We start from the raw sequence: 72,089 nt of genomic DNA, 5'->3' as shown, positions 1-72,089 counted from the left end.
CTACTCCTTGAATAGCAAACGCTGACACGAATATGCAAATGGAAGTACAAAGTCCATAATTAGGTATCAAATAGATGTTTCTTTCAACGTCTTTGTTTCTACTGTAAGGGCACACAAGACGGTGCTGAAATTTTCACACGGCAGAAACAATTCAGAGAAGTTCAAGTTCATAGAGAAATGGGAGCGGGATGAGACATCATAAGGATTTCTAGAAGCTGGGTTATCTTTTTGTTTGCATTAACTTTGGTTAAATTCACACGTATCTTGAGAATCATTCTCTTAAGAGAACCAAAATATCAAGTGATTGCAAACGCGCTTCTGCTATGTCTTGATTTGAATCTCTCTCTCAGTGCTTGCAAACGTGAAGAAAATGTTAACTGATTCATTAATATAGCTTCACCACATTACCTGGAAGTGGAGGTAATGTGGAGGCTCAGTCAAGATCATGCCCACACAATGGTCTAAGAAAGTCTAATTCAAGTTCAAATCTATACCCAACAAGTTAAACCAGACTCCTGAACTACCAAGCAGTCCGTTTTGCCAAACCCACTGAATAGCATAAGAATGAACCCAGTCAGTTCATGTGGGACCCAAGTATTTAAATTTGATTACAATTAGGCATAATGGGAGCAGCTATAAGGGTCCTGAACTCTGATAATTCAACTAAAGAATAAGGAGTTCATGAACTTCATAAACCTCCATGTGTTGGAAAAAAAAAATCTTAATTACTGTTTCAGCATACAGAGATTAAATACCAGTTATTACGCTGAATATGACTAGCAGTCTAGAATATATACAGAATCAGTTCAGGATCCAAAGCAATGTATCCCATTCATGCAACCCAAAATGTATTGCCAGCAGTACCAATAAACTCGCTATATAGACTGCCACCCATTCTAGTTGATATAATAAGCCTGCTAGATCTAAGGAAAACGACGAAAGAAAAAGGTCTTTACTGCAAAGTTTCCGTAGATTGGCAACACTGGAAATAGTTTGCTTACATTTAATCTAATGTACTTTAATGCAACTAAACTTCAAAGAAGCCGGTGAAATGCACGAACACGGAGGCCTTGATCGATGTGAAGTGTGAACATGGGCTTGTAAGTCGCCTCTTTATGTGGATCGTTCAATTTGAATTTGAAGAAAGAAATAAGAAGCGCAGCGACTATCTTCATTTGCCGATAAGCGAAATCTTTACCCAAGCATATTCGAGGACCAGCCTGTGAAAATGTACACAATTTTTCACAAACTTTTTCTAAAGCTAACCCTCTAACATAATATCTCTAGTGTTTGTGAGTGCAAGAGAGAGAGAGAGAGAGAGAGAGAGAGAGAGAGAGAGAGAGAGAGAGAGAGAGAGAGAGCAATGTAGCAAGTAGTGCACCAAGAGGAAGAGCATCTTAAAAACTAGTGTAGCATATATGATGACCTTGAATCTATGAAAAAATATGGCACTTTAAAAGAATTTTACCTTTATTCAAAGATACAAGCAAACAGATTACATCTATATGTATAAATTGAAACTCTTGATTGGAATAAGAAACTTATTAGTCAAAGAACTTAAATTGCCTATTATGAACAAAAGTCTATTAAAATTCCTACTTGATGCCAAACAGTAAATTCAATGAGTAGCAAAACTACTGAAGCCAAATGTTACCAAAACAAGATATCTACACTTTAAAACAAAATTTGAGCCAGAAACAATGATTTTTTTTTTAACTCCTTAAAGTATCCTTCAAATGCCCTACCACCATATATTCCTAGATATCAGAAACAGGTTATGCTTGTTTGAAGTTAACCTTCTATTTGGATCATATTTAACCTTGTTCCTAGAAGCATGAGGTTATCTACTTTGCATCATCATTGGATGACAATTGGGAGGAAGTGACATTCACATCTTCACAGGATTGTCTCACGTTGTTTATACTTCATTGTTCTGAAGGCAATTGTAGGATGCATATGGAATGCGATGTATACAATTTTTATGCCTTTTCTCATCCTATTAAAAGAAGAGAAGCAGTGCAGAAATAAGTCTTATGAATAAGATATGGAACTATTATTGGTTATAACGTGCTAAAAGAAAAATTTAAGGACAATAGAAGGATTGAATACAATGGGTAGAACCAATGTCAAACACCAGTGAATGTTGAAAAGTGGAAACAACAACAAAACTAGGTAATTGTAACAGAAAACTATGTTAATAATAATAGAAGTATGTGAAAGAATAATTATTGTGGAATTAAACCAAGCTTGAACCAACAGCAAAAGGGAACAAACAAATGGAGAACTGTTCCTCATTCTATGTCACACAGACTCCATTTTGACTGCCATTCTGTATCCCTTTATATACAAGTCATAATGTTAATTATGGCCGTATCCCTGTATCTGCAGCCATATCCATGTGACATAGTCCTCATTTAATTTTTAGCTATAGCATTTTCCATTTTTTTTCCATTTTTATTTATAAGCTACTTGTACACTTCAAGAAGCAGATTAGAAAAACAGGACCACCATTATACCCACCTATATGCATTGACAATTATCCCCTGCCTATGTAACTCTTGAAATGGTCAAATCATTGCCACAGATATCACAAATATTTAAAAAATATAGCATATAACCTATTATGATATTTTAAAAATATCAAATACTTGAAAATATTGTGATAATGATATCATGATATTTTTATTTTTCTAATTATTTTTCTGTGTTAGACATGTTTTTCCTCTCTATCTTTGTTATATTTTATCAACTTTTATATCTTTTCTTTAAACTTTATAAAAAAATAGTACAAACTACATTTTCCATATTTTTTGCTCATGTTTCAATTTATTAAATGACATTATTTTTCTAATATTTAGGACCTAAAATATCCCAAGATTTTGCCTTGCCGAGATATAACGAGGCCAATATTCATGCTTAGGGGCCAATATCACAATGCTGAACCCTACCTAACAACCTATGTCACCTGGGTATGGGTGCGGGTACAGGTACGGGTACAAAGGGTACGCCACGGCAATTCCAAAAACTGTGACTACGGGCACACGGCAATATATATATATATATATCACATAAATACAAAATAAATTCAAACTAATTATAATCTAAATATATAATATATACTGAAAATATGAAGCTATAAACTTAAAATATAATTATAAATTATAAATTGAATACAAACTTGTATGTACGGAAGGTAAAATGGCATGTCCGGGAGTCAACGCATGTCAACACAGGGATACACATGTCAGACACGGGTATGGAGGGCAAAATGGAGTGTTCGGGTACCATAGCTAACAACAGTAGTTTAGCTTAATTCTTAAATAACATGAATATGTAATAAGTACATTGAGAAACTTACATGAAATGCTGGAAATTTGAAAGGGGATTCTGGTCTGAAAACTCCATCATGGAGCCATCTCTCTGGACGGAAATCCTCTGCATCATCACCCCAGATGTACCTCATCCTACCCATCGCATAAGCTACGTGGTTGATTCCATCTCCTTTCTTCAGTTTGAATCCATCAGGTAGGATGTCGTCATGACATGCACTCTGTCTATCCTGTGATAAACGAAAACAGGTGCATACTTTTCTAGGTTATGGGGCCAAAGGAAGTGAGTATCATGACGTCTTGGATCAAAACAATGTGCATCCCAGTAAGAGGCAGAAGCCATTGCATGTCACTCAAAAACAAGAAGGCCCATCTTGGAAAGTTTGTAACCGTACAAGATACATTTAGGAATATTTTCTTTTGAAGGTAATCTAATGCCCAATAGCCCAATATTATCTCAGAAAACTGATCATCCAAACCACCATGCAAAATTTCACCTATAAAATTCCTGTTCTCTCTGTGTTTGTGTGTGTGGTGTGTGTCCATGTGCATGTGTGTGAAAGCTCAAGTCATTGAGTTTTCCTTCTTCTCTTCATTTAGAATACTCTTGACGTTACATGATGATTAAGATGTGCTGAAAAAGAAAACATCTCCTACCAGATTGTGCGTAAAAGCATGAGGATTGTAATGCTCACCACAGGGACTGCAGGGTATAATCTCAAGGTTTCATTCAAAGCAGCATGAAGATAATACATCTTTTCTAGTGCCCCTTCTGTAATTTTCTCCACAAATTTAGTAAATTGTCCCCCTTCACACGAACCAAGCATCTCCTTGACCTCCTGTTTGAGCTTTTCTTGTATGAAAGGATGCTTGCAAAGCATGTAAGTGAACCATGAAAGCGTTCCTGAGGTGGTATCTTTGCCAGCAATTAGGAAGTTGAGAATTGTATCCCTCAAATACCGATCAGTCATAGTCTCTGGATTCTTCTCGCTCTCTAAAAGAAACCTTGATAGAATATCTTCCTTCAGCTATTATTATTTCAAAACCAAGAAATAATGTGTAAAAATTTCAAGAATTAACATCATTCATTTTCACAGAAAAATGTGTACAAAATTGTATACTTACAGGCGAACTTTGATGGCAAGAAAGCTGCTTCCTTTTAGAACTGATGACTTTCTAGATGAACTCATCAATCACTTTAATATTTCCTGTGAGCGTTGCTTCTGTACCAACATTAAGAATTCTCTTAACTTTCCATAACAAATCAACGTAACGACGATACGTCAGAGCATTTGATTCATCAAAAGCCTTGGTGAATCTAGTTGCTTCATCATTAGATCCATTCAAGATTTTCAAATTGAGCCCAAATCCGACTTCGAACATCGAATCCATGGCAGATTTTGTGAATAGTTCCTGCATGAAATAGTATGCGCGCATGCATGAAAACACATACATTAAATGTTCGTATTGCCTCAATCTTAATAAAAACAGTAACTAAAAGAAAATCATGCTTATAACCATAGCTGACACAGACATATCCCGTTTTAGTATTCTAATGAGCTCTCCAAATTTGTGTTAAATCAGATTGCCTTTTATTGAGCATCAGAAGTGAGCAGCATGTTGAATTATGTTTCCTGCCAGTGCATACGTTTCCTCTTGGCATAATCGAAAAAAGAAACACCAGTTCACGTGGATACCATCCAAACACAGGCACAAATGCTGTGAACAACCATTTCTCTACTCACATGAACAACCATGGGCTGATTGGACTCTACACCAACTCATGCGGATACCATCCAAACACAAAGACACATGCTGTGAACAACCGTTTCTCTACTCACATGAATATCCACGGGCCGATTGGACTCTGCCATCTCCGAAATCCTCTGTGCCAGAGCAGCAGCGTTTCTCCGAAACACCACGCTGCTGAAATCTCTCAACACTTTGGTGGAGAACTCATAGCTTGCTATTTTCCTTTGCTGATGCCATTTCTCACCATCCACCGCAAAAATCCCTTCCCCGAACAGATCCTTCATTATCTCTTGATGATACGCCCCCTGCAATAATATTTCAATCCCACTTTTTACTCATCCAATTGGGCAACAAGGGTCACAATCCAATCTCAATTCCGTAGCTTGGCCTCAAGAAACTAGTAAGTATAAACATCAAAGGCAGAATAGATGCTAGAAATTAGTCTTGTGGGTCACCTTCACATAACTAGGAAAGTTGGTTTTCAGAACGTACTCGACGTTCACTGGGTCCGCTGTGTAGATCTCGCTGTGTGATAAGGCAAGAAACCTGACGGTTTTGTGATTGGCAACAACTTCGACATAGTAATCATAGAGCCTGTCCAAGCATCTAAGAAGTTGGAAGATGGTGCCCTTTACCGGGTGATATTCTTTGTTGCCTAAAGATTTCCCTGTGAAGATTCTCAACATGCACAGACAGAAAAGGGACAGGAGGAGTGATACTGCAAAAATTACGCCATAGACAATGTGGGAGACGATTGCCATCTCTCTCTCTCTCACAGGTGAAGCTATACAGACCCGGAATATCAGAAAGAAAAAAAAAAGAAGAATATCCAAAGAGAAGCTCATGTCTTTTTTGTTTTGAAAAGAATAAAAAAATATTATTAACAGATCCAGAAATGACGATGAGCCCATATACACGAAGTCAACATGGCTTTTGCCTCTTCACTGTTTGTAGAGGCTTATCACGATCTTGCGGTCACCATTTGCCCAAGAATTGTTTTTGATCATGCGCCACTAATCTTGGAATTTGGCAGGGACGGTTCAAAGACCGGTGGCTCACAGTCTCTGTTCGGTTTCAGCTTGGGTCTTGATATAATTTGGTATTTCGACCTAATTACCTGCCAATAAAAAATATGTAAATTACTGAAATCAAATTATTTACTAACAAATAAGAAGTTTAGTAATTATTGTAAATAATATAAAAAACTAAATCTAAAAAAATATATCTTGATACGAACCAATTATTTGAAGTTGAAAAAAACAGACATCAATGATATAATATGTTCAAAATATATCAGGTATATATTGGGTCGGTTCACATATAAAATGGATTTGGGAAGATAATCGCGCGGTTCAGGTTCGGGTCATATGAAGCGAGTTCAGGTTGGGGTAAGTTCAAGAATAAAATGGGTTCCGGTACATAATGATGTCAGTTTCGAGTCCGTTTGGTTTTACGTTATTGGGAACCATTTGGACAGGATATAAAAAACGGAATGGGTCCAAAGCAGTTCAGGTCTTCATTCACAATACCCATGTCTCGACCCATCTTCTTTGTAAGTCTAAATTTTGGACCCAACCTGAACCCATGGGCCTGTTAAAATCAGGTCGGGTCAGGTTAATCGGTTTGACGACCCAGTTACACCCCTAATGTTTTGGAGAGAGAGAAAGAGAGCCATTATAAATAGTAATTCATTATTTTTTTTTTAAAAAAGTACAATGTAGACTTTTCTTTTCTTTTTTTTTAAAGAAAAACTATAAAAATGCTTATACAATTTTTTTTCTCACGGGGGTTAGTCAGACCCTTTCAGTTATACAACCATACCATTTGAGGTTCTAACCTGCAAAGTTACAACACAAGGTGGCGTGCACTAACTGCTCCTGCCGGATAAGCAAGCCCCCGGTACAAATTTTTACTTGAATAGCAAGAATGTTAATAAAGCATCCAGTTTTTTGCACATGATACCTTTGATTATGCTTTTAGGATATTTAAGATAGGATTAGGATTAGGTTAGGCAAAAACACTTGTCCTTGAATAGCAATTGGAATATCTACCGAACTAACAGAAATAGAAGATAAGAACAAACCATTTATCTTTCCCACCCTCCCTTTCACTTGTCCTTGGATATCAAGTATCAAACCACTAATATATCTAGTCAACTATCAGAAACAGAATATAAGAATAAACAATTTGATATCTCTCACACGCGCGCGTGCGCAGAGGCCTACCAATGTACAATTGATGACAGGGGCTTTTCCCTTGGCCTAGCAAAAAACATTAAAAAATACTTTGTTATTGATGCAATAACCTATTATAGGTTATTTCCAATACATTAAACGAAATATTTTAGCCAATCTCATAGTTATTAGTTTTACCCTTGGTTAGGTTCGAGAATAAATTTTTAGACCAAACTAAAAAGAGACTTATTTAAGGCTCAGACCATGTCTACCCGAGATAGTTTGCGCCTGAACCTGGTAATCAATATATATGAGCATATGGTTTTTATCTGGATCGAACCTGAACCAACTTTGCTCGAGTCTAGAATTACTTTTAGACCTCATTCAATGATGGGTTTGAAGAGACCATACCCAAATCCAAACTACATTCGGCTTGGTTACACCCTTATACGCAACATTGACACCTGCCACTTTGTGAGACTCACTGAAATCAACTTACTTTAATAGTACGAAGTACGAAAGTTACCAAGTCAACATTAGAGGATCAAGTAAAAAGTGTAACAAACAAATGACAAATGTCCATATCTGGTATCTATCGGGGATCGGCTAAGGATTTATCTTCTCCCATCCTTTCAGTTTTTCATCACGTCCCCTCTCTCTCTCTCTCTCTCTCTCTCGGGGGTAGCCATTAGCGATGATGCTACTGTCATCGACCCAGCCCCGGTGATGCTCCAGCAAACATCGCGACGTGAAGCCGTTGAAGAAACCCTGCACAGGGATGCAGGTTGCGACAACCCTCCCCATCGGGTACACCCCCTCCAACTTGAGTCTGCAGCGATGATGGGTCGCCCGTGTCTGGGTACCCTCCAACTGAACCACCAAGGTGCGCAGCGGGTCCCTGCGACTGCATCGCAGGCTAGGCCTAAATTGCAGGACCACAGTGTTGCGCTGGGTCCTGCCCCAGGCCTGGGCTCATGGTCACACACTGTAACGCCCCAACTTTTTATAGTAAAAATTTTGGAGTAATTTTTTTTAATAACGGAAGTGCGAAAAAGACAAGTCGGGTGCATTACAGGGTAAAACAGAGAAGCACTAAAAGCATAACATTCATTAACTAAAGCATTAATGTCATTAATTACATCCCATAACAAAAATATAAATATACTAATCAGAGTTCAAAAAGAAAACACTGAAAAACTGAGATCTCTTGACTACTTCCATATGCGACGCCCACGATGCTCCGATTTAGTTGCTTCCTGAAAAAATTTAAAACAGAAGGGTCAGAGTCCCTTGTCTGCGTAAGAAACATTGTATTTATATGTGGTGCTCAGTGTCCTGTGTACAAATATGTGCAACAACTACAAATCTAACTAGCATGGAAATTTGTATCATTCTAAGAAAATAATCATGCTTTCTAATTCATGAAACAATGCAAAAGATAACTGAACTAAAGATACATTTATTCACATTAGCATAAGCTGTAGATTCTACAAGTTTTACGAAAGTCATATCAACAGTACATAAGTCTTCAAAAATAAATTTTTCGTCAACTTAAGTCATTTAATGATTATCTTACTCTTACCCTGTGGGTACGCACAGACATAGACCTCGTAGCGGATCGAGACTATATGGGGGTCTATTATTTAATGACCCGTATGACTAGCCGTACGGATATCCAAAGGGGACGGTCAGTGACCGAGAGAGAACTCCCCAATGGCTAGAACAAGAATTAGGATGCATCCAGTGACACTTCTGCAGAAGACTTGGATCTACCACCTAGGATACATACGTAGTCCTGGTCCCCTAACTTCGTGGACTGTGGACTCGGTGAGATGCCTAACTCTCACAAAACAAGAACGTCTACGAAGTTTGTACCACCTACCCTCTCTGAGGTAGACCATGGGTCCAGTAACATATACCGTCTTTCAGGTATACCCAGAGCCCGAAGAATCCGATAATATACACCATCTTGCAGGTGTACCCAAAATCTCGAAGGTTTTATTGTTATATTTTTATTTAACATTTTCTTTATAACCATGTGCAAGCTATCGCACTACGAGGGGTCCGGTAACGTATATCCACTTTCAGGTATACCCAGAGCCTCATGAATCTCATGTTTATACATGCATTTTGATTTCTCAATTATTTTCCTGTGCAAGACATCGCTCCACAGGGGATTACCAAAATCCCAAACCCGCCATTGAGTTCACAAACAATGTATGCATCTTACCATTTGAGGTGTCTCCTAAGCACCGGTCATATATATATATATATATATATATATATATATATTGTTTTACTCATGAACCTGTCCAAGTCCGGTATTTCCCATAGGTAGTTCAAGAGCCGGAGGTAGCCATCCAAATCGCGCGCCAATAGGGCAGCGTCTAGAGTGAGTTGGTGTACATCGCCAACCAGTTACGGACAGTAGTATGGGTTATTTAGGTGAGGCAGTCCGGCTGGGCTCGTGGTGTAGCACACTGACTCGTACTCTAGTTATTGGCTGCCCGCAAGGATGAACAGTGACCAGCTTTACGTAGGCTGATGATTTGTTGTATTTTGAATCATGACAGCGGAACCACAATGCTGCCCGAGAGTTGGGTGTTCTGTCAGAATTCCTTCCTGGTTCAGGTTAAATGACGCTGAACAAGCCCATAACACCCGAACCACCATAATCGCTTGGCATAACTGCCATAGCAACAAAGTTCTTGGCTTGGGTCTAGTCGACCCCAGCTTACTTGAATTTCCAAGGTAATAGCCCCCATGTTTATATATTTACTTATAGTTAAATCTATAGTCTATTATTCTTCTATGAAAATCTGTAATAAATCAGGATATTACACAAAACATCTCACACCTAATAGTGCAACAATTAACATAGATTAGGCATGTAAAATCTATAATTGCTAGTGCCCAAAATAAAAGACGTGTGTATAAAAAAAAAACAATAATTTCTAATTGTATCCACCACACGCCTAAATAGTAGTTTTCGTAATCATGTCTCTTACATGAACCTGTGGGTTTGTGATCAAGGCAACTATAGGTATAGATTTACTAAACAATGTCACGGTATAAAAAGTTTCAATGTGTTTTTTTTTTGAATAACCATTATAGGTTCCAATAATGTGTATTAAGGTCCACTCCAAGTTTATAAAAGGAACAAACTTCTGTTTAGAAATGGATCCACCCATTCTTAAGCACATGGGCAGACTATAATCATTCATTTCCTGCATGTCCTGACGTGTTCTCTCTTTTGCAGGCACAACTCTCCTCGACTTACATTATTGTAAACATATCTGCTTAAAAAATTTGTTTCTCTCTCACCAATAAAGACTCTAACACAAATAGCGTGCCCCCTTGAAGAAATCTCAAGGAAGCCATTAGAGAGAGAAAAAAAAATAATAGGTAAGTTTGTGTTATGGTGGTTCCCAAAACCAATTTGACATGGCCCATGCATCCAGCGTAGACGCATCATTTTAATGCTTTCTTCCTATGGGCCAACATGGTCTACATACAAAAATGATAATGGTACAACAAATTTTTTTTCTAAATAGATTCAGATCTACATTCAAATAGAAGATTTAACATGATGCATAATGATAAGATAAGCATTCTAACCTTCTGAATATGTAGGTTCGTGTATGACCAAAGATCTTAGCAAATGGCTAGAAATGACACAAACGTGCAGGACCTCCAAAAATGAAATTTTAGAATATTGTTTCACTATGTCATCGTCATGTAGGTAATATATACACACACACACACACACACACATATATATATATATATATATATATATATATATATATATATATATATAATTTTTTTTGACACACCAGAACATGTGCTTGCATCACATGACCCCTGCAAACATCAAGCTGAGGTTGTTGGCTAAACTCTTGTAGTTTGCCAACAAGGTGAGCCAAAAGATTCGGTTCACACCAATCGTGCTTCCTAACGACGACTTCTACCTGGGTCCATAGTGACGTCCATTCTTAGATCGATCGACGACACTGCAACATGTTTGTGCCACAAGACATCAAACACGCACATATAAAGTCAAATACTCCTTACCTATTTGAAGTCTTTCGGCGGCACATTTGCACTCTCGTTCTTTCGTTGGAGCAACCCACACAACTTCAATAATGGAATCCCCACAATCAGCAAGGAAGAAAAGGGTGGTTGGGCAAAACGTCAAGAGAGAGAGAGAGAGAGAGAGAGATCTGAAACATTTTCTCCTTCTCAACTTTTAATTCTTTCTCTCCCCACGTAGGGGAGTTTTGGTTTTTCAAAAACTCAACTTCCAACCCACCGTTTAGTGGGTGTTTGGAAGTCCCAACATTTCCCCTCCCTCACATTAGCAAATGTATCTTCAACTTCCATTCTTTTTTTTTTTAGTGGTACCCTTCCCCATTTGGTGGGATTTTCCTTGTTTCTTGGAAAAGGGGAAACAAAAAGGCCAACTCCCACACGTTTATTGTGGGAGAGGGTTTAGGAGGTAGGGGTTTAACCAACCCATGATTTTTCCTCTTTTTATTTATTTATTTATTTTTTTCTAAAGTAAAAGACCCACTTTTCTATGCAAAAAGATGAAATCAGTGCACAAGGGGTTTGAACCGAGGTCTTCAACCTAAGGGGTAACGAGCCCCACCACTTGTGCTATGTTGCTTTTCATTGTAAATGATGTAAATTAAATTGTATATAACCCTTTCAGTTTCGTTCCGGATTTCATAAATAATAATGCTTTTTTACTTCTATGTGGGTGCCCCGAGGTTTTGAACTTGGGTTGTGGCTCCACACAACCGTGCGTCCTACCACTACACCACACCATCACTTGGTGTTTACTTTTGCAAGAAATTTCTTTTTATGTCATATTTGGACGTTTTTCCTTGTTGATGGATTTCTTCCATTTTCAAGTGGATTTTTCACCCGTTGGTTCTAAACTTGCACTCTCTCACCATAAATGTGCTTCGAATCTCACGCTATTATCTCAGAACCATCGGATTTCTCCACTTGGCCTCGTGAACCGGGTCGGATAATCGGATCTCGCTAAAGTCCGAATCCAAGTACCCTTTCTAGTATTCGTTACCGAGTTCGCTCTACTGGCCCGCAAGCCTCAAAATCACATTGAATATTTCATAAACCATATTATTTCACATAAACACACATTTTTATTTCATTGAAAAATCCTTAAAATTCATGTGTTTTACACACACACTGGGTATCACATCCCACGTTGGGCAAACAGTGGGACCTGTGTGGGCAGGTGGGTCCAGACCCGAATTCGTGAGAATGGGGCTCGGACTCGGATCTTGAGAACCATCCTTTGGGTCCCCGAAAGTGGTTCCAAGTCATGAACCTACCCACCCGATCTACCCAATGGGGTTTGGTTCGCAATTCCTCCCGAACCAAATCCAACCCTTTAGTTTTGACCCACAAAATGGATCCAATGCCGACCCAAACCCATATCGGACCCGGACGGAGCTCCAGTTTGAATTTGATCCGAGTCACAACCAAGCCCATAATCATATAGATCATGGATCAAGTTCAAACCAAGCCTTCTATCCCCACAACTCGATCCCCGATCCAACCTACCCAAATATGGGTCCGACGAGTAGTTTAAGAATAGATCCGATCCACATCCAATCGGGCGAATCAACCCAATATTATACCAACCAGACCCTATACCCTATACCTGAACCCGAACCAACCCATTAATCCAATACCGTATCCGACCCAACACCACTATTCTGGCCTGAGCCATAACCCAAACCCATACTATCCCATTCCTACCCACCTAGAGCCCGAGACCCGACCAGTCTTTCCACCTATAGCAGGACCTTCTGTCATACAAGTGCCACAACGCCGCCCACAGATGTCTTTCGCCCACAGGCAAGCCAGACTGAAGCAGATTCAGCAGGGACCGACGCGACCAGAGCATCGACCACAAGTCATCAGAGTTTGTCAGCATCAGTTACCAAGAGATCAGTACCATGGTGAAGGAGATGAGATTGTGATGGATGATGATGCCTTCTGGAATGAGTACCCCGCAGGCATGGTGGAGGCCTGTTAGTAGGGAGCACCAGAGCGCCCCTCTACGTTTTAATTTTTATATTTGAAAATTATTTAAAATGACTAGAAAAAATAATCATATTTTTAAGTAATAAAATAAGTTTGTTAGATTTATAATTCTAACCTTATTTAAATATTTTACTATGCCGTTTTATATGTATTGCATCACACTATTGGTAGGTAATTTTGTAAGTTCAAATAATTTTTTAATATTTTTTTGTCAAAAAAATATCATGACCTACTGACAAAATCTTTTTAAAAAATAAAAATAGTTTTTGTTTGATTTAAAAAATTAATTTTATTTGAAAAAACAAAAAGTGACATGATGGAGAGCAGAGAGGGGTTTTGTTTGTCTGTTGGTGCCTTGGAGGATTAAAAAATCAGACCTTCACCACTTTATAGCTTCAATGACTTTGAGAGTGGAGAATTGGAGATACATTCTTACAAAGTGTGCATGACTCTCTGCAAAAGTGTTGTCCGTTAGAAGATCGACCCCATATTCGAGCACAGTCTCTCTCTCTCTCCTTTTGATTGTTGTTTTGAATAAGCAAAATAATTTTCTCTCTCTCTCTCTCTATCGTCTTCTTCTTCTTTTCATATTTATCATCTTTTTTTTTCCAGATCTCTTTCCTTGTGATGTAAGGTTCTAATGTGTTCGTGCTGAATGGGAAGATGTCGATCTTTATGGGTCTTGCAGCTCTTGCTCTCAGAAACTATTGTTAAAGTTTTCTTTTGTTTGAAGATTTGTTTTCCTTTTTTTTATAATTTTTAGGATTTTTTTGGGGCTTATTATTATTCATTTTTCTTCTTCTTTTCTTTAGATTGATTTAAGATTTTTGTTGTAACTTATAGTGCTTTCAGTTCTTATTAAATCCGCACTATTGCTGGACTTCTAGACATCAAGAGTCAAGATTCTTAATACCCCTGTTGAACCCTTTGTGTATTCTTTTGTTTGAAGAATGTTGTTTTTGTGGATAAGTGTTTTATTTTAACTCTAAAATATTTTTTAAAATAAGATGTCCATATAGCAATTTATATCGTTTTGTTATTATTGTGTTAGGGAATTAATAAACAAAAAATGTTTGTATTCTCCTTACAAAATGGTACATTCATTTTTGAATAAATGAAATAAATGATTGTATGAGCAAATTTATTTTTTACTAGAATAAGATAACTGATTGTATCAACATGCACATTTTTGAATGAATGAAATGACTAATTGCATGAGTAGGTTCATTTTTTAATTCATGGAATGAGTTATTGTATGATCATGATTATTTTTTAGTGAATGAAATGAATATATGTGAGCAGGTTCATTATTGAACGAATAGAATGAATGATTGTAAGAGCAAATTAATTTTTGAATGAGTGGAATGAATTATTGTATGGGAAAGTTCATTTTTGAATAAATCTAATGACTATATGTCTGAGCAGGTTTAATTTGACGATATTCACACATCAGAATGTATGAACCTCATGACATTTGCAACTAAGAAACTAACCTTATCAATTGGACAACATTCACACATTAGAGAACGCTTACATCACTAGACAACAAAATGTCTATATAGAAATCATGCTCGTGCAGTTTTACAACCAAACTCTTTTCACATGGCTGGTTGTTATCAACCTTTTTTTTTCTTCCTACTTTTACATTTCTCTTTAGGTGTCATATTACAAAAAGCTCAAGAAACACATATAAGACAAAAAACATTAGAGCAGTTCATTAAAAAACACTCGATAAATACATAGAAGCAAATAATTCTTAACAAATACACACACATAGAAGACAGGGCATTATAGCAGTTTATTAAAAAACTCTTGATAAATACATAGAAGAAAATAATTCTTAACAAATACACACACATAGAAGACATAAGACATTGGAGCAGTTCATTAAAAAACTCTTGATAAATATATAGAAGCAAACAATTCTTAACAAATACACACACATAAAAAAGCACACACAAACGCACACTCATTTCACAAGAGGTACTCAAACATACTTTTATACGTGCTTTCGCCTGTTTTGGCCAACCTAATTATATATACTATACTTGTATGATACAACATTTTTTGCTATTGTTATCTGTCTTTTCACCTTAGGTCACCCTGATTTGTGCATCACCTTTGGTAGATATACTGATATAAGAGTCAATAAAGCATTGTATGGTACATTATTTGCTATAAGAAAAAATGAAAATGTATGATATGTAGCTTAATATGATTCAATTTTGAAGTACTCATCACAATAATCCTTTGGTAGCTTGCTCTCATACAAAATGCATGCAACCACATGTTTGCATGAAATCTCACACACCTGCCACTCTTTACAATAGCATTGCATCTTTTCAAGATTAACATCGTAACCATGAGATCGGTCGTAGGCTTCGTACAAATGGTGGCAATGTACGACAACCACATGTAGTTATTGTACCTTTTTCTTTCATGCTTCTACCTTTTCTTTTACCATAGGCACAACAATACCTAACAATTTTTACTCGATATTCTTTTTTTTCTCAAACAGTGTCACCAACTTAAGATAAAGCCTCTCTATAATGGGCACTAGGGGTTTGTCATGTATGGAAAGAATCTATGAATTGAAACACTCTGCTATATTAGATGTCAAACACCCATATTTTATTTCTGGAAAATAAGATGTAGCCCAAAACTCTGGTTTCACGTCAGTGACAATATAATCATATGTGATCGTATTTTGCACCTGAATATTTTTAAGAAAATAGTTGCACTGTAGTTTTGTGGCTGCTCGAGCTGCGCTCCACCAAAGTGCATTGCGTGGTGAACTAAATTTCTTAGAAATTTTTTTGGTCAAGTATTTCATGCAATATCCAACATGACATCTAAGAAAGGTGTGAGAGATGACATGCAACAACCCTTGGTGCCTATCTGAGATAATAGTCAATTACGTTCACTCTATAAACTCATCGAAGTGTGTGAATTCGTGCTTCAGATGCTATAAAAACCATGCCCATGAATCATTCGACTCCTTATATACAACTACAAACACTACTAAAAACATTCCACTACATTGATCAATATTATGAGTCGGCAACAATATACTCATGTATTGTTTTTAGAAATGTGCCATCTATAATAAGAACAAAAAGGGAAAACCCGAGTCGGAACCCGGATCTTCAAAATAATAATAAAAATGGAAAACCCGAGTTTTAAAAACTTGAATATTCAAAGGAACGATCAGTTGCAACATGAGTGTTGAATCCGATAGGAAGTTGATAAGAATATGCACTTAAATCGATAATTTCTACTAATCTTAATGAACAATACCATTCCTAGGTTTCTCTTCATCAAATGATCCAAATAGGTAGGAAGCTTGTTGAAAGAATCTTTATATGAACAATATAGTTCTTCCTTCGTGTGTTTACATCCACATCATGCTTATTTATAACTAATCTCCACACCTTCCTCATGACTGATATTGATGATTTTTCTTGTAGTCATCTTTGGTTTATTGCGCAAGGGTTTACGAATAACATTTATAATCCATGTGGCAAACATTTTTTTTACTCAAAGGATGCCCAATGATCCACCACATATATGTTATCTTTTATACTTTTTCACTTGAAAGAATGTTGCTCTATGTAGCTTTGTGCAATGGATCTTCTAGAGGCAATCACCCAAAGAATGCAAGTTCTTCTCATGCATATGACATTCACTCTATTACTATCGCTCCTCATGAATTTTGATTTATAGTTATTCTTGATCACATGATCTTTCAATAACCCATGATGTCTCTATTATTTGAGCTTCTTGTTAGCCATTGAAAAGAGTTTTGATCATTAAGTTTTTGTGTTACTCAACTCGTCAATCAACTGAGATGCCTCTGCATCAATGGTTTTCAATTTCTCTTCATTGTATGAGAATTCATTGAACGATAACCTATTCAACCACATCTCATTAGAATAAAAACATAAAATAATTCTACTGCCCAATAAATGCTCATATAACTTGTACAACATACCAAGTATTTGACTTTCCACTTGCCGTTTGTGCATTATTTGTATGAGTCATTAATTGTTTAAAGTTATCAGTGTCTTCATTCTCTCCTATTCTTTCTGAGTCATCCTTACTCGACATGGTATAATTTGATTCTCCACTATCAACATGATTGTTGTTACGACCAATTGATTGTTCGGATGCACAAGCAAAATCAAAAGTCATCATATTATTTATCATTTCATTTGCTTTTAAGCATGCAACATTCATTTATTTTCAAATTTCATGATTAACCATAAAAATAACACATTTATCATCACACCTACATTTCAAGCATAAATTATAAAGTCTAACTAGTACCTAGTTATGTCAATTGCATCCTTTCCAATGATCCTTTGATTATGTAAAACATCGATTATTCATGAAGGTTCTTCATCGCCTGCCCATCAAACATCTATTTTCTTAATTAGTTCAGACGAGTGCATGCTTTCCCTTGTATGTCAAGAACATCAATATCACCTACTATTTGGGACAGACTGTGCTCAATAAATGATGCTTGAGATAGATACATATTCTCCATCGGATTCTCATCAACAACTGCTCCTTGTTTAACTTTGCAAGCCTCCAATTAAATATAAATACTAAATAACATCATTTCTACATCATCATTGTCCAAAACATCTATCTATATTTGTTGGTTATCTATTTTTAAAGAATAACTATACTAGAGACTCAATAACTCTTTCTCATATCCGATTTTATGAGAAATCAAAGCCATCAATTTCTTAAATGCATTATTTTTAGAGATAACTATAAATCTATAATTAAGATAATCTGACCTATGGTAGTGTACTTTAGCATTTTCAAATGTTATCATTAATTGCCTACACTAATCACACAACATATCATTCATCTAATAAAAATAGCATTTGACAAAAAGACCATTTATATATCCTTCATACGTTCAATTAACAACAAAATCCTAACTTCTATTGAATACTCGTACACAAACAACCCCAACCTCATCACACTAATTGAATGCTTGTGCATAATTAATCCTAATCTCATTACTCCAAGAGAAATCCACCAAATATTAAATAAAGGTTAGAAAATAAACATAAATCATCTGCAATACTAATAAATATATATAACAATCTACAACACCAACAAACACACACACACACACAGATACACACATAAACTCTAAAAATAGTAAACCCTAAACAAAAAATTTAGTGTCAAATATTAAATGAAACACATGCAAATATACACAAATTTATGATCAATTTAAATTGCAATGCATATAATAAACAAACATGCCTAAAAGTAAAAAAAGAAAGTTAGAGAGAATGCCAAAAATATGTGCTTACCAAAAAAGAGATTACCAAAATAACATAAATAGGTAAAGTATGAAGTACTTTTTAGATATATACATTTATCTATTCATTTAACAGGAAAAGAGAATTCCAAAGTAACTGATTCATGCTGATGTTTAGTTAAAATAACAAATTTATGTTAGAAATTTCAAAAAATAATTGTTTCAGCTGTCAACGATATGCTTACCAAAATATCTCGCCATCGATGATATCTTGGACGCTAAAAAAGTCACTGATGAAGTGTTTCCAAAATAGTCACAAAAAATTAGTTGTTGGACAAAACATGTTTAGGGAAAAGAGGTTGGGGACCACAAACAAAGCCCTAGAATGAAAAAAACCCTAAAATGCAAATCATCATTTTTAAAATATTATAACATCACATTTAATGCTAGTACAGTCATTCACAAAAATAATAGGTAGATTCACATTTAAGTCTTTAAAAAATTTGTGAATATCATGTCTGCCTGAATGATTAAAAAGTCTGCAAATAAGGCACAATATTCACATATACATATATTTGCGAATGTAAGAAGACATTTGCAATCCCCCTCAAGAAGTATTTACTTAAAGGAGGTTTGCAGCTTATATTCACGAAGTTCATTTATAATTGTGAAGGTTGTATTGTATTTGCGAACTTTGCAAAAGTCAAGGACATTCATAACGGGTATTTACAAATTGGTAGACATTTGCGAACCTCCTTGAAGAGCATTTAGTTAAAGGAGCTGCATAGGTTGTCTTCACGAAGGTCATATTATATTGGCCAAGGTCGTACTGTATTTGCCAAGGTCTCATAAGAGTGCGAAAGTCAGAGACATTCACAACATGTATTTGCGAATGTCACACATATATGGAGCTCCTCGATGAGTATTTACTCAAGTGAGGTTCATAGGTAATATTCATGAAGTTCATGCTGTATTTGCAAATGTTGTACTATATTTGTGGATGTTTGCTGAATCTCCTTTTTATTAAGGGGTTGTAAACTTTCTATGTTGCTATATATCGCATGAACCTCAATAGGTACATATGTGCGAAGGAAAAAAATGTCCTAAAAATGTCAGGAATCAACAATTTTGGATATGCAAAGGATTTTGTCAAATTGCTAGGTATTTCGGAAAATGTGCTATTTTGCAAGGACATTAAGATCATTTTGCGATTAACAAATGTAATGTCCCTTTGCTATGCCTCTTTGTTGTATTATTTGATTAATAACATCCATATATAAAAACTCTTGATTAATTTATTTGAATTCAGAAAGATCAAGTCACTCGTGATCTGACAAGTTTGAGTAGAGCTCATACGATCTCACGAGCTTAACAACCTTCATGATCTTGTGAGTTTGAGCTCAAACCGAGCAGAAACTCAACTTGTTCATGAGATGAGTACAAAAACACGATGTTTGTGACAGAAACAAGCCGAGTTAGGCTTGTGGTAAACACAGGCCGAGTTTGAGTCATTCAAAGAGTTTAACGAGCCGAGCCTGAACATCTTTTGTTAGGATCGTTCGGCTCATTTACCAGCCCTACCCGTTGCCCACCACTAGATTAATTTTCTTATAGTGGTGGAGCCGCTGGATTGGACCTGCATTATTATCGTGCTACAAGCATTGTAAACACACACATACTACAAGACTTTTAGAACCATTAGGCATTATTCCTAGGAGAAGCAAGGAGATGGAGGCTGCCATCGATTTGCAGAGTTAACATGGGCTTGTATTTGACTTCCTTCTTCTCATCTGCTAGCTTGAACATGAAGAAATTCAGAACAACAGCAGCAAATATCTTCATCTGCCGATATGCAAAATCTCTCCCCAAACAGATCCGAGGTCCGGCCTGCACCAAAGATTTCAGTCATGAACCAAAAGAGATGGGTCATATGTACCACAATGGCTTGGTGGTGTCTGGGTTCGATCGAGGGATGTAAGAGTCAGGCGCAAGGCCTCTTCTATTGAGGGGAGATCCATTGATCCGACAACGTTGCAAGGTACTCAGTAAAATCACTGGATGCCACATATCCAGTGTTCTGGGACTTGGGAAGCAGATCCAAATGTATGGGGGCAGAACACCTTATATGATGTTCTACCCAACTAGGCTGACCCACTATAACCTATTAAATAAGGGACCCCAGTGTACTCTTATAAGTGTTTGGCCCGAACACAGAACCACTCCCCAAACACTTTACAACACTGGGTTAACACGTAGTGGCTGTGCCGCTAAAGTGCTCGCCTTCGACACTGGACCACACCTCCAAGAAAGGCCGTGTAGCTTCATCGGTTAATTCAGCGAGTGTCTTGCAAAGGTAATTGGTCAAGTACGTACTGGATCTACTCTTGTTCTGTTGGCTTTAGGTTCTAATATATAGTGGTAAATGCAGTGCTTTTTGGAGCCCAAAAACAAGTTCCTGTTGTGTCATGCCCCAAGTAGCACAAGGCTTAATCAATGTTTACATTCTTTGTTCATTGCATAGTTACTTGGAAATAAAATGGATACGGGAAGCAAGCAATGTGTGACGATGCTAAAGCGGCAAAGTGAGTGCTAAAAAGTAGTATGAAGCGGGATATAGTTATGAAGCCATTAATATGAAGCACAAACAAAAGCTGATAAAAAAAAGACAAAAAAAATCTAAAAAATGATATAAAACTAACATTATAAAAAATTTATAATTTCTAAATATGAAAATTAAAGAAGTGAGGAGCGAGTGGAAAAGTGACAAGAAGCGAGAGGTAAACTTTAAAAATGCAAAGAGAAATGATTTGGGAGACTAAGAGGAAGCAGACTTCCAAATAAAGGGAATTGAGTTTTCCATATTTTTGGATGCAAGTTTTCTAAAGCTTTCCCTCCTTTCAGGAGTTTTCAGCTTTCGAAGTTGACCAAATTTTTTAACATCTTTCTTTTCTTTTTTCTTCTTTTTTAGGCGGACATGAGCATGCACCAGCATTTGCATCCATATTTAAGGAATTAATTAAAGTGTCAGCTGGAGAATCTTGTGGATGTTGAAGAAAGCGAGTTTCACCTGGAATGCTGGGAACTTGAAAGGTGATTCAAGCTGGAAGACGCCATTTACTAGCCATCTTTCTGGTCGAAACTCCTCAGCGTCCACGCCCCACAAGAACTTCATCCTACCCATTGCATATGCTGAGAAGAATACTATGTCATCTTTCCACACTTTAAAACCATTAGGCAGAATATCATCTCCAAAAGCTTGCTTCAAATCCTGCATTCAATGATGCATTGCAAAGATGTCTAACTAGAAAATATTATTTCATGAAAATTATTTTATTTATTTTTTTTGGCGGGGGGGGGGGGGGGATAATTCAAGGAAAAAAAAACCATCAGCACATTGGCTGGCCTCAGGACGTTGGTAAAAGTCCCTTGATGTTCCCCGGATCACTGGGGAGTACCCCCCAGTTGTCACCCGTGAGTTTCGAACTTGTAACGTCCGGTCAACTTGGTGACATTCTCAACTCGCCCTTACCAGATGAGCAGAGCTCAAGGGAAAATTAGTTAATCTAATTTTACAGGAATGATAAAAAGAAGGGGAAGCCAATCACTAAAGGGACAGCAGGGTGGAGTCTGAGTGTCTCCGCAAGACTTGCGTGGAGATAATGCATTTTGTTGACAGATTCGTCAGTGAGACTCTCGGCGAAACTCGTGATAGATTGCTGATCTTGTTTCTGCTCTCTGTTGTTGGTGTTGGTGGCCGCTCGGATGTCTTGAACGATTTTGTCTTGTACTCGAGGGTGTGTGCACATTCTGTAAAAGAACCATGAAAGTGTTCCTCCCGTTGTGTCTTTGCCAGCTATGATGAAGTTGAGTATTATGTCTCTCAGGTACTTATCTGTCATAGTCTTGGGATCTTTCTCACTCTCTAGCAGGAACCTTGACAGTATGTCCTCTTCCTTACCCTGAAATGTCAAAGAAAAAGAACATAGTTCATGATGATGTTGTCTTTTTCATAGTATGAAATAATAAAAGCTTATTAAAAAAATTCTGGGTTTTAATTATTGTTAGTGGTAGATCAATTTATCATATCATTAGGTATAAAATTTTCAATGATACATTGGTTCAGGCGTGGGAGGGGGCTCTCTAGGTTGTTCGAACCCGTTCATACGGATTACAAAACTCAATGAAGTTTCAGTGACACTTGGGGAAATTTCTAATTCAAAAACCTATTCTTTCAACTAGGCCGGTCAAGTGGTATATATGGGTGACTTGTGAATGTCAACCAGTTGATGGAAGGTCATGAGTTCAAACTCATTGGGGGCGTACCTTACCACAAGGTTGAAGCTGAGTGGATACTCCGATTGGCAAAGGGGACCTAAAGAGTTTTACTAACCGGAAGCCTGCAAATGTGTGCCCAGTAATAGGGATTTGGCATACATAAAAAAACTACATACGGATGTATGCAGGTTAGATTTAGTTGGCATAACATATTGCCTGATTGAACCCAGAAACAGTTTGGGAGAGCCCTTTTATTAGATTTTGATAGGATATGCCTTCTACGATTTTAACTTCAGCTATAATTTTCCATGTGTGAATTTATTCACATTTTGATGGGGACCTAGAAAAATGTTTATTGGGTGAATAATATGATATTCGATGCTCTAGATGCAACTATTTATACTAATTAGCAAGGCTTAAGCTTGAAAACAATAAAAAAGATGCTCTAGATGCAACTGTTTATACTAAGTAACAGGTTTTGTAGTTGCCACAAGTTCCAAGCTGGGTATACTCCTTGGTGGTTTGGGAGATTTCAAGGGATTTAAAACTAGAGGTCTGCCAATATGCTGATAGTGATGGGACGGTTTTATCTTGGGCTAGCCAAAAATAAATAAAAGATAAAAATAAATAAAAAAAAGATGGCCTGTGATATTGGCAAAAAACAAAGTGACCTTGACTGATAAGAGGCCCAGTTTGTAACTGTAGGGTTATTTGTATTTTGAAATATCACTAAAAAAGTTATATTTTGATCACTGTTTTAAATGACCAATATCATGATATTGTGCCGCTTTTACCTACTTTTTAGTGTTGGAAAAGACTTCTTATTTTCTACACTGCTTTTTACATATATATTCTGTTCTCATAGGCTAGCTTTAGGGAGGAAAATGTAAAATAAATAACTTGTCCTTACATGAAGACCATAGCTAGATTTGGCAGAGATATTCTCTCTCTTCAAACGAATAACCCCGTACACAAAATCATCCATGATCTGAACGTTGTGCTTGAACTGTGCTTCTGAGCCGATGTTAAGAAGCTTCTTCACCGGCCAAAAGATGTCTACGAACCTGTTGAGGGTCTGTGCACTTGAATCATCAAAAGCTTGAGCAAATCTTTTGCTTTCAAGCGTTGCCGATTCGCTAATCGTGTTCAAATCTACACCGAACCCGACAGCGAATATGGAATCCATTGTGGCTCTCATAAAAAAATCCTGCATTCGTGCAAATAAGTGATCAATTAAATGCTTCTTTTATATATAGGAAAACTCTTATCTTAGAAGGGGTTTTCCTTCTAACAAGTTTGAACGCGCGACATAATGCCACACGTTCTTTTTATTTAAAAAAATGACATTTAGGCGGTTTTGAACCACCTCTAATTATCGTTTTTTCACACAGAGTTTTAGCGGCGGTCAAATCTCCCAAGCACAAAAATAAAAAATGATGAATCGTCGCCATCGTGCGCGATCAACAACGATGCTTCCTCCAATGTATCTTCAAACACTTTATGTGTTAACGAACCAAATATGTTTAGAGATATAAATCAATATTTTCATAGTTTTTTTTAGTTTTTTAACAATCTCACCGTATGGATGTGATTTGGATGCTTGGTTTTATAGAAATGGACTCTTGGAACATCTAATTATGATGTATAAGAAGAATTTTTTAAGGGTTAAAAATCAACGGCTTAAATTTTTTATAAATATTCAAGCATAAAAAATCACATTTCTTGATTTGATTACGATGACAGCAAATGGACCACACTAAATGCATATGCATGGTTAGATTTGCAAAAAAAAAACTATGAAGATCTCGATTCACACTTACAAAGATATTTAGTTGGTAAACATATTTATATAGTCATTTGTACAATTTTGTAGAAGCTATGTTTAACCCATTGATTGCCCCTATGTTACTTTAACCCATTGTAGTTACTCATTGGCAATTGAGTGCAAGTACCAAAATGAGAAGCTACAAAAGTAACGTTCAATAATTTAAATAAACATAATGGTTAAAAGCATAACGTAACATTCAATAATTTAAATAAAGATAATGGTTAAAAGCATAACCTTGGTCAAACACGCATTTCATGGGATCTTCTTTATCCCGAAACTAGTTTTAAAGAAGATAAACAAGATTCTCATCAACTTTCTTTAGAATGGCGATAGAGAAAAAGAAGGTTGCTGCAAACATTAGTTGGGAGTCTGTTACACTTTTTTTTCGGGGGAGTTTGAGGACTAAGGATCTAAGGCATTTTAATAATGCACTATTGGCTAACTGGTGATGGTTTATAGTCAACGAAGAGAAGGGGGTTGAGGGTTTTTAGGAGAATACAAAGTAGAAGAATGAGTTCGGCTTTTGAAAGAGAATCCTGAAGGGGTTTGATATCTTCATATCAAGTGTTAAGGTGGTGATAGGTGCATGGGAAAAACATTCTTTTGGAAAGATGTTTGGACAACAGAAGAACCAATGCGAACTTAAATCTTTTTCATATCAACAGAGGCACGAGAGAAAGGGTCAAAGAGAGTAGGTTGGTTTAGGGATAGGGCAGATTAATGTAGCTTAACAACATAGTTTAGTTATTACTCAACAACTGCAGAACTTACTGGGATCATTGGCAGGGGTGAGGATTACAAACAATAAGGACAAAAAAGAGTGTGCTCACGAGAAAAATGAAGAGTACAATGTGGCCTCATGTTATCGGGTGCAGGGCACCCGATCATCTTCCTTTGATTTAGTTTCATATAGTGATGCAAATTTTGCAGAAAGTAAATATGATCGCAAGAGTACTAGTGAAACTTGTCATTTCTTAGAAAATTCTTTAGTCTCTTGGTTTAGTAAAAAACAAAATTCAGTGTCACTCTCAACAACTGAAGCATAATATATATCAGCTAGTTTAGCATGTTCACAAGTACTATGGATGAAACAGACCTTAAAAGATTTTGGTTTAAATTACTCCACAACAACTATTTATTGTAATAACACTAGTGCTATAAATCTCTCGAAAAATCATGTTCATCACTCAAGAACTAAGCATATTGAAGTTAGACATCATTTTATAAGAGATCATGTTTTAAAATGAGATTTTTCGTTAAATTTTATTTCCACTAAAGAACAACATGTCGATATCTTCACTAAACCTCTTAAAAATGAAGATTTTATAAGAATTAGGAGAGAACTAGGTATTTGCTCGTTTTTGGATTTGTAAAAATGTTGATTTTTGAACAAAATCTCAAAATCGCACTATATTAGTCGACCGATAAAATTCTAGTCGACTGATGTTTTAAAATTTTAGAATGAATTGCACCATATTAGTCGACCGATATATTTCTAGTCGACTGATGTTTTTAGAATGAGTCACACATTCTTAGTCGACCGATAAAGTTTTAGTCGACTAATTAAAATTTTAAATGAAGGGACCCGATACCCCTTGGATTTTTTTTAAACCCGTCTTTTTTAAATAGGCATCGTTTCACTTCAATTTCGTACCTTTTCGTTTTTCTTAAAAACGAAACCCTTAAAACGAAAACCCTCTTTTTCTTTTGCCTCTCTCTTCCAAAAAATCCTCAGAGTGCCGTTCGATCCCATCTTCGTCGGGATTTTCTTGCCGTGACAGGGAGACGTCGGAATCTTCTGGTCGTGATCTTGAAACGCCAGAATCCTCTTGCAGTAACTGGCGCATCTTCAAAACACGCTGAAACCCTCTTGCGGTGACAGTGTATTTTCCGCCATTGCTGGAATCCCCTTGTGGCCGACTTCACACTCGCCGTCAGCCATCGTATCCTCCTCTGTTTCTGTTTCACAACGCCGGACAATGTTCTCCTTCTGCCAGAAATCGTTTGGAAGCCGACAATTTTTTTTGGTAACTCTGTTTTTAATCATGCCTCGTACGAAGTCTGCATCTGCAAAAGGTTTAGGTTCTCCTCCTCCTACACCTTCTTCAAGACATGATTTTTCACTCAGATTACTCAGAAATCCTCTTTTGTACGATACTTTTGGATCAATTTCTGCACTACCTATTTTACCAGGCCGAAATGTTCTATTTCACTTATTTTCTCGTTACAATATCAGAGAATTATTTCCTGAAATTTCACATCTTTTTGATGCTTGTGCAGATACCCTTCACTATCCTTTTCTTATTCACTTGTTTTACACGAATTTACAAATGGATCATGAAACTGAAGTTTTGTCCTCTCTTGTTTGTGATGTTGAAATCGAGTTTGATTCGAAACTACTTGGAGAAATTCTTAAAATTTCACCTTCAGACACTATTTTCAACACTATTGAATTAAATGATGAAAGAGTTTTTGAACAAATTCTTCTTCCAGGTGCACCTCACTGCCCTCCTTTAAAAAATACTAATCTTCAAACTCGTGCACGCATTGCTGGACGAATCCTTGCCCACAATGTTCTTCCTAAAACTGATTCTTTTGATTATTATTCCACAGATCTATCTACGACTCTTTATGTTTTATTTGGAAATATTTATGTAAATTGGGCCAATGTATATTTTACAAATTTGTGGAAACAAAAACCATTTTTTCCTTATGGATGTCTTATAACTCGTATTTTTAGACATTTCAAAGTTCCCTTAACAAATGAAAAATATATTGAGCAAAAAGAGTTCTTTGATCAAACAATTTTTAAAAGAATGAAAATTAAATATCTGCCTCCTTTAAATGTTGATCAAACTGAACTATCTGATCCTACTGAACCATCAATTTCTGAACCTTCACCTTCTGCGACACCTTCATCTTATGCAAAAAGAAAGAAATTTTCTACAAATCAAGACAATGATGAAGTTATGCAGAGACTGGAAGCTTTGGAGCTGCATCAACACACTTTTCGTGAAGATGTGACTCAACAACTATCTTTGATTCAGAAAGAGATTACTTCAATCAAAGATTTGCTCAACTCACTTTTCTGATCTTTGTTGTCTAAACTTTCATACTTTATGGGTTGTAATATTTTAAACTTATATCTCTATTTTGCTTATGCTATTTCTGCCCTTATTCTTTTTTATTATGACAAAGAGAGAGAAAAAGAGAAAAAGATAAAAGATAACATTACATTGAAATTGCAAGAGATCTTGCAAGAGAAATGCGAAATTAAGAGAAAAAGTAAGCTTTGAATGAATGCATTTGTAAATGCATGAAGTAATGATGAATGAAAATGCAAACCAATCAATATGTGATATATGTGCTAACTTTTAATGTTTTGCATCATATTGATAGGGGGAGTAAAATCTCCATCTATGCATCTAAATGCTTCATCTTTGATTAAGTTTGTCATCATAAAAAAGGGGGAGATTGTTACGACAATGAAGCCATACATGATACTTCAAGAAAAAGGTTTTGATGATGAGCAAGTAGAATCAACTGTATTTCAGCTAAGACTATGAAGAAATTGAAGAATTCGATGAAGAATCTTTGAAGACTAGTGTGCAAATGTTTAATTCATTAAAAGTCTTAGATTCTTGTAAGAGCCTTACTTAGAGTGCATATTTAGGTTGCATTTCACCTTAAAAGTCTTTAGAAAAACTTTTCTAAAAGAAACCCTCTTGAAAATCTTTTTAGAAAACTCTTTTCTTAAATTTTTGTGTTTATTAGTCGACTAATAGATTTACCAGTCGACTAATCCTTTTGCGCCATATTTTCTAAAAAGTCATTTTTGTCAAATTAGTTGACCAAAGTTTTTATCAGTCGACTGGACAGAATGTCTGTTTTTTGAAAAATTAGCAGTAGTCGACTAATGCTTTTATCAGTCGACTGAACAAAACATGTGTTTTCTAAAAATTTAGCAGCAGTCGACTAATGCTTTTATCAGTCGACCGAACAGAATGTTTATTTTTCAGAAGATTTTAGCAGCAGTCGACTAAAAGGTTTTTCAGTCTACTGATGATATTATCAGTCGACTAATTTTTCTCTAGTCGACTAAGTTTCAAAAGTTCCAATTTTCAAACGGCTTGATTAACAGATCAGCCGACCGACGATAACTGTCAGTCTACTAATAACTAACTATTAGTCGACTAACTGATATTTTAGTCGACTAATTTTGCCGTTTTCCTGAAACTTCAAAAAGGCGTGTCTTTTCATTTTTCAAACGTTTTGATCGTTCAAAATGAACGGTTTTGACACTCTTTCATACTCTCAACGTATGAAATCTTTTAACTATAAATATGAGTGCATTTTACACTCAAAACAACAAGAATTCAATCGATTTGAATCATTTACTTCTTGCTTTTCACTCTTATTCATTCAAGTATTTGTTTTCTCACTCACTTGATATTTTCACTCTAGTTTTTCACTCAAATCCCTTTGAGAGATAGTGAATTTGTGAGTAGAGTATTTCAATAACCCCAAAAGCCAATTGCATCTCATTTGCATTCAAAAGAAAGGCTCATAGGTTGTATTGTAAGTTGTTACTTATTTTATGTAAAAAGAAGGACTCCTTGATTTAAAGGAGTTGTTTGCTTTCAGTAGGGTTGTTACTGAAAGTGGGACCGGTTTTGGTCTGTGTGATCTTGTAGTTAACAAGGTTGTTAGTGAAAATCTCAAGCGGGTTTTGCTTGGGGACTGGATGTAGGTCGGGATAGACCGAACCAGGATAAAATCTTGTGTTCTTTGTGTGTTTGCTTTTCAAATTGCAAAATCCTTCAATATTCCGCAGACAATTTATAAAAGCACTATTTACCCCTCGTCTAGTGCTCGTTGCCTCGATCCTAGTGCACTTTCAGGGGTGGAGTATGTGACTATCATTGTGAATGCTTCTCCTAGCCAACTTTTGGGTGGTCACCTTAATTCTTCCACGACACTCTGTAATTCTGGTAATGGTATCCTCTGTGCAAAGGCATTCATGCTGCTTCAGGTTTGATTTTAGTCTGCCTTCTATCTCTGCATGTAATATATGCATTAGATGATCATCTAATTTTATCTTGAGCATTTAGTTTTTCCTTTTGTGCTTATTTAATCTTCTACTTTCCATTATTCTGTTGTGATACTTGCAATACTAATGTTAGGTTAAGTTATTAGAGTTGCTTTGACTATCCTGTCTTCCTTTCTATTTTTCATATTTATGGCTTCCAGACTAAAATATGGTGTCTTACAATTGGACACCATCTTTCAGATATATGGCTTCCTTTCTACTTAGAGTTGCTTTGATCTTAAGGTTATGTTAGGTTAAGCCCTCAAGCCGGATTTCTTCCGGACACCATCTTTGTAAGACACTATCTTATTGTTACCTCAAGTGCCTTCTCTGTTTCAGGATATACACACTGCTAATCAGACACTTGATTTGGCATCTGCACTTGAAGTGGGCTTTGGTGTGACCCGACCCTCTAGTGAAACGGCTGCAAATGAATATAACCTGAGATCGGTGCTTACAATAGCATTTCTTCCTGTGTCTCCTATAAGAACAAAACTATTCATGATTCATTTTCATAACAATGCTAGATTATCTATGGACAAACATTAGACATGGAAAACTTTATCATGAATATCATTTCCTTCTGTTGAAATAGTTGGTGTTATATTTCAATTTTTTTTTATTTTTTTTTTAACTTTTGCGACAGATTAGTGACGGATATTATTCGTCGCTAATCCATTGCTAACTAGCGATAGATATTATCCGTCGCTAATCCATTGCTAACTAGCGATAGATATTATCCGTCGCTAATCCATCGCTACAATAGCGATGGATATTATCCGTTGCAAAACTAAATCCGTCGTGTATTTAGCAGCAAAATCGCGACAGAACTGATTCGTCGCTAATTAGCGACAGATCAGTTCTGTCGCTATTTAGCGACTAGAATTATGTGACAGACTCTTTCTGTCGCTAAACACATTAGCGATGGATTAACGATGGAAAGAGTCTGTCACTAATCCACATTTTCTTGTAGTGTTATTAGCTCAGATGGCTCACAAGAAGCAATCACAAAGATTAAAAAGCCATAAATTTTACTAAAAATAGAACGAAAGCATCGGGGAAAGCCTCACTTGCAAATCTATGATCCTCCCTGCGGTTGCTTCCTTGGAGATCTTTATTGCCAACTTGGCTGCATTTTGGCAGAAAACACGACTGCTAAAATCTCTTAAGATCTTGGTTGAGAACTCCAAGCTCGCTATCTTCCTCTGTTGCTGCCACTTTTGGCCATCAACAGCAAAAATCCCATCTCCAAACAAATCACCCATTATTGTACTTTGAAGCACACCCTGCAGCCACAAGAATTCAGAGTTTGCTTCACACAAAAAAATTATATGCCACGTTTGATTGCTTGGACACTATGCGACATGGATGCAATTGTGGATACAAGGATATGACCATTTTTTATGAAGTTTCCATATGACATATAGATAAGGGGATACAAGACAAGTCAAAAATGAGCCCCAAGGTGTTAGGCACAGTGGAAGGGGCCTTGCCACTAGACCGGTGGTCAAGGTTCCATTTTCATGAGTGTCAAACCCCTTGCATTAATGAGGACAAGCCTTTACTCAGCTGAAGTCAGGCGACTCCATGGGAGCAAGGGGTGTGTCACGGGTTTACATCAATGGGAAGGTGACCACCGTAAGTGCGGCAGACTGAACCAGCGTGACTAGGTTTCTGATCTCGATGGTGATTTTCCAGTCTTTCATGAAATAAAAAGGCAAGTCAAAATGGAATATCCGGTGTAAGTTTGTAACACAGCATCCATGTGACAGATCATATAATACTTGAGTTGTATAATTTATGGCAGACATACACATATACATACCTTGCCATAATTTTTGAAGTTGGTCTTTAGTATATGCTCAACAATATCTGGTTCCACTGTATAAATCTCATTCCTCCATGGCGACAGCATCCTATAGGTCTTATGGTTCTGCGCAAGGTCAAGGTGGTAGTCATGCAGCCTACTGTAGTTCTGATATTCCTGATGCTTAGTAGCTAAAATGGGGGGAAGCTTGTTCTTATTCCCTAAGACTCCAACCCTACGTTGCAGAAAGGATATGAATCTGGTAAGGAGGATCAGAGAAAGAATTGTGACTGCAGATGTGTAGAAATCCATGACTCTCAAAGACACTGGGCTGGATGCTCAGTGGAGTTTGGAATGAAATATATAGGCAGATAGGCCGGTATGACGTCCTTGCGGGACCATGATGTATGTTTTAGTTGTTGGTTTGTTCAATTATATTGATGTGCAGCATGTGATATCTAAAGGGTCTTGCAGCAAGCATCCACGTCGCCATTCAGAGTAATAGGGATGTAAACGACTCGGACTTCGTTTCGGATCTAAAACATTATTGAATCTGACCTAATCGGATTTAGATTAATCAAAATTAGATTCAGATGAGAAAAAATACGTTGTCTTGGAAAATGTTAACCAATATGTCAAAATTCTATGCATACTCAAAATCTTTGATTTTGACTGGTTTTGCGTAGATAATTATACTGACCTTTTCAAGGCAACAGGTAGGTAGGGAACACTGACATACATACTGATGTTTTACGAAATGAACTTGTGGACTTGGAGAGGTCCGCATGTGTAACACACTAAAGGTTTGCATATTTCTGCGGGTGTGACCAACTTTTTTCATATTTAAAACACGAATAAGATAGTTCTACGAATGTGAACACGTCCGCCCTCCTCGCTTATAAATCTCTTATGAAGTAAACTTGCATATTTGTCCAGCAGGTTCGCATGTTCTTGTGCGAATCTCTAGATTCTTTGGGAAGTGAGTTTGCGGACTTGCGTAGGTCTGTGCGTTTATCATGTGAATCTCAGAACCATGCTTGCGGACTTCAAATTTACTGCAAGAATCCCCATAATAATATCAGCTGTTGTATGCAATAGACAAAATGGTTCAAAATAAGTCAGGAATCAGAGATTTTAGGTATACATAATTTTGACATATTGTTAATATTTGCGAAAACAAATTATTTTTAGAGGATAGTATGACCAATCTATATATATTTTATATCTAATCAAGTTGGCAGCTTCAAATGACAAAATACTACATATAGACTTCAGCTTGGATTTCTGACAAATCATATTTGGATTCAGCTGGTTATTAGATCTAAGCCCGATCTATTGATAGCCCTAATTCAGACCTCATTTTGCAATCATGTCAGCTTTCTACATGTGCCGACAACTGTAAAGCAAAACCAAACCCTTGTCTAATATGGTGGTTGGATCCATGAGAGAAATATTTTTTTGACAGAGAAAGCTGGGGGTTAAGTATGCCATTTTGGGTTCCAACTTGCAACATCCCAACACAAGGTGACGTGCACTAAAAGGAGAGAAATTTGCTAGCTGTCAATGCCATTTTTTCTAATAACGAAGAGAAAACCACTGTTATGGTTTGGATATTCCAATATAAACCAAGAGATACCACATTAACGCTGACTATTTGGGTGTGCTCATTGTAAAGGTCCACGAGTACTCTGCCTCAGCCCACTAGGGATAGGTTTACGTCAACTTCGACGTTGGGACAAGGGACGTGTACCTCCAATGTCGAAGCTGTGACATCCTTCAACTTGAATGCTTTAAACCAGGGCTGAACAACGGGCAGACCGGGCCAGGTCGAGCATGATCAAGCCAAACCACTTGACCAATCAGGTGAGGCCTAGACGTTCTAATACAAAGCCTATAGCCCGTCTGTTTGATCCATGGGTCAGGCCGAACTGGGTTACAAGTCATCTCACAATATTCTTCATTTATTTTCTTGAATGCTAGGTTCTTTAACAAAAAACAAAAAAATAATATGGATTCAAGATGGATCCATTTACCGGTATCTTTGGATGGGTTTTCCATCAAACTCGTTCGGATGCGTGATGTAACACCACATGTGCATTTTTTTTTGCCCTTTAGTGGCAGTCAAGACTGCCACTAAAAGTCTGTAACGCAAAAAAAATAAAAAAATAAATAAACGACAGCATTGCCGTTTGATTGCATGCAATCAACGCGACGCTTCATCCAAACACTTTAAGTGTTTGAAGACACGTGTTACTTATGTATAGAGTAATGGGTCTGTGCAAAATTAAATAAATATATGTGTGTGTGTGAGCCGACTGACCAAAGATTTTGTGGGGGTCATGTTTAAACTTGGTTTGAGTCGGGTCTTCTTTTGAAAATTATGCCCGGATCCAACTCGGCGGTCGGCCACATGGCCTGCTGTCGAGGGTTGTCCAGACTAACTAAACTAGCCAGGTGTATGGAGCTCACTTAGGCAGCTGTCAATGTTCATTATTTCCTTCTTTTGTTTAAGCAGGTAGAGACTTTCAAATTTGGATCAGCCTCAGTTATGGTAGCTAGTGTGTCCTTAGCTATCAATGTCATACATTTCCCTCTTTTATTTAAGCTGGGAGTAATTCAAAATATTTTAACAGCCCGTCAGTGAGCAGTAGCGCCTCCTTCAAGGGTTTTCTTCAAAATTTGTCAGATCATATCTGTTAAATCCAATCGTCACTAATGCCATAAGAAATTTCATAATACACCAATCACATGTTAGCATTGCATGGGACCCATAAACAAAAAGATAAGCCTTACCTTGATTAGCAAAACATTACTCTTGTTCAGAGGAGGTGGTGGTGGGTTCAAAACCCATGGCTCCTCTATATTCAATTAGAATATTCTAATAAAAAGGTATTTAGCTCGAGTTGAGCCAAGCCTAGCTAAAGCTCAAAAGCCGAGCTTGAAAACAGTTTTGTTTTGACAAGCCGAGCTGACCTAGACCATGCTCAGCTCAAACTGGGCTCATGTGCAGCCCCAATGTCGCCCACTTTTAGCTGTCGTAGGCCCCATGCAATGCTAACATGTGATTGGTGTCAGCGGGTTGGGTTTGATTCGGACCCAAGTGGAACCAGACCTGGCCCCGATTTTCGAGTATGGTATTAGGTTTGGACCCGAGTCTAATCGTACCCATCATAAGAGAAACCATACCCAACCCGATAAAAACTACATGAACCAGACCCAGGCCATACCCAGTAAAATACTATTTTTTATCATTTTTACATTGAAAAATTGCTGGTCTTCATCGGAACTCTGGTCAAGTCTGGGTCTGGTATAAAATTTCACAAACTATACCCGGATCCATGTATTAATCGGACTTTCGGGTCTGAACCTAGGTCTTAATCGGGTCTTCTTATTTATCACCATACCCGGACCCTATAGGGTTTGGTACGAGTCAGGTCCACCGACCCATTGACACCCCTAATTATGATATTTCCTATGGCATTGCTGATGATTAGATTTCCCGATATGATCCGATAAATTTTGAAGAAAACCTTGAAGTATGCGTTAGTGCTCACTGACGGGTCTATCGACCCGGTTAGGAAAAGAGGCAAGGTCCAAGATGAACCGGGCCTTTCATTTTTCAGTTTCTAAAACATTGGGCAAACCTGTAAGTTGCCCGTGGGCAGGACTTGCGCCAAGGTTTTGACATCTGACTCGACCTAACCGGGTTTGGGCATGGCTTGACGTGCCCATCAGCTCTGCCCGTTGAAGAAACTACGTTAAAAATCGACTTGTGGACCACCCTTATCGGTCTACATGGTGAGCGCGCATCCGCTTCTCAAATATTTCCTCAAACAATGCCACAAGTCTCTACTGGGATTTCCTCAGTGAGAAAATATTGCAATAGATTTATTATTTTTGTAAAATCTGAGGTAAAATAATGGCGTAGATAAGATAAAAAATGTACAAGAACATATCAAAATGAAAAGAACTTTTCGAATATAAAGATAAAAACGTTAAATCATGATAGTAATGTGGTAAATGTGAAAATATAAAAATGTGTTAAGAATTTATCGTTTTTTTCGAATAAATCATTGTAAAAGCACAAATATTTTGAAATTCACTGATATTCGTGACCATGCCTCTAAATATGAATGGGGCTGCTTAAATAAAAGAAGGAAATGTATGGCACTGACAACTAACAGACTCACGAGCGTATCCCGCTAACCATAACCGAGGCAGGTTGATCCAAAATTTGAAAGTTGCTCCCTACTTAAACCAAAGAAGGAAATAATGAACATTGACGTCTGCCTACCTGAGTTCTATACACCTGGCTAGGTGAGTTAGGCTGGACAACCCTTGGACATATATGTGGCCCGCGGCCTGGCCTCAAAGAGTCGGATCTGGGTATAATTTTTGAAAGAAGACCTGATTTAAACCAGGTTTAAACCTGACCCCACAAAATCTTTGGTCAGGTCAGCCCTGTTAAACTTGTGGAAGGAGGGTGAATCCGCATCGAATGGCATGCTCCGTTACACAATAAATTGCCAAGGATACTGGCAAAATCACAACCTCTAGCCTTTCACATTAAGTTTTTTTGTTTTAAAAAAACCAATAATTATATGTATTTTCATCATCTATAGAACCGGCCCTTAGGACCCTTGTTATAATTCTGAAAAGAGATTTGATTGGGGTGTGCCCAAAGGAGAAATGCCCCTTTTACTCAAGGGTTGTATCTCTTGGATTCACAGTTAATTCTTGAGAGACATGTAACTATTAGAAGTGACCATTCTCAATGGTTGCTTTATGGCCATATATTCTTTAACATCTCCCACTTGCAATAAGGAGCAATTTTGTACCACTGAACTTACTATCATTTTTGGTTTTTATTTTTGGTACACTTATATTATTTGTATGCTAGTGATGCATTTTGTGAATTTTTTATATATAACTCATAAGGCTTTTATTACCCGTATACTAATCATGACAGTTTTTTTATACATTTCTTGTAAGACTTTTATCATAAATAATTGAGACTTTTCTGACTCACATGCTTTAAATGTCATTTACTTTCAGTCTTACTCAAAGTCACCTTTCATATTACATGGAGGTAAACAATTAACTTGCTATCTGCTTTTTATTTTCATATTATATGCAAAAAACATAAGGTTAATTTTTTTAATTATGAGACATAACTCACGTGCCATGAAATTATGATATTAGTTGTTACACTAATCATCATCACTGTATTTTTTATGGACATGTAAAATTTTATACTCATCATAAACTTATTATACTTTTCATAAAACAAATTTTTTATAATATCTTGAGAATAACTATCATTAAGATATATGAGTTTTCATGTTAACATGCATATTAAAACTTGCTTATTCACATGTACTATAAATTTTTTATAACATGAAGTCTTTTTTGCTAGCATTTTACCATCATGACACTGAAAGGATAAGAGTCACTACCGATGATTATTTTTCAGCAAAATTTTTTTATCGCAATTGATAAAACAATAACAATGGAATTTTTGTCATCGTTAATTGATAGGTAATAGCAGAAACATAAAATCTACTTGTTATTACTCTACTATGATCATGAATCTCGTTGCTATTAGCTTCATCAATAACGATGAGTTAGATATCTCATGGAATGCTATAAGATCTCGCTATTATAAATCAATAACGATTAGGTTTTATCATGTAGGGTTTTACATGTATAAAATGGGTTCAAATGGGTTTTGATAACCCAAACATGTACAAAAAGAAAAAAATAAAAGGAAAAGGGGTCGAACCCTCCCCCCCCCCCTTTGTTTCACACATTTTACACAAAGAGAGGGAGAGGTTGTAATAACAAAAAATTTTTAGGCATTTATTCAAATATATTATAATATATATTTCATAACAATGTGATTTGGGCCTGGGATCTAAGTTTTGGATCCAGGACCCATAAATGGATCCTTATGAATAAATTTACCTCGTATAATCTTATATGCATATATAAGTGCAATAATTTTAATTAATTAAATAATTCAAGGGATAATTATTTAGAATGGTGCGTAGATGGGTCTGGGATCCACCTTTCGGATCCATATACCCGTATATATATATTTTGATATATATAATCATAATAAATTAAGAAAAATAGTAAATAGTTTTAGACGGATCCACTCTTATAACCAGTCCGAATCCAAATTGGGATTTGGATCCCGAGTCACAGAGTTCTGACCCGTTACCTGAATCCGTAAATAACCCACAAAATGGTGGTTAAATTATATGTATAACGTTAATTTTAAATTAAAAAATAATTAATATTAATTATAAGATAAGAAGAAGAAAAATTTGGTACATAGGGTCGGACCCAAAGGATCCAACTGAGGATCCGTCATTCACGGGCGACCCGGGTCCATTTTAATAATGGACCCAGCGTCGTGGGTCGCAGGCTCGGACCCGAGTTCAATTTGTAAAAGGGGGGACCCGATCTCGAGCTTCAGTTTTAAAAGGGGGGAAAAGCAAGAATCGTGCCCAGGGCACGATTCCTGCAGTTTCCGAAAGGGAGGAGGGAGGGAATGGTTACAGAAGGTAACCGACCCCGCGCCTCTTGGCAAGAGGGGAGGGGGGTTTGGGCAATAAAGGGGAAGTGGAGAGGGGGTCTCGCTTTCTTCACTCGACTCTCTCTCTCTCTCTCTCTCTCTCTCTCTCTTTCTCGCTCTGTCGATTGGGCGTGCACCGGAGAAGAGGTGGTCGCCGGAAAACTGCGGCAAGCAGCAACCATTAAAGGCCACAGTGAGCATCCTTGTCACGGCAGCAGTGAAGGGCAACTTCAGCCAGCTCGGTACTCCCGCCATGGCAACCTCCAATCGCCGAAAAATCACCAAAAAGGTATGGTTCTTCATTGGATCTTGGTGAGGGATCGAACAGGGGTTCAATTCCGTGTATGGTTTCGAGATGAGAAAGCCCAGGGGTTTCAGTAGCAACGACAATCGATTTGGGGATTTTGCTGTCAACCCCATTTCGGAAACCCAACTTAATGGTTGGGGTTTCTGTGCCTAACCTTAAACCGAAAAATCCAAACCCAATCGATTTGGGGATTTTCTTGTCTAACCCTACCCTGCAAAATCCCTAAATCAAATCGATCTAGGGTTCGGCTGAGGTATCGGATAGCCCCAGTCGTGGGGTTTCCGATTTCTTGAAGTGGACAACCCCAGGTTTGGGGGTTTCCTATTTGGGACTCGATAAACCAAACGCGGAAGAGTGGGGTTGATTTGTGATAAAAAGGGGATTATTGTGCATGTAAATGAATTTACAAAAGAGGGAAACTGATTGTTTTCTTGTTAAAATCTTGGTTTTCTTTTGGACTTACATGAAATTTGCTATTTCTGAAATTTGGGTATCGTATTCATGACCGAATGTATGATTTCAGAAATTTGTTTCAATTATTTTGAAGTTTCATACTATGATATGTCAACTGTGAAGGCCGACTTATTAGGCACACAAGCATACCCTTGTGTGCAGCCTGTACACATGATAGTGTAAGGTACGAAAGAGATGCAGTATGAGATTCTGGAAATCTAATTTGGGTTACCACCAGATTTACATAAGAATTGATGATTTACCAGTGCTTCTAGAATAATAAGGCAATGAGGGTGTAACAGTAAACTGCACACGCGAGTGAACTCTATATTTTTCTTTTTTTTTAGTCCCATTCATATTCGGTATAACATGTAAACTGAGCACATTTGTTATCATTAGCTCACTGGATTTTTGTTTGTTTGCAAAATTTTATTGAGAGTTTGACTGTTTTCATTAATGTGTTCTAAGTTACCCATTTACAGAAGTATTGGTCATCCGCACTGATATTTCAGGTTGTTCATTAACAGAATCTTGAATGGGTTCATTAGTGTTTTTCTGTTAGGCAATCTATTGATAGAAGTTGGAATTTCTTCACTTTACTTTTCACTTTCACATTGACAGAATGTTGCACCTCAATCTAATATCTTGTAGCTTGAGGGTTATAAGTAGTGGTGTTATCCCCAACACCATTGTTGTTGGGATCATCTTTATATCTCTGATCTGCAACTATTGGGAAGTCATTGATGACATTGACCGTGTAGTTTCGGTATGATCGGTGAATTTGTAGTCGGTTGGGTCAAAATGATTGCTCATCTAGGGGGATGGGGTCTGGGATTGGTAAACCCGACTTAGCATATGTCAAAGCTTACACTTCTGCCTAGAAATTTTGTAAATGTTGTTTTTGCATTTCATGATACTAGTTTGTAATCTTGATTGTGAGTATGACTCAGTTAATGTTTCTTCTGGAGCATGTATGCTTTATGGATATATGAAACTTTACATGTACTCTCATACACTCAAAGGAAATGTGCATTGGTTAATACACGTATATGATGTAGTTACCACACATAGTGAAAATGCATATGATTGAGTAATTACATGCATATGGTTGGGTTATGTTTGCATGAGTACACATGCTTTTGGCATTTTGGCCTAGTGTTATAAATAAAACACTACTTTTGTTTTGTTATGTGATGCATCGATGACCTTAATGGACCATCATCGGCTTGGAGAGCCGTGGGTTGGGTTTCTTTCATATATATTTTTGAACTGCATCACTTAAACCACATAAGATGGTATGACATACTACTACACTGTTGTAGTTGTTCTCACGGGATGGAGTCCCGTAAGGGTCCCCGTAAGGGAGGATGCAGGTTTTCACTTTACTTTTACATATGGTGTTGCAAACCTAAACAATTGACTTAAATAAAAATATAATGGATAAGAACAGTGTAATATATGTTCTGGGATATCTCATCCGGAGTATGAGAATCTTAGAGATCCGGTCTTTGGGAGACTGTGAGGATACAAAAACTCTGTGTGCTGTAATTTTGTCCCCTGAACCCGATATTGAGGTTCTTTCTCCTGACCACGGTTTTAGGGAGAGTTCGCCACTTTACCTGGGAGTGGTGTGTTTGACACAACTGTTGTTTATGGTACAAAGGAAGTGACACTTGTGGGCGTGAGGTGTCCCTTGTGTCCCAGACATTAGATGTGGAGGTCTAATGTCTCGAAGGTGATTCGGTCGAGGGCTAAGTTGGAACCCAGTAATAAAATACAAATTGTGTGTTAAGTTATCCTAGGAACCTACTTGACGTCGGAGATTATACCCGTTTGGTGTATCCGCGGGAAACAGTAATTAAAAAGAGAAACTTAAAGTTGTGTACATTTAATAGGGCATGCATATGCAAATGAAAAAGAAAACTTAAAGGTAAGATAATAAAAAGACTCATGCATTGAAAAGAAGTTATACATCTTCCTGTTATGCATTAGATCATGCATATTTGAATTGTTCTTTAAATCATGATAGGATGGTGGGTGGTATGTTATTTACTTCCTAAGAAGTATGCTGAAAGATCTTGTACTTAGTTCTTGTATATGCTCATGCGTTAATGTTTCTTCCTGCTTAGCATATGTAACTGGTTGCATATATGGTTATTTAAATTCTACAAATTGTTATATCTGCACTTACTCAAATTATTACATGAAATTCTATCCATGTTCTTTGTCTCACCTGGTTTCTTTAGAAATAACTGTGCTCAGAATTTCGGTTCTGACACCCTACTTTGTTGGTTTTTCACAAAAAATAGTGAACAGTGAGGTTGGACTGGCTACTGAGAATGGATGAAAGTCATACTTGGGCTTGACAGCTTCAGCAGGAGACAGAGTGACTCTTTCTTTTGTTTCAGTTCTTCTTGCTTTTTCAGTTGTTGCTTTATTTTTAGTCGAATAAAACCTTGTCTCTGAAATTTACTCTTATTCATAAATAAATGAATTGTTCTGGTTCTTATGGTTGATTGTTGCAAGTTCGTTTGTAGTGTTTGGGCTATCCAGTTGGAATTGAAACTGTAAGGACCCCGGGTCTCTGGGAAGTTTTCCGCACTATTATAAAAAAAAAATCGCATTTTTCAAAGGTATGAGTTGGGGTCGTTACAGAGGTTACTCCTCTCTTCCCTCTTCTCCTCCACCGCCGCACAACATCACCCCCGCTCTCTTCCCTGTGTTCGAGACCCACCGTTGGCGGCAACACCAGCCGGTGCCCCACAGCCGGCACCACCCTGCACCACCTCCCTGTCTCTTTCTTCCTCATTACAACCAGCAGTAGCACCTGCCGGTGCCTCACAACCGATGACCACCCACCTCCCCTTCCTGTGCAGTTTCACCCGGTGCAAGTGAGGCCACCATGCACCCACCTCTCCTCTTCCTTCCTCTTGTTTCTCTATTGCACACCACCACCCGACACCCTCTTCCACTGTATCCGTCTAGCGAGAACCCAAAAAATCTTGTTGAAACATTGAAACTAAATAGTGTTTTGATCTTTTGTTTTTTGACTTTGTTTTGTATGTGTCTGTTTTGTGGAATCTGAAGAAAAGATGCTCAGATCATGAGTCACTCATTAGAGATGTAAGTTTTGGTTAATTTTTAGGACATAAGTTCTTATAAATATTTCCTTTAGTTTTAAGTATTTTTCTCCAATTTTATTTTATTTTTCCTTTTTTTCTAAATAAGTCAAGAATTTCAAGGGCAAATCACTCTCTGGATACCTATTCTACATGCATCGTTATGAGTTCCTCTTCTCTTCTTCTGATTTGGAAATTAGGGTTTCTTCTTCTTCTCTTTTCTGAAGCTTTGGGCTTGATGGTGGTGACCTTCTGAAGAGGAGGTAACGATGAGTCGAATCCTCTTGTCCATTGAGAGAGCACTATGGCAATAAAAAGTTACAGGACATCGTTTTCACCATTTTAGTGAATTGATTGCAAGCAGGGAATAACATCATTCATGAATGAGTATTAAATGATTAATCTTAAAACTCTCCAAAGAATAACTTCTTGTTCCAATGTTTGGAGGAATTTCATGGCTATAATTCACTAAGGAATATCTCGTCAGATAGCTTGAATCATATCTCTATATGTTTGATTAGCAGTTAAACATTGGTGTTCTTGTTCATAGTAGTATTATTCACAATGAAAATATGTGATTTGGCTAGATAATATTTGTAGGTTAATCTATATAGTTGAGTGTTGGAACAGTGAATGTTGGTTGTTCCTCTTGACATTGTTTACTCTAGTCTTTTTTCTATCGTCATTTTAGAGCTTGTGCATATTTCATTGATGCTCTTTTGTGCAAAAGCTTTACACCTTAACTATGTATTTGGGTACTAAATTGTGGTTTCTATAAGCACATGTTTTCAGTGAAGAGAATAAAAAAAAATGTAACACTGAAACTTATGGTTCCGATGTCTTTCAGTAACCAAAGTTTAAATGTTAATTGGTGTGCTCTTGTTTTTGCTGCTATAAGAGGGATTCCGATCAGAGTGCATGTACTAATCTACATGCTCTTTATAGGAGGCTCTAAAAAGACACTTAAATGCGAGGATCGAGTATGTGAAGTTCTTGCAGGACACAATTAAAGAGATGACAAAGGAAGTTCAGATATCCCATAATGGAGAAATTAAAAAGACTATAGAAGATCTTGATGAATTTTTAAACAAGGTGAATGATGAAGTTGTATGGTATAGTTCCAATTTTGTGTTACCTTGTTTTTCCATTGCAATGTTATACATAAAGCCTGTATTTTCCTGTATTTGGTGTTACTTCTTATCTTCTACTTGAGTAAGTCTTTGGGATTCAATGATTTAATTACATATCACCTGCAAACCTTGCATGCTTGAATAGGTTAGGACTGGTGGCTGCGTTTCCAAGGAGAAAATATTGGGATTTGCAAAAATTATTCAATATTCATATTACAGCAGTGTCATCTTACACAGATTTTTAGTGATATATATATATATATATATAGATAGATAGATAGAGAGAGAGAGAGATTTATGCCATTCATATGATATAATTTCTCCTTATTGGGTCTTCAATTTGTGGCTTTTCTTTGCTAGTGGTATTTTTAGTTTCAAAGCTCTCTGTGATTTCATTATGATCATTTATTGTTTGTTGCTTATGTTGTTCAGGTGAATTCTGTATATGTTCAAACTTACCAGTCACTAACATCTGAGTTCTGCGCCCCATTTATTGTGACCCTTCCTTTGAAGGTGCTTATTAGACCATGTAAATTTTGGGCCTTACATGTAAATATCCGAAAGATGTGCTTCATCCAAAAAAAAACAACAAATCGATGCATGTTCCTAGTGTATAATTGGTGCGGTTTGAATAGTCAAGCCAAAGAATAGAGTTGAAGTCTACCAATGGGCAATTTCATTGTATAAGATGGGAGAAACTCATTTTTTGTTTTACCAACTCAGCTCAAAATTCCTTTTTCAGTAGAGTCATGCAAGGCCTGTAGATCGAGGTTAAAAGAAAGTTTAATCAGGATCCTCCACCCAAAAAGAAAACCGAAATAGAGAAAGTTCCAATATGCACTATGACACCATCCAAACCATGTATGCCCCTGAACACCCCAATGAGGGTAAAACCACAAAAAAATAATTCTGCCAAATAGTGTTCATAAAGGAAATATCGATAACCATTAGCTATGATTTTTGAATACAAGTGACATCCAGCTTCTTCTGCATGATAACATTATAAAGAAATAGTTGCTTCGCTCACCCACCGAGCCCACGAGCATTCTACATCATAATCTTCATGCTTAACAAACAATTTAATATCCCTCACTGTCTTGAATGGCCAATTCAATTGTGAGAGAAGGCCCCCCCCACATAGACCGCGTAAGCACCCGTCTCCTTGTTGTCCTTAACTCAGATAGAACAACCGAGCATGAAGCTTGATGGCCGTAACTTCTTCATTGAGAGTTTGTTCATCATCCAGATCGGCCTGAGGCTTGGTATTGTTTTGAATTCTCCTTGGAGAAACACTGCCAGTGTTCGAACAACCTATTACTTGATGATTCAAAACACTAGTCATCGGGTGCATTTCAGTCCCCGATGATGGAGACTTATGTAGCTCTAGCTGATAATCAAAATACCTATTTTCTGGATCTGTCGGATTTGATTCTAATATTGGGTCTGGGTCGGGCACGTTAATCAGCAACGATACATGCAGGACCCAATTCACCTTTTTGAAAAAACATCCCATTCTGAAGGTGTTGGCATAAGATAGGGCCACACATCTTACAAAGTGAGAGAGACGATTGTGATATTCTTGCCATTCCAAATGAAAAAATGTTCCCTCTCTTTCAAAAAATAGAATCCTATTTCCAATGGATTCTTTTAAATATTATTGGTTGCCCCAAAAGCAATTAGAGTTACTGACCTTGGAAAGGCTCAACCGGCATACCCATGATTGTGCCTCAATCCACATGCCACGTCATGAAGGCCCACCATGGCAGCCATGGATGAACCAGGAAGCTGAGGTGAGTTTATTCGTCCACTCGAACCAGACCGGGCACGAATAGTCAAACACTGATAAAAGAGCCCCTAGGGCCTGCTGTATGACTCTGATCATTTTGAGGGTTGAATGTGGCCTATTTTGACGCAAACTAGATCCCCCTTCATTGTCCTCTGCAAAGAGTATGTCCCCTTCAAAGAACATCTCATTTGGCCGAAGAAAATGACAGTATCTTGGCCCTCAACCAGATGACTCCTGTGCCTGGCACTAAACTGATTTGAAGCTAGAGCGGTTTCACAGGACTGATCTGTGCAGGATCCCCCTCAAGCAGACCCTCTCAGCGAAGCAGCTCTAATTGAGGAGTCTCGCACAGGCACTTGAGGACAACCTAGCTCTCATGTATAAGAAGAATATTGTTCTGACGAACCAGGGGGATGAGAAGAACCAACAGTCATTTGCCTGCTACAACGATGACACAACCTTCTTAGGAAATTGTGGTACTTGCAGTAGGAGCAAATCTAAATGCCTCCATTAGCTTGCACTTTTTAGACATGATTCTTCTTGTCACGGGCCTATTTCTTCAATAAGCCAATGTGGCGCGACAGTCCTTCTTTACCGCCGCAAGCCTTTCCGTTGTTCGCTTGCAACTAATTTGTCACGGGTATAGAATGCTTTGCAAACTCGCAATGCGCACTCAGCCTGGCCAGCTTAACGGTCAAATGCCGTGTACTAACTCTTTTTCATGTGTTGAAATATTTCATTGGCCTTGCACACCACCTCATGCACAACTCCCTAGCGAAAGCTGAATCCAAACGAGTATTCTATATAGTCTATGCCACTTAGTGCATAGCCGTCCCATACCAGCTATCACTTTAAAAAAAAGCACAAACATTTTCTTAGCCTTGTATGCCATGAAGCGTATTGCGACTCCATGCACACGCTACATCAAACCTTACCACCTCGATAATGAAAAAACAAGACCTTACGACCCCCAGTCCGAAGACCAGTTGATGATTGAACACCATAATGAAGAGCACCACCCAGACTCATTCGCTGATGCTTAGGCATCCACTCGCCTGGCCCCGAGTCACCATACTCGGTTGGAATCACCTAAGGTGATTCTTGGGAGAATTAGCCTTAACCTACACGCATCCCTATGCATCCAACCACTATGCGTGAGAACTTCTACAAGTCAAGAGGTCATAAACCAAATTTTCAAAGGCAACATCCTTTGATCTGCTAGCACTGCATAACTAAACAACGCTCTATGTTTGTGCCACCACACAACAATGCACTAACGACGATATCGTTGCCTATCACGTGCCATGCTACCACCGCATGTCACCGATTAAGCCAACACATACCACACATTCATAGACTCAATAAATTTTTCACTCGGTAGAGCTCTGCACTGCGCTTGCCCCATTCTGAAAGCTCAGTCTGGGACACTTCCTCCTTTTTGTCTGAATTTCACAATTGTTCACTGCTCCGCTTCCAAAGAATCACCCTCTCTTTCTCTTTTGCCACCATCACCCCTCACAACCATGAAAAGGTGAGGGGGACATAGTTCATACTTAAAGCGACATCTCATGCAACAAAATTAAAGTGTCTAAAGCATTCAAGGTAGCACAACTGGGACACCACAATCCCTGTACCTCAAGGTGAAGCCGACATGCTAGTTGCATTATATGTAAGGTAGAGTAATTGTGGGAAACAAAACTATTATTATTGAAACACTGGTCTAAGCCTTGAACAAGGCTCATCCCTTGAAGAATGACATGACATCCTTCTATAAGAGCCCCCCTGATTGTACACACCTAACCAACGATGGTAACCAGAATTCTTTGAATGATAATGGGTCCAGCTTCAACGTGGATTCTTTACACGATGCAAGGAAGGAGAGGTTCACATCCCTTGATTGTCGCCAACGAACTCCCTCTACCAAAGCTTCGATGTCTTCAACAACTTCATGCTTGAATACCCACAGTTGTATATACTTTCCTGTTAATCAATCCCACATAACCATGCATGCACCTTCTACTATGGCAACATCATTAACCAAAGACTCCCTTCAGTCCGCTAAATTCTCTGTTAGCACTTCCATATAACTTTTGCTTTGGTGAGGTTGATGCACACGAACATGACTTTCATTCAAGTCCCCTACAAGATGAATAAAGATCCTTCCCTAATGAAGAGTAACCTTTCGGCAAAATTTACTATGATATCGATTTGCAAGTGCCACCCCGTAAAGATCCTTGCCATGCCTTGTATCTTTCCTTTGAGATCCCTTCTTCTGCATCCCAACTGGAAGAACCCCAATCACTCTCTTTCTCCTATAAGCTCCATCTACTTAGCTCTTGAACCTTCACATGGTCATAAGAGCATGATAATTGAGAAATATGATCATCGAGCCATACTTTCATTGATATATATGTAGAAACATGTAATATATATAGTCCCAAGTCAAATAGCTCTTAATACTGCCTTATTTGTGAACATGGTATGATTAAATAAGTGAATGTTAAGGATCCAAAATAAAAACAACGATCCATGTTTATTTCAACAACATGATGAAACATATATTGAAATAGAACATGTTTAATTGATTTAAGAGCTATATCAGGCTAGGACTGATGATTTCTTTTCCTTTTTTTTATTTAAAACCAAACATGATTATCTTTATTTTTCTTTTATGGATCTTGCTTATCCAATCCAGATTTAAATCATAAAATGATTCAGTGTATAAGTTCAAACTTGAGTAAACATGAAGGCTTTACAATAAAAATAACACAAATGTGTGTTGAGCCTCCAACATTATTTTATTTGACACATTATGAATCTAAAAACCTTGATTTTATTATTGATAGTGCATGACATTGTTGAATCCTAAAATACTCTCTTAAATCATATCGACTATTATAAAAGTGGAAGCAAGATTTTTTTTACTTGGAATGCTTTCAAAATGAACTAATTGCTTGAAAACATGATTCCATGATTTAACATATTTTGAATATTGTAATTATGTGTTTGGACAAAAATTGAATTTGGATATATAGATCCAAGGTTGATATACTGATGTAGTGAATCACTTTGTGAAATTAGAGTATGACTCTAAATATGCATGCCTACAAAAAGTATATCAAATTTCTTATGATATACATGAAAAGTGAGAGTAGAATTATGATTAATATGCTTCTTGAATAAATAATTTGGATGAGAATATGATTATAGTTTTGGATAACAAAATATAATGATTGGATTTGGATAGATCGATCAAAAGCTGATATGATCATGTAGTGATCAAGTTGTGATTCACTTTGAGAAAGTAATAGTAAATAATTCTGATTGCATTTTAATAAAGAACATGCTTATGCTTTTCATAATGCACATGAAAAGTGTGAGCATTTGTCATATTTTAATAATTAATTAAATAAGCTTAGTTTTAGATATTTAAAGTTTATAGATGTAAATTGCATGTAATATGATTGGATTTTTAATTTGAATTCAAATAAAGGTCTACTAGTATTGATTTTAAGTATGAATATACTTAAAAATTACTATCAATATAGATGTTGACATGGATAACTTGCATCAATGAACTGATAAGCAGTATGAGAAAGAACCTACTGCTGGTGAGCAATATGCACAATTGGTATTGAACTAACTGTCAAATAGTCAGCCCATGGATGGTCATAAAAGGACCATGCATTCCTTCTAAGATAGAAATGTTGGGAGGGTTGATGACTATGATGACCTTACCTAAAACCCATATAGTAAGTGGAGGATGACCACCTCTACTTACTATGTGAGGAGATAATCGTGGATAGTTGAGGTTGACCACCTCTACTAACTATGTGATGAAATCTTTTTTAGAGAACAAGATGCAAGAAAAATGTGACATTGCAATGCGTAAAAAAGTGAGAGTTGAATTATAACTTGCACATGTAAATATTTCACTACAAGAAAAACCTTAATTAGCGACAGAAATTTACGACGAATTATTTCTATCATAAATTTGCGATGGATTATCTAGAGAAAACTAGCCATCCTTAAAATTAAAATTAGTGACGAAATTAGCGATAAAAAAATTCTGTCACAAAATCCATCGTTAATTAATTAATGATGGAGTAATGACGGAATTTTTCTGTCGCTAATTAACGACAAATTTTGAGACAGACTTTTTCATCTACTTTTCAATTTAAACTGGGGCCCAAATTTTTTTTCACCCGCTTCCCCCTTTTCACTGTACGCAGCCGCCCCCCGAGCCTTCTCTTCTTCTCCTTTCTCTTCCTCGTCCGCAGACCGGTCGCTAATTAAGGGGAGAGCGATGGTAGTGGTCCTGCTTTGGCTGCTTTGATTCCTCCTCCTCGGCCGACGATCACCCTTCTGGGAAGACCCTCACTGGAGGGGTTCTTCAAGGGGGAGGTTAGCCTCGGCCCCATGACCCTCGTCTCCTCTTTCTTCGCCGAGAACGACCCCGAGACAGAGTGTCGTTCCTTCTCGCAGCTGCTCGCAGGTGCCATGGCCTCTCCCAACTCCTTGACCGCCCCCCGCAGCGGCGGCAGGCTGGTGGGTTTATCCGGGAAGGGGGAAGGAGACGTCGGAGGTTAAGAGGGAGGATTGAGGTTCAAGCTGGGGAACCCCTTGGGGCTCGCCGTCATCGGCCCTCAGCCGTTGTTCGTCACCATCCCACCGGGCCTCAACCCCACCACTCTACTCGATTCGCCCATTTTCCACCATTCTGCTGGCCAGGTTAGTTGGTTTTCAGCATTGTGGAGAGTGTTGGAGAAGGGGTGACAGATTTTCAAGTGGGGGATCATGTTCTTCCAGTTTTCACTAGAGAATGTAAAGAATGTGCCCACTGCAAGTCTGAAGAAAGCGACATGTGTGAGCTTTTAAGGATAAACACAGAGAGAGGTGTGGTGCTTAGTGATGGGAAATCCAGGTTTTCTATTAATGGAACTCCAGTTAATCACTTCTTAGGCACATCGACATTTAGTAAATACACTGTTGTTCAACATGGTTGCCTTGCAAAAATCAATCCATTAGCACCATTGGACAAAGTATGTATCCTAAGTTGCGGAATTTCAACAGGTAACCACCTTATGGTATTGGGTTGTTAGTCGTTGTTTGTTTTTCTATGGGATGAAGTGAATAGTTTCCAAACTTTTTCTGGGTTCAGGGGTAGGTGCCACTCTCAATGTTGCAAAACCAAAGAAGGGATCAACGTTGGCTGTTTTTGGCCTGGGTGCTGTAGGGCTTGCTGTGAGTACAATTATTTCACTATGTTTCTTCAATGTTTTTAGCTTTTCCATTCAGCTATTTATGACATAAAGATATTCAGGCAGCTGAAGGTGCAAGAATTGCTGGTGCTTCAAGAATTATTGGTGTTGATTTGAATTCTAGTAGGTTTGAAGAAGGTAAAAACTATTGCTTTAATTGTGGTAAACAAACTTAAGTTCTTCCACTCATTGCTTATGTGGTCAATTTTCCTGGCCTTTTCCAGCAAAGAAGTTTGGCATTACAGAGTTTGTGAACCCTAAAGAACATCACAGACCAGTGCAGGAGATACAAAAGTTGGTCTTATTTATGCAGTATCATTGTTATTTTTCTTGTCACAGGTATCTGCAAAACAACCAGTTCACAGGCTCTATTGATGTCCTTGCCTATCTTCCACTATAAGACATGTAAGTGGAAGATGTACTGTGAGCAAAATTTTCATCTCCTTAAAGCGTGAGGGTATGTACATCATCAATTTATTTTGGTTGCAGGAATATTGCACATAATCATTTTACTGGTTGGATACCGGCACAATTGAGAAATATCAGAAACATTCAGTGAGTAATTTATGAGTCATAAAAGAAATTTCCTATTTATCTGGCTTGAAGAAATTTGAAGTGCTTCTAAATTGCTATCGTGTTATAGGTTGTTTCTAACAACAATTGTTGTGATATACTGAAGCTTTAGCTCATGAAATTTTTTCAGGACAGATGGTAATTCATGGAACACAGGCCCTGCACCACCTCCACCACCATTTACACCACCACCAGAAGGGGTCATAATTCTGGTGGTAATAAGTAATAACAGACCAAGCGGAGGAGGTGGAAAGAAATCAAGTATAAGTGGTGGGGGTATAGCTGGAATAGTGATAACTCTTTTAGTTATTGGAGGGATTCTTGCATTTTTCCTATTAAGGAGGAGGAGATCTAGACGCTCCTCTGATGAAAAAAAGCTTAACCAGGATCAGCCCTTCAGCCTTCTTGGATCAAATGAAATTAAAGGTAATCAAATAGGCTCCTTGATATTAGGTTTGCAGTTGACAATTTCTATTGTAACTGCCTAATGCTATTGTCTTTTCGTGGTTTTGTATTGAATTACTTGTGCTTCGTGTTCAGCTAATGTATTTTAAGAGTTGTATGTGTAATTGTTAGGTTAAGAATTGTAACATTTCTTCCTGTGCCTCCTATAAGAACAAAACTATTCATGATTCATTTTCATAACAATGCAAGATTATCTATGGACAAGCATTAGACATGGAAAACTACTACGGTGTAAACTTTATCATGAATATCACTGCCTTCTGTTGAAATAGTTGGTGTTACATATGCAGCATATGTCTATCCTCACAGAACCAGTTGAAGACAATATGCTGGTTTTATGTTGTATCAATTATATATGCCACTTGATTTACCTTGTCTGGGCTGGCTGGCTAGTTGTTAGAGGTCATTTCTTATGAAAACTAGTGCAGTCTTTTGTCCCTAGTCTACTGTTTTTTCATAATGTTGACAACATCTACTTGGCTTATTAAAAATCACAGATACAAAAGTTGGAAGGTGAAATCCAGGAAAAACGGAAGCAAAAATGAGGATTCTTGAGCAGCATATTGTTGAAACTGGTGAGGCATCAATGTCAAATGTGTCACTGGTGGACATGCAACATGTATTGCTCAAGTGGTGGTCTGTTTGTATGTGTCTACATGGCTGAAGTGGTTGCTTTTTTCCCACTTTTTGTATATCATAAGTTGATTTTTAGATACTTATGGAGCAGGCTGTTACAAGATTAATGGCTCAATGCAACGAGAAGGCCTATGAGTTTTAGGTAGTCTCCTATTGGACCTATTCTGTTGTTTTCATTTCTTGGTTGCTAAAACTTGGTCTTATTTCTGAAGTAGCATAATGGGGGGATTTGGTAAGGTTAATTGTTATCATTCTATTCGGAGAATCTGTCAATGCAGGCTACTGTCATCAGATATACTTTCCCTTTACATATGTTGGTTTGACTTTTCTTAAATGTTCTCTCTTTTTGGGATGCCACTGTAGTGTATAACGATTCAACCTTGTGCAGATTAAATCAGCAGACAATCGCATCCTTCAGGAACAACTTCTTCATAAGGTAGCCTTTAGAATTTGTGTGGAATATAGAAAATTTTGGTGTTGAGTTCTCTGTAATGCCTGTTGGTCCTTCTGCCAACAATGCATATTGGTCTGGGATGCAGTTTGGTTTGAATGGATATATGCTGTCTTATGGAGGTTTTTTTTCGCATTCGGGTTATGCTCCATTCCGTGTGATCCATCTTTTGGAATGTTACTGCAAGATCCTCTTGCTGCTACAGGGTATACGTTGTCATTTGTGATGAGTTGTGGAGCCTGATTCAGTGTTTTTGCTCTTACTAGAGGGAGGGTCCGGGGGTTCCCCCTGGCGTGGGTCGCAAGCATGCAATGAATGGGAAAGAAAATGGTTTCAGTGATTGTCATGCCTTATTCGAGCTAACAGAGGCTGTGAGACTTGATTCTTTAAGCATTGTTGATAAAAGTGGAGAAGCAACTGCACTTTCTTTTTATTCACCTGTAGCTCTATATGTTTTTGTGATCTAGCTGAAACTCCTTTGTCATGTTAATTGCTTGGTCTTTATTGATTTCCTGTTTTACCCCACTGCACCCCCAAAACCAGTCGACAATTAAATTTTTTTTTAAATTTTGTGACAGATAATATCCGTCGCTAACATTTAGTTTTGCGACGGAATGTAATCCGTCGCTAAAATAGCGACGGATTAGAGACGGACATAATCCGTCGCTAATTAGCAACAGATCAGTTCTGTCACTAATTAGCGACCAGAAATATGCGATCGTCGCTATCCGTCACTAATCCACATTTTTTTTGTAGTGTTAACATGAATGCTTGTTTGAATGCATGAATAAATGTTTTGTTTTCATGCTTTAAATGCTTTATGCATGGTATATAATATAATCATGTTAATTTTTGTAGTAATATTCATGACTATTTGGATATGAGTATATTCATCTAAAATGATCATGTTAACCTGATAAATGTTTTAGCATGTTACATGTGATGATGATGCACATGAATAGTAGAAGTATAGTTATTGGTGAATTTTTGAAAAGTGCGAGCATAAATTATGTTTGGCAAATTAATTTTTATGAATCCATGGGATGCTAAAAATACATAGTACTCCAGTAATGTGCATGAGATTTTTATGCAAAGTTATTAGGATATGATGTCCTATGACATGGCCATGAAAGAGTAATATGAACCCCATTATAATTTAAGAAAGTGAGACCTTCATTATAATATATGTGCAAAATATTTCACCATGGTGATATATATTTGTTTGCTTTGAAGTTATAGACAACAGATGTAGTGAAAGTGAAAACGAAAATATATTTTGCATATTTTTTCGCACATTAGGGGTTATGATTGAAATTTTTAATATGATGTAAAACTTATGTGAAATGAGTGCATCAAAAGATCACGATGAAAAATAAACCTAATTTATGAATATCCTCATGATAGGGATATATCATGAAAGAAAAGTCCAACTAGTATATGTAAAACCACATGATGTCATGGTTAAACCCATACTTATGCAAAAAAAATCATGATTCATATGATGACAAAAAACCCACATGTCTATGTGAGAAAATAACCTATAGCATGAGAGAAAAATATCACACTTAGATATTGATATAACCCTCAGAATTGTACAAGGTCACTTGGTACATGTTTTGCGATATATAATACATGATGCATCAATTGTGATATAATATAATAGTTCACTCCTGTGGCCAAGTGAGAGATGTTAGATCCAAGTATTGAATCTAAATTATGGATTCTGATTTTAGATCAAAACTATGGCCATTGGGTCTCACCAAAGAATTCAATGAACCACATAGTGAACCTTTTGTGTGCAGTTAGAATAGAGGTGGTTATTGTATAGTGTGGCATGATGATAGAGTTGACAACACCAGGATGAGCAGATTATATAGCCCAGGGTCTCTACTGTATGGTATGAGTGGAGTAACACAAACAACCCTCCTGAAGCAAGCCATCAAAAAAAAAAAAACTCTCCATGAAACTCTGCTACTCTTATTCTATCTAGGACTTTAATTAGCAGAACATCTTTCACACTGCTAAGATGTTAGGCACACGGGCCCTTTCCTTTCCTAAAAAAATTGCTCAAAATCTGTTGTACTTCTGTTTAATTATGCAATTTTCAATAAAGCTTTTCCTATCTATTGAGATTTTAAAAAATCCATATAATTTAAAAAAATGATATTTTAAAAATATCACCAGTTTTCAAATTAAATATCATGTCTTTATCATAACATTATCATGTTATTAATGTGATTTATCTCTTTACATACTTTTACATTTTTAATATTTTCTTATAAAATTTTAAAATTTGAATATACCAATATTTTCTCAAACTTTTATTGAGAATACCAATTTTTTAATTTTATCACAAGATTTTCTTTTGCCGGACAAATCCCATTAATGAGATTTTGACTATGCTTTTCATATCTATTATAGGTGCTTGGCAATCCGTTAAAACTTAGAGAACTAATTAGGGGTGCAAACATATCGCATACAGTAGGATATCTGGTCTGACTTTAACATGTTATTTCCGAATTTGAAGTCTTTAAGTAAAACTTGAAAGTCTGGGATCTGCTAAGTTGGATACATGTGCATTATGTACGATTCATATAAATGCCTTGTTTTTATTTTATTATTTTCAGATCCAGTATTATACCAATTTCAAATTTGGATTCAACCTTACCTCATTTATTCTCATCTACTGTTCATTTCAAATTCAGACTCAGATCTGACAAGACACAACCCGAATCTGATCCATTTAATTGCACCCCTAGAGCTAATCCTATTTCGAACTCATAAAGCATCCCTCTAACCAAGTTCAATTCTACACGCTAAATTCAAATTTACATTACACTAGAGCCCATTCTACCAATGATGTCAAGAGCAGTTCTGTTGGATGAACGTGGAGCATAAATCTTTAATTTTCATGTATCCAACTACAACTTTTGTAGTTTTGTTGTTGTATCTATCAACACTAGTAGACTTCACGTAAAATCAGTAGACTTCTTATTTAAAGAGGCATCCTCCTTTGGATTGTATATCTCAATTGAATAGAGAAGAATGATCAATGCGATCGTGGACGTAGGCAGTTCTCTCTGAACAACGTAAAATCCTTGTCTTCGTGTGTAGTTATTTTTTCTCCTTTTTTCTTTTTCGTGCTTGTTTTTTTATCCATCCATAAGTCGAAGCATCATTCTCTAACAGGTTCCGAGTCAAAATTGATTTTGAAATTGACTCAAAATCAAACCAAATCTATTGGAATCAGTCAATTTTAACCATCAGATGACGCATGTTATTAAAAACTAAAAATAATAAAAAAAATATTAAGAAAATATTGAACCCCTTAAAAATATTAAAAGTTTTAAAAAAATTAAAAAACATTAATCGGATCATCAGACCCTTAAAAAAAAAATTGATTTTGAGATGATTCAGGCCGATTCACAACGATTAATTCTTACAACAATGCATTGGACTTAACTATATTCCCTTTCCCTGTTAATGAACTAGCCCACTGTACTTGACTTGCATATGTTTGGATAATAAAAAATTATTAAGAAAATATTTAACCCCTTAAAAATATTAAAAGTTTTAAAAAACATTAATCGGATCATCAGACCCTTAAAAAAATTGATTTTGAGCTGATTCAGGCCGATTCACAACGATTAATTCTTACAACAATGCATTGGACTTAACTATATATATTCCCTTTCCCTGTTAATGAACTAGCCCACTGTACTTGACTTGCATATGTTTGGATAATCCAAACTAGGTGAGAACCATTTACATGTCTATTAAGGGAGAGGGAAACACTTGTAGAGGCACAAGTTTTTGAAGTGTCAACCCAAACTTGGCCTCCATATCAAGTTGCTCAGGTGCCATCCCGTCAGGAAGCTTCCACGAAAACGAATGGATGAGAGAAGCCAGCACTAGATGTACCATTCGGTCTGCCAAAGGTAGACCAGGGCAGATCCTCCTTCCTGCTCCGAAAGGGATGAATTGGAAATCCTTACCTTTGAAATTTATATCTGAATCGATAAATCTCTCAGGCAAAAAAAATGTTGGGTTTTCCCAGTATGCAGCATCACGTTCAATAGCCCATGCATTGATAAGCACTTGAGTATGCTTAGGGATGGTGAACCCTGCAACTTTTGTAGTTACATCTGCTCTATGTGGCATGAGAAGAGGAGCAGGTGGGTGCAATCTTAGGGTCTCTTTCACTACTGCTTGTAAGTAGGGAAGTTTTGGAATGTCAGACTCTTCTACGAAACAGCCCTTGCTGATGGTCTGTTTTAGCTCAGCGCGTGCAGCAGCCATTTTTTCTGGATGGCCAAGTAATTCTGTCATTGCCCATTCTACGGTGCCACTGCTTGTGTCGGTGCCCGCCACAAAGAGCTCCTGCTTATATATATATATATAGTTCATACCATAGTTACTGAAAGCAATTCATAAAACCTAAAATTTTTCAAACTTCCTTGACACTTTTTTAGTTTCATGGGAAGCTTGTTCCCAAAAATGAAAGTTTTGCTTCGTTTAATATGAAAACTAACAAATTTGAACCCCGCCTTATAGCTGAGTAGCAAAATAGTCCCTGCCTTATGCCATTTTACATATCAGTCCTCGCCTTTCTCACTGTTATCATAAAACTGGTCCTTCTGTCAACAGCTGTTAGATTGACCATGATCAAACACTGACCGTCGATAACTGGTCACCAAAATGCCCTTAGTCCCAACTTATTCACATTCTGCAAATGCAAATTCGTCTCCAGTAAGGGTAGAACTATCCAATTGTCTGCCTTTAATTTAACGGTCATCATCAGGAAAGCTAACCATAGTTGGCAAACCCGGTGAGTTGACTCGGGAATCACCTGACTTCATCCAGATCGGACACAAACTGGATCATCGATTCAGGACTGCAGATCCACATGCCTCTTATGTGTTTTTTTCATGTATTTTATGATTTTAATGAATAATTTTCATAAAAGATTACTTGTTATAAAGAATTATATAATTTTAAATCATAAATATTAACAATTATATATAGTTGAATACTTATATAGCTTAATCATTAAATTTAGTGATTATACAATATAAATTTTTGATTTTTTCCATATCTTAACATTAGAAAATTCATAGTCCTAACTTGTCCGAGTTATAGAGTCGACCCGCTAACTAGCAGCGAGTCAAAGGTTGTGTGATCCGACTCCGATCACGAGTTTTACCAATTATGTAGCTAACAACTGTTAAACTTGAAGACTGATTTTCAAGGCAAGGACCGATCTGCAAAGTGACATAAGGCAGGGATAATTTTGCATTTGACAGTTTCAATTATGTACGGATCTAAAAGTTTTGGTCCATATTCAACGTCTGACCCAAATGACAGCAAGGATAAGAAGAATGAAGTTACTTGGCAATCACAGCTTCCTTCTTCTTATCCTTGCTATCAATTGGGTCAGATGTTGGATCTGAATCAGAACTTTTAGATCAGTTCATATAAATTACGGCTGCAAAAGGATTGAATATAGTCTGGATATACAATACAGATCCAACACATTATTTTCGGATTCAGATCCTTATAGTTAGATCTGAATATGGATTTGGATTGGATCAAGTGTGCTAAATCGATTTCTTTGGACCAGTATAGCAAGTCAGATCCAATTTTGATCCGGATGAAATCCGATCAGATTTCATTTGTAACATATAAATCTGATTAGTTTTTATTGATTTTTACCAAATTCATTATTACCACATATATTTCAGATCTGAATTTGACTTTACCATCTCCTATCTAACTCAGATCTGGATCTACACTGTACATTTTGGATTCAGACTCAATTTTGGGTCTAACATGATCTGAGCTGGGTCAGCACTTTCAATAGAAAGTTGGATCCTAAAATGTCTTTTTAGGTACAATATATATCAGAAGATTTTTTTTTTAAATATCAGATGAAAGGATTCTAAACCAAAGTATTTTCCAAAGTAGTCGGAATAGTTTGTTTCACATGAAACGTTTTTGCACCCTCTTGCGCGCGTTCAGACACCAAGCAAACTTTTAATCTTAATTAATCATAATTTCATGTTTTTAAATGAACCCCTCTTTTGCCCCTATTCTACGACCAATTGAAGTTATCTTAATTAATATACCCACAACATACTTTTCATTATGAAGTTAAAATTACCATGTTACCCTTACAGAATTTTTTCTATGACGAGGGTTAGCGAGAAAAACCCTTGGGTGGGGCTCCCAAGACCACCATGCCTTATGTGGCCTACCTCTGAAAGCTATATATGAGCACACCCGTGCCCCAGCCGGGATTGACCCGGTGCCTTCATCTCAGCACCCTCACAACTACCCTGTTGGCCGCGTGGGTGACGCCTGCGGTGGTCCCTTACAGGATTGTATTTATAATTTTTACCTATGTGTCAACATAAATTTATTTTTCTTCAAAATATATATATATATATATATATATATATATATATATATATATATATATATATATATATATATATATATATATATATATATATATATAGAGAGAGAGAGAGAGAGAGAGAGAGAGAGAGAGAACTGAACATATTAGGCCCCATTTCTCGTTCTGCCCCCATTCAGCCCTATATATATGTTTTAAGTGTTTTATGATAGATCTGAACCGTTAAATGTATTTAGCATTATCGATTTAGTGAGAATCAACTCTTGGATCATGTTTTTTTTTTAAAACATGATTTTATGATCTGAGAAAAACTGGTACCTTCATAGCCATTGATTTTGGATGACCAAAAAACTATATACAAGTTAGATTCCAGCTATCCAAAAGCTGGTTCCCACTAAACAAAACTTATAGATCACATGTACGGTGTTAGATGTGAGAAAAAAATACTTAAAACTATGATTTTTGAAGGGGCCTAATGAGACCCAACGAAAAAGGGGGCCTGCTGAACATATTAGGCCCCATTTCTCGTTCTGCCATGTTTTGCCCAAATAGGATCTAGGTATTTTATGATAGATCTGAACCATTAGATGTGTTTAACACGGTCGATTTATTTGAAATCCACTCTTGGATCATATTTTTTTGGCAAAAAAACATGATTTTACTAGTCTAGAAAAACTGGTACCTTCATAGCCATTGATTTTTTATCACTGGAAAGACCTGTATACAAGTCAAATCCCGACAATCCAAAATCTGGTTCTCACTAAAAAAACCTATAGATCCCAGAGGCGGAGCTGGGGGGGGGGCAGGACTGGTCTGTAGCCCAGTCCTGCCTCCCGAAACAGTTAAAAATATATATATATTTTTTAAAAGCCCAGTCCTAGTCCAGCCCTGAAATAAATTTTTATCCATTTTTTTGGCTCAGTCCCGTCCTAGCCCAGCCCTGACTGATGCAAATAGTTTGATTTGTCCATATGAAATAGATTTTTATTAATAATTGTAGCCATTTTTATTTTATCTCATTTTTTTTCGGGGGCAGCGCCCCCGAACCCCTGACTATCACACCAATTTCTTTTTTTTTTGGCTACACCCCTGTTTGCCCGCCCCTTCACATGAATCCTAGCTATGCCACTGATAGATCCTATCTATGGTGTTTGATGTGGAAAAAAATTCTTAGAACTATGATTTTTGAATGGGCCTAACGAGACCTAATAAAAAGGGGCCTAAGGAACTTATCTCTCTAGAGAGAGAGAGACGATAACTGTCATGTCTTATGGTTTATCTATTCTTTATGCTTCAATCAGAAAATGAAAGAGTTCAAGGCCAAGAAATGGCTCTCAAGCCGTCGGTTTTACTCATCCTCTATGTCAAAGTTGTTTTCATCAAATCTGACCCCACAGGTGAATTAATCATAGTCGATTTAATAAGAAAATCAAGTTGGATTTCGGGAATTTAAATGTCTAGAGTCCGATTTTGATAAAATAAAACTTGCATCGTCCCAAAGAGGGATTTGAATATAGGGATGACTTTGTTGACGAGTGAAACCCATTTGTCCTCAAGGTAATTATTAGATTAGTTTCTTCCATCACTGTAAATTAATCAAACTTTTGGTGTAAGGACCAAAAGTTTGGAGGAATTTTCCCAAAGTAAAAAAACTAAGAAAAAGGAAGTAGAATTTACTGACAACAAGAACTTGATGGTCTCCCTGCTGAACCCTGAGCCTGGCTTTCCAGCAAGTTCAAGAAGGACATCTAAGAAATCCCCACTCTTCTTGCACCCCTCTGTTGCAGCATAAGACTCTAAGCGTTTGTTGATCAACTCATCGAAGATGGCAAACAGTCTCTTCAAATGAATCGAAAAGCGACGTCGCAAGCCCTGAGGATCGACAAACTTCAGCAGCGGGAAGTAGTCGGCTAGGTTCTGCGTCCCGGCCACCTCGAATATCCCCCACACCGTGCTCTTGAACTCTTCCACCAACTCTGACTTGAGATCGACCATGTCTTGCGAGAAGATGGTGTTGGACACCAAATTCAGGGCGGTACCGAAGACATGCTCGCTGATATTGACCGCACATCCGTTGGCACATGCCTCACGGACATGCTCGATGAGGGCTTGCACCTTCTGCTCCCGAAGGCCTTTCAGTGCATCTAGTCTCTTGGGTGTGAACAACTCGGTATTGAAGATCCTTCTTATCTTGCGCCATCTCGGTCCATTTTGACAAAGCGACAGAGAAAAACTGGGTGAGTCAAACACGTTGATCGCATCCATGATGATTCGACCTGCGAAGACTTGATCATGCTTTTGCAGTACCTCTTGAGCCATCTCCGCAGAGGAGACCACCACAGTGGTTCTGAACCCGAGCCTAAGGGTCATGAGTGGTCCGTATACCTTAGAGAGCCCAGTGAGCGACTCATGGGGCATGTTACCAAGTTGGAAGAGAGAACCAACTATGGGAACGCCCACCGGTCCTGGTGGGAGCTTGTTGGTTTTTCTGCAAATGAAGAGAAAGCCATACACCCATGCAAAGAAAACACAGAACCATAGAATCAGATCATTGTAAGCAGCCATCTGATCCCTCTTTCTTCTTTCTTTCACTTTGTTCTTATATGACTTTATATAACTAAGATTTCATGCATTAATTTCTTTCCCTGACTTTTACGTGAAACGAAAGGCTCATTGTACTAAATTAGTAGCCACACAAGAGCAAGATGCATGTCCAGCAACGTGGGGAAATGTAGACCTCTAGATATTAAATGGTTAGTATTGATTACAACTTCAACGGTTTAGTACTCTGACGGTGACAATGGAGACTGGTGACCGAAGGTAACCTTTGGCACCCCGTTTTGGGTTGGGCTCAAGAAGGTCTTCCAGGATGTGGGCCCCACATTTTCTATATAGGAAGGAGTTTGAAAGCCTTAAATAAAACTCCTTCCTATCTAAAAATTTGATTTTAAAATGAGGAAGGAGAAAAAAGTTTTTCCTATAGGAAGGAGCAGGCATGACATTTTTTATCGTTGGAAGGAAGCGGGAATGACGAGCTTGAACATTAATTGCTGTCCAAGCTCATCCTGTTTACTTTCACGTTTGCTTCTCATTGTCTTGCCTGTGTGAACACCATCGATGGCAGAAATACCATCGTCTTTCCTGTGTGAACACCATCGTCGTCTTGCCTTCTCGACAATTAAGGACAAAAACACCACTACAACAAAGCAGTAGATTAGCGACCACTACAACAAAGCAGTAGATTAGCGACGACCACATTCCGTCGCTAATCCGTCGCTAACATGGGTAGCGACGGATTAGCGACAACGAGGCGACAATATGCTTACGTCGCGAATATTTCGACGCTAACTGGCGACGGAATTATTCCGTCGCCCGGTCCGTCGCTAATCGCGAATTATTTCGTCGCCAATCCGTCGGTACTAAACGACGACCACGGCTTGGCGACGGATTTACTTCCGTCGCTATGCCGTCGCTAGATTAATATGAATAGCGACGGATGGTTCCATCGCTAATCCGTCGCAAACACGAAAGAAAATTTAAAAAAATTTATTTGAAAATTAAATACCGAGCACTGTACAATTTCTATTTCCTGTATAATTTATATTTCCTGTAAATAAAAAACAAACCACACAAAAAATTTCATATAACAAGAATCTACAACAATTAATCGTTCCACCTTAAAATTAACAAGTTTAATTATTTACAATTCAACAATTACAATTAGGAAATATAAAAAAATAGAACTTCTTCAACACAGTCCTCTAATCATCGCCAAGATTTTGTGCGTCTTCTTGTTCATTGTTTTTATTTGTCCCTTCAGCTCCAATACGCTGATTATCGCTAGCAGCCTACACAAGAAAAAAACAGTCAGTATTGATAAACAAAATATAATGAAATAAATTACACACTATATGTGATTCTATCATGTGCTCATGTGTGATCTAAGGCAATAAAAAAACTCTATATTTGATTCTATCATGCTCATATGTGCTCTAAGGCAGACAAAAAGATATATATATATATATATATATATATATATATATATATATATATATATATATATATATATATATATATATATATATATGTGTGTGTGTGTGTGTGTGTGTGTGTGTGTGATTCTATCATGCTCATATGTGTGCTAAGGCAGTCAAAAAATTGAATATGTGATTATAGCATGTTCATATGTGTTCTAAGGCATCTAGAAAAACTCTATATGTGATTCTACCATGCTCATATGTGCTTTAAGGCAGGCAAAAAACTATATATGTGATTCGATCATGCTCGTATGTGTGCTAAGGCAGTCAAAAAATTGAATATGTGATTATAGCATGCTCATATGTGCTCTAAGGCAGGCAAAGCAAAAAAATTTATATGTGATTCTATCATAAATGATATATAACATGTTCATATGTGTTCTAAGGCAGTAAAAAAACTCTATATGTTATTATAGCATGCTCATATGTGTGCTAAGGCAGTCAAAAAACTGAATATGTGATTATAATATGCTCATATGTGTTCTTAGGCAGTCAAAAAACTGAATATGTGATTATAGCATGCTCATATGTGTTCTAATGCAGTCAAAAAAACTTTATATGTGATTCTATCATGCTCATATGTGTTCTTAGGCAGGCAAAAAAACTTTATATGTGATTATAGCATGCTCATATGTGCTCTAAGGCAATAAAAAAACTCTATATGTTATTATAGCATGCTCATATGTGCTCTAAGGCAGTCAAAAAACTGAATATGTGATTATAACATGCTCATATGTGTTCTTAGGCAGGCAAAAAGTTATATATGTGATTCAATTATGCTCATATGTGTTCTAAGGCAGACAAAAAACTGAATATGTGATTATACCTGAGAGAGACCTGAAATCGAAGATCCCCTATCCTGAACAACGGCCTTGATCTCATTTTGGAGAAAGGGGGCGACGGTGTATTGGAAGTAGTTATTCAGTGATTCATTAACGATCTGGCGTACATCATCACCGGAAAGAATAGTCGGCTGCTTGGAGCTTATGTCGGCGCAAGAAGTCGGTGAGCCGTAACTGGAAGAACCAATAACTGGTGAAGTGTTCATATTACTCCCAAACCCGAACACGCGACCTTTTTTGGGTTCACCTGCTGCAATCACCCATGCTGTAGGATCAAATGATGGATGCTGAGTAGCGTCATCGTCATATCGCTCTACCATCTGTTGCTCATATGCCTCCTACAAAATAATGTTTAAAGTATTCATTAATAATTAATGATAACATTATGATAACTTGCATATATATTGCAATGATTATTAATAGAATTAATACATACCGTTGTCGTTCTCGCCTTCTCTGATACGAAGACTCCCGTGGTCTTCCGTTTATGTGTTTCTACAAACACATCCTTATATGGTACACTGCCTCCTTTTTCTGCTTCCTGCGAAGTTAAATGACAAAAGATTTAGTACACAAGTTTGCAACAATACTTATAAAATTAATATTATATATTGATGAGTTACCATTTTTTTTAGGTGGCTCTCAAATGTCTTAGATCCACCTGTGTGTAGATGAGCTTCAGGCATCTTCGATCGATTTTGTGCAGCCTTCGCAAAGCGATTTCTAAATGCATCTCCCGCCCACTTATCGCACATTTCATCCCAGTAATCTCTCCTGATAGTAATAGGACCATGACCCTTCCACAGTAATGGATCATCTACTACGCCAGATGCTTTTTTTGCTGCAGTCTTCATAGTGTGCAGCATGTCTGCAAATCGATTGGCAGCCACCTTCTGCCACACCTTCCTTGCATCATTTTCTTCCACCGTAGTTGCGAAGCGATTCGAAGCCTACAAATATTTTGGGTACTCTTTCCATTGAGGACCACAATCTGTCTAACAGCTCCTTTGGGTACTCTTTCCATTGAGCAACTGGTCCTGGTAGATGTTGAAGAAGTGAATTCCTAATCTCTCGTAGTACTTCTTGTGGCTCAAACCTCGTGCTGCACATGAATTGTTACACAGTAAATATCAATATAAAATATTTAAAAGATATGCAATAATTGAAAACAAAATACTTACGGTCGATTATCCATATACACTATTCGAATGAGTCTTCTTGTGCCAGCCTGAGAAGACCCTGTTTCCTGTGTTGGCTGTTGACTTGTGTGATCAACTGGTGTAGGTGGGTCGTGTACAGACGCAACATTATCTGTAAAAAAATACATTAGAAATTCTCAGAATGCGCATTTGAACTAATCAAGCTTCCAATTAGTTATATGATATACCTATCACAGGAGCCCGTGAAGATGAAGGCTGAACCTGGCTACTACTGGATGAGCGACCACTATAACCTCCACGAACCATATTCTAACAAATAACATATGCCATACAATACATTCAAATAATTTACATCAAGTATTACAATGCATTCAAGTCATTCACATCAAGCATTGCAATGCATTCAAATAATTCAAATCATTCACATCAAGTATTGCACTAATTCAAATCATTCGTTGCATAAATTATAATACATTCAGATAATTGAAATCATTCACATCAAGTATTACAATTCATTTGAATCATTCGTATCAAGTATTACAATACATTCAAATAAAATTTTTAATCATTCACACCAAGTATTGCAATACAACTCACATCAAATATTACAATGCATTCAAGTCATTCACATCAAGCATTGCAATGCATTCAAATAATTCAAATAATTCACATCAAGTATTGCACTAATTCAAATCATTCGTTGCATAAATTATAATACATTCAAATAATTGAAATCATTCACATCAAGTATTACAATGCATTCGAATCATTCGTATCAAGTATTACAATACATTCAAATAAAATTTTTAATCATTCACACCAAGTATTGCAATACAACTCACATCAAGTATTACAATGCATTTAAATAGAGGTTTGTAGTATAAGATTTTGCTCACTAGCTTGAGAATTCTTCCTCATCACTAGTTTGACTTTCTTCTTCTTCTTCTTCTTCTTCATTGTTTGCCCATCCACTTGGTACATCATTTGGATCACATACCTCTATGAATGTTTCATCGGCCAATGGAAATATGACATGCATATCATGCGCAACATCGTGACCATAAGCGAAGTCATAGACATCATCTGATTGATAGTAATCACTGTCTTCAGCTAACTCATCTTCCTGTAACTGATCATACTCGGGGTATAGTTTGGATTTCACCTTGCAAACTGCCCACCATTCATTTCTATCTGACTTTTTTATACTCGGATATGAAGTATAATAAACTTGTTGAGCTTGCGAGGCTAATATGAATGGTTCATATGTTCCAAACCTGGATTTATGATTCACCTCCACAATGCCTGAAGCTTTGTCGAGTCTTGTTGCAGTTGGACCAAACCAATGACACTTGAATATCGTAACCCTGTTATTCATGCCTAAGTAAGTCAACTCCATTATTTCCTCTATAACACCGTAGTAATCATGTTCATTTTCACCGTAGCTGCTACCCTTGACACACACGCCACTATTTATCGTTGATTTGTTTATACCGTAGTCTTTTGTATGAAATCGATAACCATTTACGATATACCCGTTGTAGCATTGCACAACTTTGGTCGGACCATTTTCTAAATCACATATTCCTTGATCTTTAACATCACCATGACGAACCTACGCACAGACATAAACAATGATTGTGATCACGATCAATTAAGTAACTTAGTGTTGTTTATAAGTACAAAATTTATGTTAGCTTCTTTACCAACTGTTTCAACCACTCCACAAACTTAGTTTCACGTTCTTTTTGTACTTCTGCATCAGTGAGATGTGAAACTTTGCTTTGCAACTCCAGATCAAATCGTCTGCAAACCATAAATACTTATATTACCGAGCCATGTATCCACATATAGAACATAAAAGGATTTATAATTGAATTGCATATACATATACTTACTCGATGTATGGGTCGATCACTGAGCAATTAAAAAGAATATAGATGTGTGCTGCATCTTGCTCTCGATCTGTCAATAGCCTTGATCGGCAACTACCAAATGCATGCCCAAGTGGTTGAAATATCGACAGCTTGTCAGCTACAGTTACTTGTTCTCCATCATCGTTATGGGGCGGGCATGTGTAACGTGTTGGAATATGAGGTTCGAAGTACATAGATGAGAAATTTGAAATCTCTTCTAAAGTGTACGCCTCACAAATAGAGCCTTCTACTCTGGCTTTATTACGAACCTTTTTTTTAGGTCGAACATGCATCTAACAATAATATACATTTCAAATTTTAAATATCTGTCATTAAAGAGACAAATATAAAAAAACATATACCTTTCAAATGGGTACATCCATCGATATTGCACAGGGCCACCAACCCTTAGTTCATATGGCAGATGTATGATCAAATGTTCCATAACATCGAAAAATGCTGGCGGAAATATCTTTTCTAGCAGACAAACAGTGGTGATGACAGAGTCTTCGAGATTCTTTACATCTGATACAACGACCTCCGATGCACACAATGTTCTGAAAAATCCACTCAACTCAGACAATACCCCCCATATAGGTTTGTCTAACATATCATGGAATGCTAGGGGTATCAATCGTTGCATAAAGATATGACAATCATGGCTCTTCAACCCATATAACTGTCCATCGTCAATCTTCACAGCCCGAGCAATGTTAGAGACATATCCATCTGGAAATCTCAGTTGTCTCAACCATTGACATACATGTTTTATTTGATCAGGTCTGAGCACGTACTTCGCCTTTGGTTTCAGTACTTTGCCATTATACTCTTTGAGTTCCAATTCTGGTCTTTTACATATTAATTTTAAATCCATACGGGCCTTCAGATTATCCTTCGTTTTTCCTTTAATATTCATTATTGTATTAAACACATTATCAAACACATTTTTCTCTACATGCATCACATCCAAATTATGTCGTATCAATAGGGTCGGCCAATACGGTAGTTCCCCAAAAACAGATTTTTTCGTCCAATTGTGATCCTTCCCAAATCCACGGAAGGGTGTAGGATTGCGGGCATCTGTTAATACATCTGGAAAGTATCGCAATCTTCTTAGAATCTCTATGCCGGACAATCTTGAGGATGAACCTTCCGTTTCAGTTGTGCCTGCTTTAAATGCATTCTTTTGACGTCAGAACGGATGATCGCTAGGTAGAAATCAACGATGGCACTCAAACCAGCAAGGCTTCCTTCCATGCCTCAATCTAAAAGCTTTGGAATCCTCCATGCAGTACGAACAAGCCAACCTCCCATGTGTGCTCCAACCAGATAACATACCATATGCAGGGAAGTCACTGATTGTCTATAGAACAACGACCTTCATGTTGAAATTTTGTTTTTTGTGGGCATCATACGTGGTAACACCGTCATCCCACAGTACTTTTAGTTCATCAATCAATGACCTTAGATATACATCAAGATTTTGGCCAGGTGAGGTCGGACCAGGGATCAACAGAGACAAGAAAAGATTTAGACGTTTCATACACAAGCTTGGTGGAAGGTTGTATGGAGTTACAAATACTGGCCAGCATGAGTATGGAGTTGATCTACCCCCAAATGGATTAAATCCATCTGTACATAGACCGAGTCTAACATTTCGCACTTCCATTGCAAAGTTCTGATGAGTACGATCAAAGTGCTTTCAAGCTTCAACGTCAACATGATGCGTGATCTTGTTTTCATCGTGTTAAACTTTATTTGCATGCCATCTCATGTGTTTAGCTGTCCTTGAAGACATATACAATCGCTGTAATCTAGGAGTGATAGGAAAGTAGCGGAGCGACTTGTATGAAACTTCTTTTGATCTCGTGCTACCATTGCCTCTTGTCTTTGGCTTGAACCGAGGATGCCCACATGACGGACATGATATGTTGTTTTCCTGATCCTTGAAATACAATATGCAGTGATTTGGACAAGCATCAATCTTTTTGTAACCCATACCTAGAGCGTTGACCATAACTTTCGCACGATAGAAATTTTATGGCAATTTCTCATCTTTGGGCAACATACTCTTCACAATCATGCACAAACGGTCAAAACATGATTGACTCAAATTATACTCGGACTTCAAATTCATTAGTTGAAGAACTGCAGACAAGATAGTGTGACTCTCACAACCGTTCCAAAGTGGCTCATCAGCATCTCTAAGTAAATCATAAAATCTACTAGCTGCATCGTTTGGTGATTCTTCATCTACGACAGTTCTTACATCACTAGAACTCATAGCAAAACCCAGTTCTGTTCCTACGGCATCAAATATCAAATCCGTATATGGATTATCGTGCACCACATTCACCCGTACATTAAAATCGTTTCTAAATTCTTCTCCATGAAACATTCAGTTTTGATAATCACTCACAAAACCCTTCCTGTATAGGTGATGTCTAACGCTATGAGTATCTACAAATCGATTATTCTTACAAATCTTGCAGGGACACCTAATCTGACCTGTAGGATTCACTGTACTGACACTTGCCGTTGCAAATTCAATAAAACTGTCAACACCATCCATATATTCATGCGATAACTCATTGTCCACTATCCTACGGTACATTCATTCACGGTTTGCAGTCATTCTGTCGTATGATGTTACGAATAGTATCCTAACGAATTAAAAAAAAACAATCAGAATGCTACGATGAAGAAAATATCAAATTTATCATGCAATATACTATGTCAAACAATAACAAGAATTTTGATGTATGCATTGATAACTTAATATTTTCATGTGCAAACTATTAATGACACGATACTATCATTTGAAGCATGCTTTTATTATAAAATTTCACATGGAAGTCAAAATCAAATTGAAAGTAACTACATGCAAGCATGGATACAATTACATCAAACATTGCAATACATCGTAATCATTCATATCAAACAAATGGCAAACATGTACCTGCAGCAAACATACTTTAATATCTCACTAACAACTACCACGCTTAGCATGGACTCCGTACTCCAAAAATAAGAACACTTCCATATTCGTACATTAAAATCATGCTCAGCATGATCTCCGAACTCCAACAAAGCAACCCTAAATATCAACAACTAAGTGAGTGTGTGAACAATAAAGTGTTACATCTAATAAATTAAATAACATGTGATACGCTTGCATCACTTACTCACCACGGGTATTTACTCGATTTGCATTGTTTTTGTCATTTACTTACCACAGGTGGCTGAGCACGAGCTGGTTCCATTAAAAAATCTGCACAAAAAAATGCAATTTTAAAAAAAAGTCGCCACAAAAAAAAGGAAGTTGTTCCGGCAAGGGGTCGACTCCCCTGCTGTTCCGGTAGAGGGTCGACCCCCTTACGGAACATAGGGGGTTAACTGACCCCCAGCCTTTCTGTCAGTGAGTCGACCCCCTGCCGGGGTCGACCTGCCAGAAAGGCAGGGGGTCGACCCCCTGTCGGGGTCGACCTGCCGGAAAGGCAGGGGGCTCGACCCCCTGCCGAAAATGCAAGGGGTTAACCCCCTGCCTGTTCCGTCATGGGGTTAACCCCCTGCCTGTTCCAGCATGGGGTTAACCCCCTACTGGAAAGGCAGGGGGTCGACCCCCCATGCCAGAAACGCAAGGGTTAAACCCCTGCGTTTCTGGCACGGCAGAGGGTTAAACCCCCTTGCCTTTACGACATGGGGTTTAACCCCTGCTGGAAACGCAGGGGGTTAAACCCCCTGTCGTGCCGTAAAGGCAGGGGGTTAAACCCCCTGCCGTAAAGGCATGGGGGGTCGACCCCCTACCGTAAAGGCATGGGGGGTCGACCCCCTGCCGGAAAGGCAGGGTGTTTAACCCCCTGTCGGAAAGGCAGGGGGGTTTAAACCCCCTGCCGTGCCGTCATCCCTTTACGGCACGGCAGGGGGTCGACCCCCCTGCCTTTCCGGCACGGCAGGGGGTTTAACCCTCTGCCTTTCCGGCAGGGGGTCAACCCCCCATGCCGGAAACGCAGGGGTTAAACCTCTGCGTTTCTGGCATGGCAGGGGGTTAAACCCTCTGCCTTTCCGGCAGGGGGTCGACCCCCCATGCCTTTCCGACAGGGGGTCGACCCCCCATGCCGGAAAGGCAAGGGGTTTATCCTCTGCTTGAAATGCGTAGGGCGGAAGAACCTGTCTCCGGCGAGGCGACGGTCGGTCGGCAGGCGGCGGAGGAAGGCGTCGGGCTGCGTAGGGAGGGCGGGAGAGAGGAAACAGGAAAAGAGGGAAAAGGGTTCTGATCAGATTTACGCGAAAATTAGCGACGGATTGACGACGGAATAATTCCGTCGCTAAGCCGACGGAAATATATACAACTCCTTAGCGACAGAATATGTCTGTCGCTCACGGCGTCGCTAAGTAGCGACGGAAAAATACCGTCGCCCAATCCGTCGCTAACCACAGCATGTTGCTGCGACAAAACTGGTCTGTCGCTAAGCCGTCGCTACGTAGCGACGACTTAGCAACGGACCATTTTCCATCGCTACATCTGTGAATATCACGAAACGTAGCGACGGATTAGTGACGCTAATTGGCGACGGAAAAATGTCGTCGCTACTATCCGTCGCTAATTAGCATTTTTCTTGTAGTGGACGATGACATTCCGTCGCTAATCCGTCGCTATGCCTGTTAGCAACGGATTAGTGACGACGAGGCGACGGTATGCTTACGTTGCGAATTTTTCGACGCTAACTGGCGACAGAATAAATCCGTCGCCAGGTCCGTCGCTAAGTGCGACGGACTAACGAGCGCTGTATTTTGTCGCCAATCCGCCGGTACTAAACGGCGACCACGGCTTGGCAACGGATTTACGTCCGTCGCTAGGCCGTTGCTAGATTTATATGAATAGCGACGGATGGTTCCGTCGCTAATCCGTCGCAAACACGAAAAAAATTAAAAAAATTTATTTGAAAAGTAAATACCGAGAACGGTATAATTTATATTTCCTGTATAATTTATATTTCCTGTAAATAAAATACAAACCACACAAAAAATTTCATATAAAAAGAATATACAACAATTAATCGTTCCACCTTAAAATTAACAAGTTTAATTATTTACAATTCAACAATTACAATTAGGAAACATAAAAAAATAGAACTTCTTCAACACAGTTCTCTAATCATCGCCAAGATTTTGTGCATCTTCTTGTTCATTGCCTTTATATGTCGCTTCAGCTCCGCTACACTGATTATCGCTAACAGCCTACATAGGAAAATAACAGTCAGTATTGATAAACAAAATATAATAAAATAAATTACACACTATATGTGATTCTATCATGTGCTCATGGGTGTTCTAAGGCA

At 37.6% G+C, this 72,089-nt stretch overlaps 2 protein-coding genes and 2 pseudogenes across 7 annotated transcripts; 1 reads left to right on the top strand and 3 right to left on the bottom strand.

Annotated features, from left to right (window-relative positions):
- Positions 1-705: 705 nt before the first annotated feature.
- Positions 706-5,889, bottom strand: LOC149836319 (cytochrome P450 704C1-like; annotated as a pseudogene). Its single transcript, XR_016432412.1, has 6 exons — positions 5,537-5,889; positions 5,171-5,386; positions 4,455-4,742; positions 4,025-4,357; positions 3,359-3,559; positions 706-1,220 (listed from the first exon to the last, which is right to left on the bottom strand). The product of XR_016432412.1 is annotated as a cytochrome P450 704C1-like (transcript).
- Positions 5,890-20,318: 14,429 nt separating this feature from the next.
- Positions 20,319-31,931, bottom strand: LOC149836318 (cytochrome P450 704C1-like). The gene is made up of 6 exons (XM_090009753.1): positions 31,638-31,931; positions 30,883-31,098; positions 23,806-24,102; positions 22,226-22,579; positions 21,688-21,888; positions 20,319-20,507 (listed from the first exon to the last, which is right to left on the bottom strand). The coding sequence occupies exons 1-6, from the start codon at positions 31,929-31,931 to the stop codon at positions 20,319-20,321; spliced, it is 1,551 nt and encodes a 516-aa protein (XP_089865879.1).
- Positions 31,932-38,266: 6,335 nt separating this feature from the next.
- On the top strand, positions 38,267-51,824 carry LOC149836317 (alcohol dehydrogenase 1-like). Of its 4 annotated transcripts, XR_016432693.1 has the most exons (7): positions 48,510-50,067; positions 50,156-50,238; positions 50,318-50,393; positions 50,480-50,660; positions 50,745-50,810; positions 50,959-51,254; positions 51,791-51,824. XR_016432693.1 is itself a non-coding variant. In XM_090010850.1 (5 exons), coding segments are annotated over exons 1-5 (438 nt in total). In that variant the 5' UTR covers positions 48,510-49,856; the 3' UTR covers positions 50,747-50,782. The 4 variants fall into 4 exon arrangements, 1 of the variants encoding a protein (XP_089866976.1); XR_016432694.1 differs by lacking the exons at positions 48,510-50,067; positions 50,745-50,810; positions 50,959-51,254; positions 51,791-51,824 and adding exons at positions 38,267-38,488; positions 43,024-43,170 and having other exon boundaries at positions 50,595-50,683; XM_090010850.1 differs by lacking the exons at positions 50,959-51,254; positions 51,791-51,824 and having other exon boundaries at positions 50,595-50,660; positions 50,745-50,782.
- A 4,172-nt stretch (positions 51,825-55,996) lies between these two features.
- On the bottom strand, positions 55,997-61,368 carry LOC149836316 (geraniol 8-hydroxylase pseudogene; annotated as a pseudogene). Its single transcript, XR_016432458.1, has 2 exons — positions 60,398-61,368; positions 55,997-56,760 (listed from the first exon to the last, which is right to left on the bottom strand). The product of XR_016432458.1 is annotated as a geraniol 8-hydroxylase pseudogene (transcript).
- Between the last annotated feature and the right edge of the window lie 10,721 nt (positions 61,369-72,089).

Source organism: Nuphar pumila, chromosome 6, assembly GCF_984573655.1.
Source record: "Nuphar pumila chromosome 6, dmNupPumi1.hap1.1, whole genome shotgun sequence".
Taxonomy (NCBI): Eukaryota; Viridiplantae; Streptophyta; class Magnoliopsida; order Nymphaeales; family Nymphaeaceae; genus Nuphar; species Nuphar pumila.
This window is presented reverse-complemented; position numbering and strand designations above follow the sequence as displayed.

What these genes read in the sequence shown, in the direction of transcription:
- LOC149836318 (XM_090009753.1), bottom strand. Translation starts at nt 31,931, where the DNA reads ATGGATTTCTACACATCTGCAGTCACAATTCTTTCTCTGATCCTCCTT. An exon ending in ACTTCAAAAATTATGGCAAG is followed by an intron (nt 31,099 to 31,637) that starts GTATGTATATGT and finishes TTGTGGCTGCAG; the next exon opens with GGTGTGCTTCAAAGTACAAT. An exon ending in AATCTAGCTATGGTCTTCAT is followed by an intron (nt 22,580 to 23,805) that starts GTAAGGACAAGT and finishes TTGACATTTCAG; the next exon opens with GGTAAGGAAGAGGACATACT.
- LOC149836317 (XM_090010850.1), top strand. Translation starts at nt 49,857, where the DNA reads ATGTGTGAGCTTTTAAGGATAAACACAGAGAGAGGTGTGGTGCTTAGT. An exon ending in TGGGTGCTGTAGGGCTTGCT is followed by an intron (nt 50,239 to 50,317) that starts GTGAGTACAATT and finishes AAAGATATTCAG; the next exon opens with GCAGCTGAAGGTGCAAGAAT. An exon ending in TTCTAGTAGGTTTGAAGAAG is followed by an intron (nt 50,394 to 50,594) that starts GTAAAAACTATT and finishes TTCTTGTCACAG; the next exon opens with GTATCTGCAAAACAACCAGT.